Genomic DNA, 72,089 nt, shown 5'->3' with positions numbered 1-72,089 from the left:
TTAAATGATTGTCTAGATGAGGATTGTTAATGAGCTCATGGGAGCTTAGCATTAGTAACAAAAGAAGAGTAAGTACTGCTCATTGTCGAAACAGTTGTAGCTGTACTATCTAATTAATATTAAAAAAATGCTCTGGTCTTGGGTTTGCCTCATGCTGAAAAAAATGATTAGTCTGGGAAATTGCTGCTCATGTCTGATGTCAGACAGAGAAAAAGCATAAAGTCCTGACTGTTGCTGTCTGACTCTTCCAATAGTTTATATGCAGTTTAATAGCTAAAAGGCTACGTTTGTGAACAAGAATGCTAAGGTAAAATATAATAAAATGCAAATGCAATAGAAGCTAAAAATATTAGTGAAATGCATATGAAGGTGCTGTGAATATACATAATACTCTGTAGCAAAATGCACACAAGTACCAACTTTGGACAAAAGATATTCCCCATAGCTGTTTCCTTCATTCCTGCTTTGGAATTCTACCATCTTTTATCTTGGGTGTCATTTTCCATAGGAAGGTCTACTTCCATCCATGCCTGTACTGTTCCTTCTAATCATACAGGGAGTTTTGATGGATATATGCTGTAACCACGTTCTGTGAGTTTTGATATATGTACAGTTATTCTGTGGCATGTCCAGAGGGAGGACCATGGCACATGACTGGACATATGCTCAGTTATTTACTCAGTCTTCTACTGTGTGTGTGTTTTATGAACGTTGTGAACTAGAGACTTAGAGAAACTTACGCTCCCCTCAATACTGCTAGACAATAAGTAGCATTGAATTAATCAAACTTGGCTAAGACCATATCAGTTACCACTTCCTCTTCTGCAAAGGACAGCAAATATCTTCATGCTCATGTTGTAAGAATTGGACATTGTTTCAGTCTTTACAATGCTGCCATTATCTGTTGTGAGTGCTATATCAAAATACCCAAGCAGTGGGCTGCAAAGACTGGTATGGGAAGTGGTAAGTAAAGAAGTAAAGCATCCACATTCACCTTTTCTAACTTATTTTGAGAGTTGCTAATTTTCCATAAGGCATTATATTTATATGCAGCTTTGGGGTGCATGAGCTTTCACAGATCTTTTGTTGGATTTATGAGAGAAATAGTCATGTGATGAAGCACAAATGCATTATTTAAATCTTTAAACTAGAAATGATCTTTTTCACTGATAATGAAGGAATAAACTTTGTGATCATTGCCTTTGTTTATCCTCTTTCTCCAAAATAAATGACTAACACGGAATAACCTCTGAGAGAGACATAAAAAACATATTTTTTTCCATGATTTCAGTACTGTGAATGCTTCTGACCACAACTTTGAGGGACAGTTCTCAGTTTACATCTGGCCCCGCACAGCTGTATAAATGAGACTAACTTGATTTAATTGAGCTATGTATGCTAACAGGGGCTTTCCACCAGCATCATATTATACCCCCGTACAGTATGTTATTGTCACAGGTGTACTAAAGTGGCAGGAACCTGATGGAGTCACATCAATCAAATCTGACATTAATATGTTCTATTTTTAGAAGTACATATGCATGTAATTTTGCAAACTAGCATGTTCATTCCTCTGTTAACCTAAGAAGTTCAGTGTAGAATTCTGGTGTGATTTAATGCCAGTATATGTGGCCCTGTGCTAAGCCAGAGAGACATACATAGACCCAACGCCCACTGGTAGTTGCTATCCTCTGTAATTCAATACTGTAATTCAGTAACTTTTAAAAAACAACTAAATAGTTACCACATGGTGGAAAATTAGCAATAGGGGACTCAAATTTTTTGTGCAGTATTAAATCTGCACATGGAAAAAGTGAAATATCATCCTCAATGCTATCCATGTGTTTAGTCAGATTGAATGAAATGCTTATAAAGCATGAAATTATTTAATTTTTATAAGATTTGCCACATCCAGTAACATTTATTGCAGTTGCATTGAAAAACTTTGTGCAGGTGCCTTTTGAGCTGAGCTCACTCAAGTCAGGACATCACACACACTGCGCAGTTAGTTACTGGATGCATAGTATAGTATTTAAGTAATCCCACAGTAAATTGATTTTTTAGTAATCCAATAGTTTGGTGGGACTGCATGTATATAACTCACATGCAGAAATATTGAAATATCTTGGGGAAAAAAATGTACAATGAGAATTTACTGTAGTGAAGGGTATTTTGACACTGTGGGAAGGGGCCGTGTTTCTCTGTAAGGGTGGTTACACTTCATTTTATTTATTTTTCTCATCTTATAATCCAGGGAAATAGCTTCTGGTATAACAGGTTTGTGCACAGAGAGCATTAGACCCTTGCTTATTTCAGTGCTATTTTTCATTAGGAAACGCTAGTACTGTTACCTCAGAGATATTTATATTTGGAGTCAAGATAGAATCACTTTTTTCTCAGTTATTTTAGAGAGTTTAGTTGACTAGTTCTTTAATGTCAGTTAAAAATAATCGGTGAACTGAAATGGCGTAGTAATCTGCTGAATATCCAGGACTGGCATGACATATAGATCTGAACCTTAAAATCTGTTTATTGTTCCTTGCACATGATTTACATGACTTCCATGAGGTAGAATTGAAGTAAGATTCCAGATTTTCCCTGTCACTGATGTGATTAATCATCACATCAATTACAGCCTTCTAGCATTATTGGCACATAGATGATATTTGGGAACTTCTTCGTTGAGAGATTGAGAGTGTAGTCTGATTGATTTTGTTCTCAAGCAGTTTGAAACACATTCTTTTTGATTGGTGCTTGTGAAGCCTTGGGCTTAATTCTAGGAATCGTGTTTGTGATGCTCTTTGTGTCTCATGAAAGAAAAATAACTAATGGTACCTGTCAAAGGAAACTTTAAAGGTTATGGGTCCAACTACATCTGAAACCATGGCAGGACCCTGTGCAAAACCCTCTGGGAACAAGGACAGTGAGATTGTTCTTCAGCTCCTAGCTAACCATGCTTCCCTGCTTTTTGATTAAAGCTTACTGCGTATTCCAAGCCAGGTTTTTGATGAGGAAGAAGGAAGAAGAAACTTTCAGATGCCAATTAAGAGGCAAATGAGAGTCAGAACTGATCATGTAAAAAATCTTGCTCTATTCTCAATCAATGTGTTTTGCTCCTAATTGCTGAAATGGTAGTTAACCTGTCTAGCCTGTTTTCTTTCAATCATAAGTCCTGCAGCAGCTATTGACATTACGCTAGAATTTTCTGCTTTGTAGTAGTGAAATCTAACAAAATGCTGGAAAGGAAAAATATTTAAATGAATTAATATATGGTAGACCAGGTGTGAATTGGCAACATATTATTTGTTTCGTGGCAGCTCTCTGTCTTTCTTACGTACTTGTAACAAATGTGAATAAATGGCTCATCACTTAAGGACGGGCAAGCTATTTTAATTTTGCTACAGGGAGCAAGAACTTTCCATTGTAATGGTTACTGCAGAATAGCTGATAAGATCCCACTTCAAGTTTTAGCTAACATTTCAGTAATTTGTTTCTCTCTCCGCTCCCTGACCCATGGACCGGTCTCGTCTTTGTCCTTAGAACTTAAAGAGCTTCATCAGTCTTCCCATGGACAACAGTGTACCTTTGGATCAGGTTTTTACTGTGTTGAGCTCTTGCTGACTTGAAAATTAATCACTTTCTTTCAAGAGCTTCTAGTAGCTCTATGTAATCTGCTTGTGATAACAAACTTAATAGTTTCTCACATTTACTTGCAATTTTTTTTTTTTTTGTCTCTCACTGCGTATTTAATACTAGCAATGCTATTAGAAAATCTTAGTTGGTAGAGGACATTAAAAACATTCAGGAGACATTTTTATGGTTGTTACTGTGTTAAGGAAGAAAACTTGAATTCTCAGAGGTACAGATCAAGGTACTGCATTATGATCAATCCCCCTTGCTACTTACTCTTGCAGGGATATTATCTTTTTCCATGAACTGCTTTTGGCCAGGAGTATTTAACAGTATATCACCTTCAGGCAGGTGACAGATGATCAAAGAAAAAGCCTGCTATCTTAACTTAACTAAGTGTCAGTGTGGTGGTTTTTTTTCTTTCAACCACGGTGCTGCTTTAATTCCACTTCTTTAATGTAAAAATTCAGCCAGATAAGGAATTGTCAGAAGGCTGTGTAGTGTAGTGACTGTACTTTTGAAGTTGGTTCTGAGATTTTTGTAATGTTTTCTGGAAGTCAAGCAAACAGGGATGACTTCACATCTGGGTTATGACAGATATTCCTTAGAGGTAGTGTTTCTGCAGCCTACGGACCTTTTCACTCGTTGCAGGTACACATGGAAGGTTTTTTGCAAAATGGTCTGAAAAGACAAGTGGAGATTTAGGGGCAATATTATTTAGACAACAGAGCACTTTTTGTTTGTTTATTATTGCTAGAGATTTCCAAGCTTGGAATTTCCCATTTGAAACAAACAAACAAACAAAAAAAAGTGAAAGTTTGGTGTCAGAACTGTGTAAAAAATTATACAGTAGGATGTGCACATGAGTCTTCCTGCTCACAGCCATTTGCTGAATAAAAACAAACAAACAAAAAAATCCAGATCTTAAATTAAAATTTTGATTTCATTTTTTATTATTAAAGAGGTCTTTAGAGCCCTGTCAGAAAAGGAAAAGGCGAGCTTAGGAAATTCTAATATATATGGCAAAGGAAGAGATGATGTCAGTCATTACCTACCTTACTTGTTACAGCAGTAAGCTAACCTGTAACGTGCATGCTCATTACAAAGGTAAATGAATACAAATGACCCTCTCAGGGGCCAAAGCATTCAGGAAAATGAAAGAACTACAAAATGCATAGTATGTGCATAGTATTTGTTCTACACCTCTACAGAGAGGTGGTTTTGTTTCGTTTGTTCCATAAAGTAAAGACACGCAAAAATTGTAGAACTGAAAAATATTGTGAAAGAAACAAAGTTAGGGAGAATGTGGTTGCTGGATGAGTAGTCTGTTGGACTGCCTACCACCATATCCAAATTAATCTTAATAGTTTTTAAAGTTTGGACTTAAACCCTGAAGCATATGAGTTCTCTGAAGAGAGAGCCTCATCCTAATGGATTTTTTTATCAGAGTTCCATTAATGGAGCAGTTGATAAAGACAAATGAAAATGAGAAAAATTGAATTACAGACTCCGTACTTTCCTGCCTGCACTGTTCTCTGGTCTGGGAGGTTTCCTGTGAGAGCCCCAGGACCAGCATTGTTTTCTGTCAGACACTCCTTTTCTACTGCAGTACCAGCAGAGAGCAATTCTCCCATTCCTAACAAATGATGAAAGGAGTGAGGCGCGCAGTCCATGGAGAGAGCAGCAATTGTAGAGGAGGATGAAGGAATAGATCTGCTGGTGTTTTCCACACTACTGGGCTTATTAACCTCTCAGAATTACATACTTTGTGTGGAAATTCACAGAATATCTTTGCCTTTGCAATTTGTGGATGCTTGGCTGACTGATGATTATGGTCTTCGTGCAAGAATTGCTCTGAGAAGTTGCATGTCAGTTGTTATGGTGGAACATGGATGAGCTAAAGCTTTATAAATTCTGTGTTAAACTGTCATTGCTGAAATCACTGTAAAAAATGATCATATAATGGGACTGGAATTTCAGCGTCTGCTTCTGGGGCCTTTGGGTTTTAATTTTCATCTCTTATACATGGGGAAAAAATGTTCTGTGAACCACTAGAAAGATCTTCCTTTTTTTTTTTTTTTTTTTTTTTTTTTTTGTTTGAGCACACAATGAAAATTTGACACTCCCAACCCAACTGTTTTCAATTGACAAAAAAATGATATAGAGAGTATTTCAAGTTTATGACCACAAAACCTTATTTCTTTAAGCCATATCTGTTAGTTGGGTTATGTTTTGTAATTGTAGCTCTTTGCTGACAGATAGCAGACCCTGATAAATATATAGGGAAAGAATTAACCTGCAAAAATTTCCTTTTCTTTTTTTTTTTTTTTTCTTTTTTTTCCCAAGAGAGTTCCCAGTAACACTGAGTGGGGTAAAAAAATCACCACTAACTGTGGCAAAACTGTCTTATTGCCTAATACTGTTGATCTAAAACAAAATAATTGTCTTGTCTTCATTGTTTGTTTTTCCTTCAGCACAGACAGGAATATTATTTTATAATGCAACACCTGTTCTGCATAAATGAAATGTGAAATTGATAACATTGCATTGCACTCCTGCCCACTGAAATCTGTGCTGAGGTCCAAGGGGGATTCCACTCCTCTTAATGACTGCTTGGAGCTTTAAAGCCATATGCCTTTAGCACTGGATGACTAGCTTCTTTGAAGAGTCTGGCACAATAGAAAATTCAGATGATCATTTAGACAAGACATAATTAAGTGAACAGAACTAATTAACACTGCAGGAATATTATCAAATATGAAATTGTAAATGCCCCCCAACGGGCACTCTCTCAATGTGTGACTACCCAAAAGCACTGGTCCCATCTTTTGAGAGCATGCGTTCACTTATTCTTCTTTGGATAATGGGACATCCATTATACTTTTCCATATTTCATTAGCATACATTTCAAGCTCAGAGTTGTTCACTATGGAATCTAAAGTGGAGTCATTTTAGTACAGACGTGATTTGTTCAGTAACTAAAAATCTATTAACGATTATTGTAAAAGCTTTATTTCTGAGGATGTAAACATGCTCCTTTTGTTCACGTCATTTTGCAGAACAAAATTATTGTGCATTGTGAGTAGCTGACATTTTGTGGAAAAGGACCACTTGAAAGTAGGCGTCTTGCCTGTGCTTCCAACAGAAATTAGTATTTACTGGAACACTGCTTGTTTGACAAGACCTGGGGACAAGTAACTTTTAGATGATTCTGGGCTTTGTTCCACTTACATGAAATGTACTGAGTCACAGTTGAGCTTTGTTGAGCACTGGATTGAGGCTGGGGAATAAATTTTTCATCATTACGATGGTTAGGAGAATTTACTTAGTTTCTTTGCTAATTTGCACTCAAAACTAAAACATTAACTCAAAAGGGGAATAAATACAAACCCATGCAATTTAAACTTACACAAACACCCCTCATTACAATGTGATTATTGTACGCAACTGTTCATCTTTGGTAAAGCTGCTGCCATCATTGTACTTCATTCATTCTACCAGTCTCATTTCAATCAGGCAAAGATTTGTTCAAAAAATATCTTTTGGAGCCATTTAGATTTTATGGTCTGCTTGTCAATAGGAATGTCCAAAAGCATAGTAGAGAGTAGAACAGGCTGGACACATGGACTGACATTTGGTGTTTTTACTTGCACAGTGAAACGCAATGGATGCAAACATGAGGATGACCCAATTCATGTCAGTCTGCTGTATTTGTGATTTCAGCCACTCCAAGAGAGGGTGCAATGGGTGAAGCGTCTTAGGACTTCCTGTTTCTTAGTGATAGATCAGAAGAGGAAGTTAAGTTCATAACAGAATCCTACCACTGTATCTTTTAAAGTGTTCTTCTTATAGACATCATGAAGATCCATATGAGGAAACACTGTTAAACAGGACAACAGAAGAGGCGTATTTTTTTTTCCAATATGGAAATGAAGCCACAGTGCTCTATAGTAAAGTAACTTTGAAAGTGGGGAAACAATGTACGTTTTAATAGGTGAAGAACATTCTGAAGAGAAAACTGTAGTTTTCAGATGCATTTCTTGCGTGCTTTTTGATGGTGGTACTTATGCTTTCTTGATTCATTCTTGATTGGATTTTTTCTACAGTTTTTATTTCAGTGGATTATATTTTTACTGGATTTCTGGGTATAAAGCCACGTGAATAGCACTATCCACTGCAAAGGAGAGCTATCTCTGTTAATGCATCTTCATGCTAGTCACCTGTCAATAAATAGCTTCCCTTTCACTCAGAATAAAAGTAATGGAAGGGTTAGATGGTAGTATTATATTTGAAGGGTAATATAATCTCTCTAAAATCACACAGGATATTGATTTAGAAGTCAGGCAATGCAGTTAGTAGTCCAGATGCTGAATTTTACTTGTTCTAAACAAATGTGATTCTTTTCCTGCTGAACACAAACCTTTCAGTCCCTTCATAGAAATAACAGTAATGTGAAGAAAAAGCTGTTTGTTTCTTTTCTAGTTCATTATTACTGACATAGTTGGCATTCCAAAATGCCTCACAAAAATTAGAGAAGGATACCTCCTCCAAAGAATTTTAAAGGTAAAATTAGGTAAGGCATAGGGTTGACTCATATAAAGCATAGTCTATCCTTTTATTTGGGTCTAGAGATACCTGAGTACCTAAATTTAGACAACAAGACAAAGTTGGATCTCAGTGAGAACAGAAAGCATATGTGAGTAAAAACAGTGTTTCAATCATTTTATCATTTCTGTAGTTGAGGAGGAAAGAAGAAATTGTACTTATCGTGTTTTCCTCTATGCGGAAGCAAAAAGCACTTAGTGTTCTTTGGGAATAAGACAGATGGATTTCACAAGAGAGTAATCTAGAACAGTCCTTGTCAGAATTGTTAGTTGTAGCAGCAGAAGGGACCTGCAAAAGGGGATGTGAAACCAGCGAAACAACAGACATTTCTGTTTTAGGATGTTGGGAAGTAGCAGGATGTCCTGTGTGAATTCAAACCAGCAGGTTGAATAATTGTAATAGCCTTATTAATTAAAATGTTAAATAAGTTTAATCACTTCCTTCCCAATCTTTGCTCTTGGATCTGAACAGTTCCCTAGATTGTCTGTCCTGTCCTTTGCCTTATTTTAGAATATAGCTTTGTGTTTTCAAATGGCTCAAAGCATACATAAGGTAAGAAAATTAATATTACTCTATTTCTTGTCCTTCAGAGTGTCATATATACACTCATGGACCAATAGACTGTTTCCCCTATGATGACTTGAAAAACTCCAATGAAAATGGGATCTTAGAGGAAAAAGACATTATTTTTTATCTTCCCCTGATTCAAATTAAAACCGTCAAAAATAAGCATACACATTGAGAGGTGCATATCAGACTCAGTTGTCAGCTAGGAGCTTGCTAGATTTGAAGAGATTTCTGTAAGTTAAGTGAAGAAACTGGAATGCAGACCGTGAAATTTTTCAAAGAGAGCTCTGGGAGTCGCTGTGTATGTATAGAATAGTCTTGTTAGTGGAGTCAGCTGGCTAGAGTGACCAAAGAAATACAATGGCCCTGAAAAGACAGTGCTTGGGGGGGATGGTGACTGATTATTTCAAAGCACTGGACAATCAGTTGCATTTGAGCTAAGGTCTATTCTTAAAGCAATCAGAAAAGTGCGGCAAGGCATATCTAGTAGGAGTGCACATCTAGTGAGAATGCAGTAAGGCATATCCAGTAAGTACAGCAAGAGGTTCCCACTGACATTTAGTTGAGTTGGAAAAAGCAGCGGTGGAAAATGAAGAGGTGTGAGGTGTTAAAAGGGGTTTGTTCATGTGAAGTATGAAGAGTTTTGTGGGTTTTTTTTCTCCGAAAGTTGAATTGAGAAAGAGGATAGATGTGTGAAAAAGCAGGGTGATACAGGAAAGAGGCTTAGGAATGTCAGTGGATTAGAAGTGGCAGTAATGCCTCCAATGTATTTTCCCATCTTACCGATAAGTCCACAAGTATCAACCTTCACCTTTTGCACAAAACAACTGTGACTTATAAAAATGGTAAAGAATGTGATGCAATGATAATACCACTATGGTGGCTCACAATATTAAATTAGAATGTTGCAATGAAAGAGCAGATATTAGCTATATGTGTACCATAGAGACTTCTGAGGATATTCAGAAGGCAGACAAACACTGATCTCTTCTTCTTTTCAAGAGGCATGACCAATAGTGGAGTGATTGTTGTTGAAAAGCTCACAAACAATGCCATTGCTACCAGAGTGGGGGAAGTACTTTCTTCTTCACATTAAGTACGCTGTATTTTTTGCTTTGGACTGCATATTAGGTCTGAAAAGAATAAATCACATAGTTTGTAGTTGAATAATGGAAAGTTTGTTGACATGAAAGGGTAATTTATGCTCAAAAAATTTCTGTGTTTACAACATTTGCTTCTGTTGTATTTGTGATTTCAGTTGTATATATTGCTATCAGAGTAGTTTGGTGTCCCAAAAATCACAGAAATGAAAGAAAAACCAAAAAGAAAACAACTGCTTGTCCTCAAGATTTAGGATCAATCAAAGAATTTCAGCTTTAAGCTCTGTCTTGTTGAACTGGCTAATAAATGCATTTGAAGCTAGATCAGGTATCTCTACATACCACTATGTAGACATGGTCTTAGAAACAGGAAAGTCTTTAAATTTAAAACTTAGGGCTTGTGGCATGTTTATGTCTGTGTCAACAAGGAGTTATGAGCCATCATGAAAGTATGTCTGCCTGCTTCTGAAACAATTCCTCTTCTTTGTTAAATGTGCTGGTATCAGTCATTGGGTGAATCTCTGATGTCAACAACTTTTGTGGAGTTATTAAAGGCAGATTAATTTATATAGTGCTCATCAAAATAATAACTCAGTATTTTACAGAGTTTTGAACTTACATGTTGCATTTTTTCCCTTTTTTTTTTTCTTCTTTTTTTCTGTACTATCTGTCTAAAAAGCACTACACTTTTCTTTGAGAATTGCAGATTTTCCTGCTTAGGAAGTTTTCCCTTGTGTTCACTTAGTTTGTTTTATGAAGTGAGATTTCTTCTGCCTCTTTCTGCCAAATTTCCTGATTAGTGTAGCTCTAAGAGCCAGGAAGGAAGCTCCAAGACCTTCCCCCCCCCCCTTCTGGGGCCTTGTGTGGTTGGACAGGATCTCCAAAGTTGTGTGTCAGAAAGTGTGGCTCTGCAGCAGCCTTTTAATTTGGTGAGAAGGATGTTAAGGCAAGGAAGAACCTGAGTGCATTGGCTACCTCGGAGAGCCCCATGCTGGCAGCTGTCCTGCAGCCCTGAGACTTGCTGTTGTATCTTGGACTGAATGCAAATTCTGTTCTTGTGGTACTCCTGCCTTGTCATCCATCTGCTGAGCCTGAAGATTGCTGTGAGGAAAAGGATTTGTCTCTTAGTATTTGTAAACAAAATGTTGTCTTAAAAGAAGATGTATCAAAACCTGAGATTTGTTATTAAACACTTATTACTGATTCACTTATTCTTTACCAGCTCTTTCTCACCTATTCCCCTTCAATTTAGAAAGAAATTCTAAGCTCATTACAGAGTTTTGAAAATATGTTTAGCAGTGTTTTTTACTATATCACTATCTTAAGCCAAAGCCGATGACTTTGTTGACATGAAGCGGAATGAAAGTGAACGATGTCTGATCTAGTATTTAAAAACTGTACTTGATTTTTTTAGTTTTTTTTTTTTTGAACCAAGATTATATGGAAAAAGTACTAGGGATAAATTAAACTGTATTTGCTAGAAAGAGCAGACAACCTTTCAAAACTTCAGTTTTTCAAAATCTGTATTATAGAATCCTACAATCTAGCACTTGTCTACAATTGAAGTATACTAAAATGTGTGTTTTTTAGTGTATAACATGCTCACGGTATTGTTAGCATCACTGCAGGCGCAAGTACTGTGGTGATTAGTGATCTGCTACAATGCCAAAGATGATATCATATTGATCTGCATGCTTCCACTGTAGAAAATAATGTTCCTTCCTGATCGTGTAAATTCTTAGCTTTCCATTGAAGTAAGTTACAGCCAAATGCAAAATTATTCTGAGTACTAGATTAGTCAGTGGAAGTTAAAAACCAAAAAGAAAAAATATACTTGAAACACATGCTAGTTGGTGAGCCTGGAAATTGGTACACTGGGACATGATGGAAATATTGATAGGTATTGATAGAAATAAAAGAGATGGAGGTTGCTTTGACACATTTCAGGTCAAATGTTAAAAAACTTTGGAAAGAAATCAAACTTTCCATTCTAGTCTAATCAGATCAAATAAAGTCCTATTTTTATTTGCTTGTCTGGCATGTCTTGAAAACTGAATTAAAACAGCAAAAGAGAAATTCAGTGACTATGAAATATATATAAACACTTGCACATGTGGTAATATACGTAATGGATGATAATTTTTTTTTTTGTAAGGAGCCTCATAACATAACTCATGATAACAAACATAACTCGCTGCTATTTCTTCTTTTTAACAGTTTCAGCCTCATCTGCTAATTTTCTTCCTCAGTCACAGTGTTTAATGTGTCAAAGTGAAAAACAGGCCAAGTGAAAATACAAGTATCAAAAAATCTGAGTTGAGGAACCTGATTGCATGCAATTGCACTTGCTGTCTTTGCAAATATGAAAATAACTATATTTTAATCCTTTTTAGTGAATCAGAGGGTTATAGGACTTGGTTCAATTAATTAATCTTGCTTATATCCTTAAAGTTCAATACTTTACTGGTCCTGGTCTGACAAGACTAATTTATACAGAGAGAAGTGCTGGAAAACTTGAACAAAGTAATAAAGGAGCTTCTTGCTCTCTCAAACTGCTCCCTCACTATGACCTTCTAATCCTCTTGTCCTCCAAATAGTGTCAGAATTATTATTTTAATTAAGATGTGCCATAAACAAAACCCAAGCTTATGTAGCAACACAAGTCAAATCTTTGCCATACTTGTAGCCTTAATACTTATAAGCAAATGCACACTTGGTGTAAACTCTGAATTGTTGTGTAATTGTGTTTGCAGTCATCGGAAAAGCTTTTGTTCTGTGTGCTATTTCCTTGTTACAAACAATTTGATAATATGATATTTTACTTCTGCATTTCATACCTCATACTAAAAAAAAAAGAAATCAAGAGAGCATGGTTGCCTTAGAATAGGCCAAATCCTGCCCACATCACTGACTTCAGAAGCAACAGACTAGTACTGTATTTGCTGAAAATAGTCATGGGAAAAAGGACAGAATTTCTTGATGAAAATCTGGAATTTCTAAAGAAAAAGAGTATTGAAAAGGATGGACACAAGGGAAGGGGGAAAAAAAAGGAATATGGAAATGTTGTAAGAGGTTTAGATAAAATAAGATGGAAAGAAAAGGAAGTCTTAAAGAAAATTAAAGCAGTTAGCCAGAAATAGCAGGGAAAAAAAGCCAAAATAAATGTGAGTTCAATTAAGGAAAGATGAGCAGAAAAGATAGAACATTATTGCTTACAGTCATAAATCTGAACACTGTGATAACACATTTGGAGTGTTAGTGAGACCTCAGAAGGTGTGGCTGTATTCACAGAAGAAATGTAAAGGCTGGATGTTTAATCTCAGCCATGTTGAATTCAGTAGGCAAACCACTCAGGATTTCACTTTACGTGCTATGAGTAAGATAAAGACCAATGCTTTATGCACGAGATAGTTTGCTGTTACATTCTTATATGGCTGCTATTGAGATTTTATTATCAATTTCTGAAATACTCCAAGGAAGTAAAAATATAATGGTTTTCAAGAAAATTAATAAAAATAGTCATGGCATTTAAATTACTATAAATCATGAATCATCTTTTTTTTTTTTTTTTTTTTTTTTAAATAAAATTGGGTGAATGGATTGCTCAGAAATTAGTTCAAAGTAATAAGTAGTTCACCATTTGTATCCAACCTCTTTTTCAGAGTAAGCAATAATCTGAGAACTATGAGATGACTTTCATTTGAAAAAGTTATGAGTATTAATTGAGAGAACCTAAAATTAAGAAGTAGAGGGATTCGGGCAATGGAAAAAAAGTTTTATAAGGAAGTATACTTGCAACTGTGACAGCTTCATATAATAATTTTCCTAATAAAGCCATCAAAAAGGTTTTTTTGAGTTTCATACACCCATACATTCACACTTCATTATCAGCCTAAGGGAAACAACTTCTTTTATGTGAGCTGCACAGGGTGAAATATTTCAATAAGACTCTAAGGAAGTGTTGCATTGACAAATATGTTGTTTAACAAACTGAGTTAATACAGCCTGAAGAGGGCAGTAAAGATAAAGCTTTCTTTTTCCTTTTCACTGTTTTCATTGCTTTTTTACTCTGAAAATGCATTACTGGGTAGCATGTATTTGCAGACATCACACATTTCTGGAACTATACTGCATAAATTGTGAGGTCAATGAAATCCTTGGTTGGGATTTATCTGAGGATCTAACTCCTTCACACGACAGTGAGAAAGTAGAAGACATCCATCACTCACGTAAAGCAGCTTGCAGAAAATGAATTGCATGAGGCAGGCTTGCTTCAGCTGGGACATCCCCCTAGAATAAAACAACTTCTGAGTTCTGCAAGTGGGTTAAAAGAACAATTTTGCAAATTGCCAGAAAATGAAATGTTATTTTCGTATTTTGTCTCAACCATTTCAGGGAGGCCACTCTCTCTGCAGAAATGGACCTATGGAATTTAAAAATGTGTTTTTATAAAAATATATATATATATATATATATATTTTTCTATTCATCTGTCATGGGAGCTTCTTGACCACTGGGCTTAAATAGAAACTTAGGTTATTTTCCTTGTGTTAAGGGGCAGTGAATTTTGCATCTTCACAATTATGTGTGTACCGGGGGGAAATGCAATTGCAAGAGCAGATATCTGAATAGTCACTGTGTTCTTTTCTGAATATGTGTTATTTCTCAGGAGCCTGTTGTTTGCTTTAAGTTCAGCAGTAACACACCTTTTTAAAGCTGGATTAAATAAATGTTTGTACATTTTGTTCATATGGATGCGTATATATATATGGACACTATTATGAAACACATTTTTAAAGATATTTTGGATGTACAGATGTAGTGGGGTTTTGTGTATGTGTATCCACGCAGACAGAGCATACTGCTTATACCCACCAGGAAATGCCTGTTGATAAGTTTAGGCAAAGCTAGGATGATAGTTTGGTTTTTCCCTTTGAAGACAACGGTCAGATTTTATTTGATTGATAATTGCTCCTCAAGGAAATGGTGCTGAAAGGGATGGTATTCCAGTAGTAAAGCAACATAAGGCCAGCTTCCTGACACTATCCCAAACATGTCTTCCACCTCTGAAGAGAAAGTAACTCTTTTTCCTCAGATACGTTTTCAGACAGCAGCACAGGGACTAGTTGGTCACCTGGCCATCACCAAGTGGAGTTGTGTCAGTGCTGGAGAGGTTCTGTGGAATCACAGGGGGGAAGTAATAAGCGTGTAAGGACAACATGTAGTGAGGAGGCCATGCTAAGGAACAAATGAATTTCCTATTTGGCAGAGAATTCTGGTTTTCCATTCCAAAATACAAGCTTGGAATTCCACACTGAAATCCTGAAATGAATTGAAACTTTTTGTGTCAGTCTCTTAAAACTTGTAAGTAACTGAAGGTTGTTTTCTTTTTTTTAAAAATCAATTAATATTTTCTGAAATTACAACAAAGAAGAGGCAGCGTTTTCTCTAAGCAACTTTTGAGTCAACTATGGTCAACTTTTGGTCAACTATGTTGACCAAAGATCCCTATTCTGTGTGGTATTTCCCTATGAAATGTAGCTCAGTCATGTATAAAGACATCAATAGGTTTTTTTTTTCCCCTATCCTTTGCAGAGTGGAAATCTTCTTAATCAAATGTTGAGGCAGGCACTGAGCTTGTGCAAACTGTGGAGTGGCTCCATTGAAATATAAGCACCAGCTGGTGGAGGAATGAGACCAGTACAGTTAAGCACATTTAATTGTTTGGAATGGCTTTATTGTGCTTTAGATTCAGCATTGGAAAAATCATAAGGCAGGAGCTGAAAATATTCTTTTCCAGGCCACAGTTCAGCAAAGCCACATATTTCAATTCATCCTTATTCAGTAATGTTCTAAAGTAATGTATTTAACTTTAGTCAGGTGCGGAAGTCCACTGCTTTCCAGGGCTTTTAAACAGAGCTTTCACTTGTACCTGTATTAAAATGACAGTTTTCCACTTGCCAAGACCTAACTGAATGATGTTTCTGCTTTTAAAATAAAGCACAAAGACATGGGAATCTCTCACCCCCTTATGAGGAAGTGTAAAATTACACTGGTAACAACCCAGAGTTTCCATTTGGTGTATTTATTGACTGTATTTTTCAGGTGCCAACAAACAGAAACAAGTGCAGATTTGCTTATAGCATTTGTAACATACACATGCACCCTTGTAACAAGATAAACTTCTATGAAAGAATCTTATTTCTTTCCATGATAGAGTGTTAAAATGTGTTTTGGGGAAAAGTCAGAAAAGATAGCACATGTTAAGCTACTGGAAATGGACTGGCTCTTGTGAATAAGTTGACAGGCATATGTTTTTTGAGTAATTTAACCCGGATGTTACAATTGGCCTTCTCGGTGTTCTTACTTCTTTTCTGAAATCACAGGCACCACTTTGCCAAGCACCTCTTCAACGCAGCTGTAATGGTGAAAACACAGCTGACATGGAGCTGAGTGCACAAGTAGGCTCATTGCCAAATTAATCCAGATCCAATTAATCAGGATGGCAGCTGTTTGTCCTGAGTGATACAAACCTGTTGACAATTTCCATCTTTCAGTTATGCTATGCATAGCCTAGATCCTTCTGGATGATATCTGCTGTAACCTGGATTACTGCCAGACTGGAAATAAAAACAGTTGCTTTTCTTTTTCACTGAAGTAATCTGCTCTTGATTAGAGTTGACCTCATCAAACTTACATTGTAGCAATCCTCTGCTTACTGTATGCCTAGTCACAAAACACAGCCCAGTCCTGTCATTTAGACAGAAAATGCACACATTTAAAGCACAGAAAAAGGCGTATGGACCGTCAGGGGTGTAATGGATGCAATTGGAGTTAACTGTATGATGCCATGCTTTTCAGACTGTTTTCTGTTTTCACAGAAAATGATTTCGCAATGTTGTTAAATGTAGTTATGCAGTTTTAATCCAGAAGTGTCTTCTCATGTGACAGTCATCCTTTTTTACCCTCTGTGCTCTGCCTTTGGCATGCTACATTTTTGAGTGTTTCCATGTCTTTTATTATGGCCTTAATAGGGGAAGAACACCTCCCTGGTCTCTAAGTAACCTTTGCGTCTTCTCCTTTAGCACTTTTGGCCAGCATCATTACCCTGTCTAATTCCTTTCTGTACTTAAGATATTCTGGGGGGCAGGTTTTAAAGTCCTGACTTTAAAGAACTGTGTTTTTTGGATATGAGCCAAATTATTTGTCTTTTCCTAATCAGATGAAATAAAGGGAAACTGAAACAAGGCATGTGAAACAATAAAATATAGAACAAGTAAATAAAATGAAGCAAAATTCAAAGACATAAAAATAAGATACACATAAAATTAAAAATTAAATAGTATGATCTGAGCAACACTTCAAAAGCAGTCTTTCAAATGTGATGATTTTTTGAGTTTCCCTCTTTATTCCTTGATATCCCTGCTTTTTATCACTTTTAATTTGCTAGTCATCTCTAATTTTGAATCTTTTCTTGGAAAAGACTTTAACAGACATTTTGTTATATTTTTTTATATGCCGACAATAATAACAGTATTTTATGAAAATGTTTGTGCATCCAGATAAGTTTGTTTGTGGATTTTTGGCAAAAACCACTTTAAAAAATCAGAGTGAGTGTTTGTATATAGCTTCCAAGAGCTTAATCGCAGTGTTTTCTTGGTACTCTGAAGCACAGGCTGTACTGCTGTGACCAAGCTGAGCACTGCTGCAGGCTTCTGTCCCTCTGTGTTGTTTCCTAAAGGACTGGACTTGCACAGAGCTCAGGTGACAAGTGTGTACTGTGTCAGAAAGTGGACTTAGTGCCTTGCTACAGTGTTGTGAAATATGACAGTAGCCATTCCTGTGATGTGGCAAAACCCTATCAGACTTCAGAACAGCTTTGTTTAAGATTAAAAAGTTCTGAATTTTTTGTAAACTTTCCTATTAGAAATGTAGCATGTATTTATATTACCCTCAGGTTCTACACAATGAAAATGGTTAAACCCTTAGTCCTTTTAGTAGTTCACAGTTTTATTACAGAAGTTATTTTGTAGACTTTATGCTTAGAGCAAGGTCAGAGTATTGCACTGTATAAATTATTCTAAGTAATTGCTGGGTTATTTTATAGCTTAGTCACAGGATTTTTTTATTATTAAACATAGCCTTTTCTTTAAGGCTGGGAAGGGAAGGGCACCATAAATCACATGGCAGCTTGCCATTTGGGGTTTCAGCTTTACCTGTGATAAGGATTTAATAACAATCTGGCCCAGACACCAGTTCTCTCTCAATTACCTTTCCACATGGGCATTAGTTCACACTGTTTATTAAAAACTCCCCTTGTAGTTGTTTTAATGGAGTGTTTCAGATTAATGGCCCCTATGGACTTTAACTTCATTGCACTTCATTAAAGCTAGATTGTACAAAAGGTTACTTCAATTAAATCCAGAACTTGACCTTAAATCTGTATGGATTTTTTAGAAAATGTGGTAAAATTGCTATGCCAATCCTTTGAGATTAGCAGGGTGACATCTTCTTGGAGAACAAATTTCAAAATATGTTATTTCTGCTTTGAATTTGCTTGGAGATTAATATTCAAATTTCAGGATTAGAAGGTGAAAGCAACTAAATGGTATATGATCTGTAAATGAATTGGCTAGACAGTTTTGTTAGAGGTAGGGAACAACCTAGGGAAACTTAAGTGCTTTTGTTAGCTTGTAAAATATTTGCTGGGTGTTTCACAAAACCTTTGTGAGGAAACAGCCATTTATCTGTGCTGCAGGAGAAAATGCTTCTATAAACAACTCCCTCATATTTTCTGAACACAAACCACACCAATGACTGCCTAATATACTCCCTCTTTTGCATGGGTAAGCCTTGAAGCACAAAAATCTTTGGTATTCTGAATAGCCTGTTTTCCTGCCTAACATCTTTGGGGCGGTGGGTATTAGAGAGGTAGACCAGAGTGAGGTGAGAAATGTTGATGAGAACTTTGAAGTGAGATTAGGTGGGTGTCAGTGAATGGCGGAATGATGCTGAGGTTCTCCTAAAGGAATAGGTCAGATCTCCAGTCTTTCTGCAAAAGGCAGTGGAGTTGATACCTCAGCAAACAGGATTGAGAAGCTGCACTGTTGTGTGGACAAAGGGAATCATAGTAGATTAGGATATTTTAAGGAATGTTATCATAGCTTGTTTTATTGATTTTAGCTAAAGTCTAGGTTAGGTTGTAAAATAGTCTTTGTGCACAGCAGAGAGCAAAAATATATGCATTGTTCTACAGATATTTTACAGTATTTTTATTTTTAGTATTCTTGCTATGATGCATACTGAACGCTACAGTGTAGATCTGGCTCCTATTATGTTAAAAGTATGCAAAATATGTAAAATGATGTAAGATTGACTTTAAGTAGTTCACAGACTGGTTTGAGATGGTGTGCAGCATGTGCAATTGACAAAGAAGTTGTGTAATCAGTATTGCTGGTTAGTACTGTTGTAGTCAAGTCACCTAGCTCTTGTGATCAACAGCTCAAGCTGGGCAATGGGCACGGTCTCCTAGTAATCTGCGACAGCCTACATCACAAGATCTGCTGGAAGACTGACTAATGTCTAATTGACATGACAATACCTTGGTTAAAGATGCCTGATAAAAATTTCTTCTTCAAAAAATTACTTGACTTAATGAGCTAGCTAAGAATGTGAAAGAAAATTTTCTGTCCTCTAATGAGATAAAGTAGGTAATCCAGGTAACAATATTCCTATGTATACAGTGAGAGTAATTCTACATCATCTATTTTTTAAAATATAATCTTTCTGGGTTTTCTTGAGTATATGGAAGATTAGTTGTTGCTATTATTAATCTTCTGTCTGAGAAGTTTTTCTACTGTCACTAAGGTGTGTAATACGTCTCTAGTTTAGCACTGAAGGTAATTTTTCACAATAAGAATATTTTCTTAGTGCAATTTTCTTAAAGGAAATAATATAAAAAATAAGTAAAAAAAAATTAAAAAGAATAATTCAGAATTCTGTATGATCTAAATAGAAAAGTTTAGAGTGTTGATATTGGTTTCTGTGCACATGGAGAAACAGGAACCAAGGTTCCTCCGTGGGTTCATATATGCATCCTCAGGTTAACTGCAGATTTGAACTTTGCATTAGGCATTCCACGCTCTTTTTAGATCTGACTCATTACTGTAGCTATCAAGTGCTCTACTTAGATATATTTGTTGTTCTACATTTTAAAACAATGTCTTCTGTTGTGTTCTGTGAAGGCTAGAATTGTACATTCCTTGGAAAAGGGAAATGTGTAAGGAAAGAAAATTTTCCTTGATAACTGATTTTCTCTTAGTGAGTCTTTTGGATATTCAAAGACGTTTGGAATATTGTATTATATTCTGTGGAGACAGGCTCATGAGCAAAGATAAGTGCGTATGATAAAAGCAATTTACTATGCATATGAGCCATAGCTCAGTTTTGCAATGTGCTAGATTAGAACATCAGGAAGAAGAAATGTATTTAAAAGGAGATCATGCAAATTCATGAAAGAAATATATTTTAAACAAACATTGAATTGAATTCAGCTCCTATAATCTTCAAACTGTGATTGCTGGAAGGTAGAATTGCACAAAGGGAGAAGTTTGTTCTGTAGCTCCCCTTTATATGCTCTTCCCCATGGCTTTTGCTACTGGCCTCTACCCAAGACAAGTAACTGCACTGGTTAGCTCCTGGCTTGCTTAAATTCAGTTTGAAGTCAAGGCTTGGTTGTGTTGTGGAATGAAGAAGATCATTTCAAGATTGGAAGCCCAACCTTGAGAGAAAAAAACAGATTTAAAAAAAATCGTAATATTTCTGTTCTCTTGTTACCTTTGCTGTGGTATTATTTCTTTCCTGGTGCTTTGTTGTGATTACTTAAAATGCTGAGGCTAAAGCTGTCGTCACATGTAGGTGATGAAATGACTGGTGTAGCAGCTGTCTTTTCTGTGGGACTAAAGTTTTACATCTGACTTGCTTCTGCCAACTGTCTGGCTTCCTGCTGGTCTGCATATTCACATCTGCCTTCAGCTGAATGCAAGCATGTCAAATGGAGGGCTGGTAAGAATAGGACCCAGTATGTCCTCTGCAAAATAAACTGGTCTGCAAACTAGGAAATTAATATTTTAGTCTCAAACTGCTGCATGCGTAGCTCATGGCAGAAAGAGAAATACATGTATTTCACCTATAGCCAATCAGAAGTTGTTGATCAAAGAAGAAACCTGTCCTCTCTCCCTCTGCCCTCTTGAATCATCAAAAATATTGAATACTGTCCTAGTCCAGCAGCGTTTCTGGGCATATGCTTACCTTTAAGTGCAAGGCCACTGGTGATAATATGAGGGCTGCTCTGAAAGTAATGCAGTCTATTTTATTATACTGGCCCAGAACATCAGAGTGGATGTTGGTGGTATGGCAGTAGCGTTTGAAACATCCTGACAATACTCCATTGCATTTTGTTGCTGTGTGACAAATGGCAGCAAGGGGACAGTCTGACAAAATGGTATCTGACAAGTGTATACGAAGCATAAGTGTGCAATTTAATTCCTCCACACAGAAAAAATTGCATCCATTGATATTCAGTGATGCTTGCTGAATTTTTGTGGAGACCAACAAACAGAGAATGTGAGGGCAGTGAGGCAGTGCGTAGTGTTTTTCAACAGTGGTGACAGTGACAGTGTGTCACCTCCACTGGTGTAGATTGTTACAAGCATGGCATAGAGGCTCTCATTCATTGCTCACCAAAATGCAAATCCACTGGTGCTGACTGTTGAACAATAGTGTTTGGTTGCTCTATCAAACAGTGTTTCTATGCTCTTTTTATCTGTTGTGGTTTCTGTGGAAATAAGTAAGAGGCATTACTTTTGGAAAGACCTACATACTTATATTAGAATGTGAGTAAATGGTGTGCTACACTGGAACTGGAGCTCTTAGGCACAATGCAACCTCTGATCTGTGAATGCACATTTTTTATGAAGACTGAAGATTTTTTCCAGTGATTCAGAAAGCAACACTGTGCTTCTTTCCAAATGCCAGCCCATTAGGGCACATCATATTGATACTCGACTCACGATTCTGACTCCTTGCAGAATGCTATGTTAAATTCAAGGTCATGGTGTTAATCTTCAAAGTCCTTCACAGAATTGGTACATGTTACCTTGGAGAATCTCTTTTTGTGACTACAACCTCTCCTGACAGCTGTGTTCCTCAGGAATTATGAAGCTGTCAACCTCAAGGGTGAAGCCTGAGAGGGCAGAAGAGAAGGCCTCCTCAGCAACACAGCCAAAGCTTTGGAAATCATTATCAGAATAGATAAGATTGACCACAAATCTCTCTGCCCTCTAGGCAAAGTATAAAGCTCACTACAGCTTAGCTCCCATGGGAACAACTAAAGACAATAAAAAAGAGAGTGAAAAAAGTTAACAGTAAGAAATAGAATAACAAAACGGGAGGATGAGAGAAACAGCTCTCACAGCCATCTTGAAATAAAAGCCTTTGCTCTGAGTTGGGGAAAAATGACCTAAGTATTTCATATATTACAGAAAAGGCATGCACGTTTGTTAATTAAGCATCATTTTTATTTTCTTTTAAATTGTAGAGCACGGGAATCCGCTTGTGTACTCCTCAGCTTATCTCAGTTTCCTTGCAATGTAATATTACATTACAAATATTACATAGTTAATAATAGTGTTAATAATAAAGTATATCCCATAACACCTTTGTGAGGTCAATAAAATGATAGATAGTTGGTTTTATTTATTAAAGATATGGGTTTTTTGTAAATTGTATAGTAACAGATCAGATTACATTAGGAAACTGTCTTACAATGTACAAAAAACCACAAGGAGATTCATTAGGAAATATTTTATGTATTTGTAGGTAAGAAAAATATCAAAGCCACAAGCATCTTGTGATCTGTAACATTTAAGACACTTAAATAGTTCTTCTGCCTTTTCTCTACGTTTTCTTGGGATTGTCTATCTTTGCTTTATATTGATATATATATGGTTCTACTGGTACAGAGTAAAGTTGAAGGGTTCTTGTCCCTCATGTTGGAATAATTCTTATCTTAAAAAGGTGTAAAGATCATATTTTGTTTTCAGAAGTATTAATTACTTAAATTAAAAGAGTGAATTGACTGTGTCTCCTCCCTACCATACAGGCCCACAGGTTAAGTGGAGCTGATTGTTGATGAATGTGCTCTACTCCCTCTCCTGCTGACAAGGATATTTATTACCAAGAAAACTCAGGCTTGCATTTTTCCCTTCAGAATGGGTTCTCTTTGCATTAGAGTGAAAACAGAAATGCAAAATTATCTGGTTCTGGTTTTCTAATATTGATTTTAAAGACAGAATTTAAACCTTTAAAGTTGCTCCTTGAAGATTTCACACTTGAGAAAGAGGAGGGAAAGGCTCTGTCCTACACACAGTGCTTCTATGGCAGAACTTCAGTCCTAGAAGGTGGGACTTCACTGAAATGTGTTTAAATCCTTGCCATTAGTTCAGATGTGCATAGTTCATTCTGCTTTGTGTTGTAACTGTACAAACAGTGGAAGCTGATTGAATCCTTCATCTCGAGGCTTTTTTTCTTTAAGCTGAAAGGTGTCAGTTTCGTTCTCACTGCCTAGATATAAAGCTCCATGTTGTTATGGTATTTAGCAAAGAAAGCAGACGAAGTCCTAAATGGGTAGGTATTACAATATTTTAGTGTTATGACTTTTATGTAAAATAGTCAAATGTATCACTATGGTTGCCTCTACCATTAGTTAAGAAATGATATTTGTTATACACTTATTGTGAAGTGAGTCACTTCAAAACTGTTTTTTGATTAAAATGTAACACTGGTACAGTAGCTATATCCTCAGCTGAGAAATAATATTTGTGTTATTCTAGATATTTTTGCATAAACTACCTGACATTTTGCATTTGTGCTAATGCTCGTAAATCTGTAATGCAATTGTACATCACAGAAAAAGAAGCTTTGGATGTTAATGCTGTGAAAAGCAGACCTGTAGAAATGGGAAAAAGTATATGTAGATGGTATTTTAATGCAACAGAAATCCAATGGCATTTATCTGCTGTCTATGGTAAAGTCTTCTGGATGCAAGTACTTTGTATATATTTTGCAGTCAGACATCCACTGCCTAAAATCCACAACCTCTGTCCTCCCCAGAGAAAATCTGGCTCCTGAAACCAGATCTTCAGTCATCCCTATATAAGTAATTTCAAACTACGCTGATGCAAGATCCTAGCTTATATAAAACATACATTTCCAATGACTATTTCCTGTCATTAAGTGCTCTGAGATAAAGATATCCATGCACAGTGTCTCTGATTGCTCTAGCCCAGTTTTCCAGACATCACTGCTGCTTGGGAACTGCAGATCATGCTTCTATTGGCAGCAGTGCCAGAGTGCCTTGTGTGGTTTGAGACATTTACCCCTTTTTGGTATTCCCTCAGTGGCTATACTATATAGGCTATTGAGCAGAATGAGAATGCTTCCTGTGACATTATTTGGCTGTTTGTGCTGAATTTGATCCATTATTAAGCAAACAACAGATTAGCATTATAGATATAAATACCTCTTCAGGAGCACAGAATAATGCGTGTTCTCTGCGTGTTAAAGTAAAACATAACAGATTCAATAAACTTCATAATTTTTTCCTAAAATAACTTTATTGCTGGCATTACAGCTTCTGGAGAAACTGGCTGCTATCTACTTTCATCTGCAGGGAAAACACCTGCTACTTGTTTGTTAAAACACTTAAAATATAGGAATTTGTTTTAAATGACAATTAAACTATTGCATTAAGTCATATTTGTTTCTACTGTACTAAAAGTTCAGTAACCTGGTGTACCTCGATATGTACCACGTTTCAGAGTTGCAAGCTTCAGAACAAATGTAAAGACACTGTAAAAGCAGGTAATAAAATATCGAAGTGGCCCGGCCCATCAGGGTGTAGACATGCAGAACAGAGCAGGGCTGTGGGTTGGTGGCTCTCGTGTTTCTGTCAGCACATTTCTGCCTGCTGGTTGCAGGCATTGAGCTAGCTGAATAAGGAGACATGTTTGCAACTGATTTGTTTTTCATTTGGCAGAAAGAAAAAGCAGTCCGAATAGAAAGGAATGTTTTTGACTGCTTTCAGAGTTGGTTAACAGAAGAAAATGTATTTGTGTTTAAATAGCGTATTGAGACATGGGAAAATGTAGTGAAGCTGTTCACATATAACAATCAACCAGCTCAAATTCAGATTACTAGTAATAGAAGCAATGCATTTTGACTGTGAAAATGCCCTTTATTAGGAGCACAGCTCTCTATATACTCTCTCTTGTCCTATAAAAATGCGAGAGTGCAGCTTTCCTGAAATAAATTTCACATCTCCGAGCCTTGTGGTATGGATTTCTTGATGTGAGTGGTAGAGAAGGAGTTAAGCACTGAAGAGGAGAATATAGATTACCGTGCTGCAGGCATCTATCACAGCAGTGGATGAAACAAAAAAAACTTTGGGAAACAGACATATCTTCCAACAGAAAAACAATCAATTTTGGATCCATCTGTAACACAGCATATATATTATTGCACTAAAAGGCTTCAGTTTTCCAGTCAATACTTTTATGAGAAATACGCTATAAAGCAGTTTCTATAACAGGAGATTTGTTTGTGAATTGGAGTGCTGCAACTAGTCAGGAGTCTAAAGAATTTTTAAAAAGCAGTTAATTTTTAAGATGTACTTATTTTGATCAAGGATTTTGGACTGGCTCGCCATGCAGATACGCATCTGTTAAATGTCAGCCTTTAGGCTGTGGTATCTCCTAATTCCAGGAAGAATCGTTTTACGCTCCCCACAAGTCACAGCTTGCATCATATTCAATTTTCTGTTACATAAGGGTTTGTTGCTAGCAATGTGTATGTATGTGTGACAGCAGGGCAGGAAAGATTATGATGAGTGTTGCTGTCAAATCATTATTATGTTTACTACCAGAAACAGAGGTACACAGCTCTAGCACCTGCCTGTCCCTTTCCTATAAACAGCTGGAATCAATTTAAATACAATCTGACAGCAAGACCTAGACTAATAATTGCTTGTGTTATAAATGTGAAATTGTTGTTGGCTTATCTTTTACGGATGTGGTGTAATAGTAAAGAACTCTCGCAGACTTATTCTAAACACAGAAAAAAACCCAGCTTGTACATGAAAATCATTTTACTCTTTCTAGACATTGAAACAGCAGTAAATGAACATTTTAGCAGCTAAGGCTTTCAAGGATTAGCAAACACCACTGATTAACTGGCCATTATTTTTCTGTCATAATGATCAAATCAATAAAGATTAATTAAATATCTCATTACAGATTTCTGTGTGGTGATGCAATTTCTGGTGGTTTCTTGCATGTGTTTGCAGGTGAAACACTCTAATTTGTGTGTAAATGCTTGTGTTTTCAGACATTGAAGGCGATTTCCTCTGTATGTTAATGGTAAAGGTACCGGGTCTTCCAAGTAGCAATAAAACAGCGATGAAAATTCTGTATACTATTTTTAATTTTTTTTAAAGTTGCACTTCTTTACATTCAGTTATGTAGCATCAAAGCAACCACTTTTACAAAGGTAATTGCAAGAAGGAAAGAGAAAAAAGGGATTGGAGAAAAGGGGAAAACTATCAGGTTGTAACTGATGACTTTCTTTCAGGTCTCTACCTGAAATAATTTCTTCTCACAGTTCTGTTTATTAGTCTGCTTTGTCCTACATTTTTGCAAAATAATTTTGTCTTAACTCAAATACTGCAATGAAATAACAGTTCTCAAAGTCCTGTTTTTCTGTGGAATCCATGGTGACTGGAAAAACTTGCTGCTGCTGAAATGCAAAATGGTGCATGTGCACAGTAGTTGCTAGTAGAATGCAGGCACTGCCATGGCAAGCAGCACGTTCTGGATAGAGCAGCCCACATGTTCTTTGCTGAACCAAAACCTTTGATTTCTGCAAGCAACCCTTCAACATAATATTTTAAGGCTATTCTTTAACACAAATTCTGCTTGTGTTTAGGGGCGTATCATTTTAAGGCTATTCTTTAACACAAATTCTGCTTGTGTTTAGGGGCATATCATTTCGCTTTCGAGATCTACAACTGTTTAATACATGAAAGACATTTGTGGACCTCTTATATAGACTTTTTTTTTCTTTTTTCTTTTTTTTCTTTTTTTCTTTTTTTTTTTCCAGAAGAATGCAATTTGGCAATCATGTCTGCAAGGAGCAAAGATTTTCTATTATCCTTTGGGATTAAAACTTTGGATTTGTTCTTCCATTTGGTGAATGTTTTCCACACCACCTATGATGACTGATGTCAGACTCTATCAGGGTCACAGTTTTACTGTTTTCTGGGTCCAGGAAACTCACGGAGTCCATATGTTAGTCCAATCAAGAAGCAAAGAGTTTTTTATCGTCAGATAATTGCCTCCTACAGTTCTGTTTTTACTGGCAGAAAGTAGTTTTTATACAACATTACCTGACCCCCAAGTTCTGGTTGTTTGTAGATTTTCCATCAAAACCAGCCTGTTCCCAATCCCTTCTGCGTATAGTTAATTCCTGGTTCTAATGACCCACATCTGTCATGGTGAATGTGATGGTAAAGAAGTGTTATAAGAGGCAGCAGTCACATTACAATTCACTGAAGATAAAGGAACTGTTTCTAAAATTAGACCAGTTACTTTGGTATTTAACTGTGGGTAGCTGTATTTGGAAAATCATGCTTTGAAATGGAAGCTATTTTCTCTTAGTTTTGAGAGATCTCTTTGGCTACTAGAACTGTAACTAAGTTTGTAGAGTGTGCAGTGAAAATAAGATACAAAGAATTGCCACTAAATCATGAAAGTGCATAGAATGGGATATATGATTCTCCAGAGATGCAGACAGACACAGCAGTTTTGTTAACTGTTTTGTACTTATATGCTGATATATGTGTATACATGTATATATACGCATACATATACACATTTCAACATTAAAAATTGTAGCTGGGAAAATTTTCCCTAAGAATGGAAGGAATATTTCCTCTGCTAGAAACAGGAAAAGCATCAAAAAGATTCCCTTGCTCACCAACCTGTTCCGTATTAGGCTGTGTTTAGGTGGACTACTTGGTGTCACTTTATAGAACCTTTTAAATAACAGATGTTAAGAAACAATTGAATGGGAGAAACAGAGATGTGAGCAGCTTAGGAAAGACAGAATGAATATTTGCCTAAAGATATATTGAGTATTAAAGAGAGATTTTTCAGCTGTAGATCTGTATTAATTTGACTTACAAATGCCACCTTTAGCAGCCCTTAGGTTTACTGAACACTAGGTTTGACCTTTTCATGATACTGTCTATATTTACCAAATTTGCCTTTTTTGATAGATCCTGATCTGCTTCAAACTGACAATATTAATAAATTTGAGTCAACACACACATGATACAGCTTTAGTTTATTCTTTTTCTCCCAAGTACATCAGTATTTTTTTAGATATTCTACTAAATTTGTTCATACATCTGCTGAAGGCTTCCATTCTTGTCAATACTAATGCTACTTTATTCATTCTCTCAACAGATGGATGAGGCTATAGGAAACAGGGATGTGTGATTAGATATGTACTTTCATGTTGAAAAATAGCACCGCAGTCTCATACATAAAATGTATATGGAATTGGGACTATGTGTTTGTAGGAGATTTCAATTCAGGTACCTCTCCTGTCCCATAAATTGTCCTTAACATTTAAGCTGAATCTGTATTCAAATGGTGGTAACATTTCTTTCTCTTTATGATTGAACATAGCCAATGGTTGACTAACAAAAACCTAAATATTGAAAAATTGTATTTAACCTCTTCTAATTTTTTCTAGAAGAGGTCAAAAGAGGTCAATCTTTTTAGGGCTTTAAATCTCAGATCACACCTTTTCTAAACTTGTTTATATTTCTTCTCTCCTTTTAAATTGCTGTAAATCCTTGTTCAGGTCAGTTTTTTAAACAGGACATGTTCTTTCTATCAGAGGACTTGTGACAGTAAATAAAGTGGAATAATTACCCACATGTTGCATAAAAAAATCCAGTTAAAGTATTTGAAGATGAATTTCACAATTTTATCTTGTGTTTTCCATTGTTAACTCCTTAATCAGTTTATGGTTAACTTTCTTCTTTTCTACACTACCAAGTTTGGAGAGATATTTCTAAATTCATATGAGAAACTGGCACACTGGATTTCTTTATCCCAAGTACAATGTTGCCCTCTGTCTTTATAGATGTTAGCTTCTGATTTTGAATAATTTTTGCGATTGTTAAAAATTATCCTGGAAACACAGGTGAATTGAAAATGTTTGCAACACTTTTCATCTTTGTAATCTGCAAATTTTGTTTTCTGCTTTCCATCTCCTTCACATTCTATATCACTTATCAGTCAATCATCAATGAAAATATTGACTAGAAATAGGTTTTTTTCTGCTGTTCAGAATTCTCTATCAATTTGACATAGAACCACTGAAAACTTTTCTATGGGAACTTTTTCAACCAGTATTTCCCCTGTTAAGGGGAAATAATCCAGACCAGACTTCCATACAGTATTTATGAGATTGCCACAGAGAATATTCGAAAAAATAGTAACGTTAATGTATATCACATCAATTGGTTCCCTGTTATCCATTAGCTTGCAACTCTGTCAAAGAAATAAATTGTGCTGGTTTGATACAACATTTTTTCTTGACAAATCCACATCATCTGTTTTTTATCATCTTATTATACCTAAGGTGCTTATAAATTGCTCAGTAATGTGTTCCAGAATCCTTCCAGGATTCAAATTTAGGCTGTCCCTAATTCCCTAGTCTTTTCCTTCCCTCCTTCTTAAAGGTAGTATCATGATTATCCTTCTCCAGTCCCCTTGGACATTTGCTATTCCACTGTGAATTTTAGAAAAAATCATTGAAGTTTGAGACTGTTTCAGCTGCTTCTCTGTGTCCCCAAAACTGAATTTAATCAAGCTTTGCAAATTACGATGTGTATAATTTATTTAAATGTTTATTAGTCTAGCGTTTCCCTAATAAGGCTGACACTCTGGTTTACTTGGTAGGATATGGTTACAATGAACCTTATGTGTAAAGAATAAAGCTTTTTGATGTGTCAACTTCTTTATCATCAGTCACTTGCTTTGCCTGTGAAACAGTTAACCAGTAATTTCCTTTCATTTTGTGTTTTAGCATATTTACGGAATCTTTCCATACATCTAAGGTAATCAGCTGGCATCTTAGCCCCGTGCTTTATAATCATACTATTTTTTTTAATTATGTTTCACTTTACATGTTCTTCGAGGTCTTGAAGTAATCATTATTGTTTTGATACTTTTTCTTCTTATTGAATTAGTTGGAAAATACTATTTTTAGTGTAGTCTCCGACAGAGATTTTCATTAATCTGGTAGCAAAGTGGGTGAAAAGTCCTTGTAAAAGGGCAAACACAGCTTTTTAAATTTTGACACAAAAATAATTTTGTCATATTTGAAAGCTTAAAGTCATGAGGCCTGTTATGAAGTGATAGACTAAAACTGTTGTCCACTTTCTCCCATCAAAAGCTTCAAATTGATTTTTGATTAGACTTGGGCAACTTTTTTCCTTCTTTGCATTCTATATACAATTTCTATATACAAAAATGTTTGCTGAAGAAATGTTTGCATGGCTTTGCCAGCTTTCAGTAATACAAAAACATATATTTTCCTCAGTCTGTATAACAGGAGTTAAGTGACTTACTTTTTGACACCTGTATGATTTCCCTGTACCTAAGTTATTAAAGGTTCTTCATATTATGTGTTGATACAACTTTGTCACTGTGCTTGGGATGTGGCAAATAACTCATTTTGCAGCACTTTCACTTTTGCATTTTAAAACTGAAGGAAGGAACAGAGTGAAAGACACTTACTACAGAAATGGGATGAATATGTGAAAAGCATAAAAGAAAAAGGGGCAAGAGATACTGAATATTTATGAATGCTTCTTTGTACTGCTTATTTTGGATAAGTTCTTTACTCCATATGAGTAGGCTACTCAACATTGAAAAATAATTTCTCTCATATTGGTAGATTCTGATTTTCTTTTTTTTTTTTAAAGAAATGTTCAAAAACAACAGGTCTTTTTATTTTGAAAGAGACATTAGTAAAAGCAGGTACAGGTGTGAGTGATATGCAGAACATGTAAATCCTAATTAACAAAAAAGCTCTGCAAATTTACAAAACTTCAGATTTTCCTCACACTGTGCATAGCTTTCAGGCTGTTTCTCTACATTGCTTGCAAGCTGCATGAGCTAAACTTCCACCATATTCAATGAGACACGCAGAATGAACTTTCAATCTAAAATTGTCCTTTGTTTATCCCGGTAAGAACTTGAAGTCAGTTTTTCTAATGCGTAATTCTAAGAGCAGATAAATAAACAGTTGCATAGGTTTTTATCCACCACAACTTGCTGTAGGTGCAATTTAAAGTCGATATCCCACTGGGTAGAGATGTAATCAGGAGTTTATAACTAATAATAAATCTTTAATATTCCAAAGATTATTTAACAGTGTTTAGAGGAAATATTTTTAAAGTAACAGAAAGACCTATATGTCACTCACTTAGGATACCACCTAGCTTAGTTGATAACCAGCCAATCCTCCTTTTATTATTATTTTTTTTTCTTTGCTATTATATTTCAGTTCAAGCTTTTCAGATTAGATGCAGGATCATTTGAATGCCTAGCTGGGGACACTGCTTATCTTATTGCCTGGCATTTCTCTGTCATGGCTGACATTTTACATCCTTATTCACCATCATTTGAAGTTTTGCAGTATTTTAGCTACCTTCTATTTGTTCCTACCCTTTCCAATGTTTCCCTTGCTTTAGTCTCAACAACCAAACCAAACGAAAACAAAAATTAACAGTGCTATATTGCTAGGCATTGTATGTTTGGTACTGTGGTAATTAAATATTAATATGTAACTACTGTTCAGGAATATTTTGTTTTGTTTTTTAGCAGAATACCTTTGATTGCAGGCCTCAGTTGGGAGGCAGAGCCCAAGAGCAGCTGCACATTGCATTGCCTTGTTTGAGTGTTCCCACCTCAGCCAGCATAGAAGGTGGCTTGGGAAGAGCAGTAGGATTGCCCTGCAGAAGCGAGTATTCTGTGATTATGGAGTAGGAAAAAAAGCCTACATGACTCATATCAAGAAGTCTGCAGTTAACAGTTTCAGATTGTATTTTATGAGCAGCCTCCTTACTGAACTTTCAAAGCATCGTTTATAATTGTAATTCTTCTGTAATCAGGTTTAAAAACAGAGCCTATCTTCATTTGCATCTGTGGTGGTCAGTTGAGCTCACAGGTTCCCATTCAGCACACATTTGGCAACTACTGAATTGATGTTACTGTTTTTGTAGTACTGAGCTAAATTAATGGTAACTTGTTATACTGTTCCAGGCATTTGGTTGCCTTTTGTTGAGAGGAAGATGTAAAATGGCTTTACAGACATTTTGACTTCATGTTGAGTATCTCAGGGAGCTGAGAATGTAGTGCAAACTGGAATTTATTTTGAAAGTAAAAAAGAAAACGAAGGTGGAGATTATAAAATGGGAGTCTTTGGAAGAAGGAAGAGAAAATTTTGCCGATTATATAACCAAGAGCTACACAGAAGATCATAGATGAATAGATAAGTATTATTTAGGAGTATTCTAGAAAAAAATGGTGTCTATTTCCCCATCAAAACAGAAATAATTGCCTTAGAAAGAAATTAGAATATTTCTCTTTTTTCTCTACTACTTTTTGATAAAAGAAGTGAGGCCCAAATGTGAAGAAAATAAACACAAAGAAAAAGCTCATAAAATTATTAAAAATATACATAATTTTGCTTCGAAGGTAGATATGATCTCTGCTATTTGCTCTAGTTTTCTAGAGTTTGTCCACCAGTAAATCGTGTCTTCTACCTGGTAATTCATTGCAGTGAGAATTGGTGTTCAGAGCAGAATGTAATAACACATACCAGGCTTATAAGTCTGCCACTGCAGGTGCTAGAGCAACGAATAAAAAGATCAAATTAGGAGAGAATAAGTGTTATGATTTTCTGAGTTTTTAATGCATTTTGGATTGTTTTAACAGTGACAAAATTGTTCTAGCAAAGAGCAGTGAAGTGTGTGATTAAAAAAGGAAAATTTTCTGTGTGTGTCAATGCCAGGTGAAAGTGAACCATGTGCAAAAAGTCAGTGTCAGAACTTCTCAGACATCTATGTTTTTAACATAATGAGATTTCACTCTTGCATCATGTTTAAAAAAAATCGGAGTTTAGATGATTTAGATGAACTTTAGATGGTTTAGATGACCTTCAAGTATTGTCCTCCTATGCTAAAATAGGTAGAATAGGTGTTATATCCTTGGCTGGCACTGAATTACTTCAGAGTGAAAAGAGAAATAATATTTTTCTAACTAATAATATGCCTTCTCTCTTAATGATTTCCTAAACATTGTGTTTCTGCCTTTAACATCTGCTATCCTTATTCAGCTGAATTTACAGTGAAGGGAATGTGAAAGAAGACAGTGTGCCCTACTTGTATGAATGGTGAGATTAAATTCTAATTTTATGTTGTTTTCTTCTGTCCCCTTTTCAGGACCAAATCCCTTACTTTTGGATTATTGATGCGCCTGTTTCATAGCTCACTTTCTGAAGTTTGATGTCTGTATTAACTTAGAGTGAGACTGGAATGAGCATGAATGTCCTTATATTATCCTCGTTATAATTAACTTACTAATCTGGCAAATGAATATCTTTCTCATGCTGGTGGGTAGCTCTGTTTCAATACCCTTTATGGTTTAAAGCTCACTCTGTCTTCTTTGAATTGGATATACATACCAGCAACTGCAAATCAGGCTGAGATCAAGGAGATTTTAATTACCTTGAGGGATTTAAGATTGCTTTTTCAAATGTAACAGACTATCACTTAAACTAGATTATTAGCCTTTCCATTTTATTTTTCAAAAGGATCAGTTGTATTTTTTAGAAGATATTCAATTCAATATTATGCTATTATTATCTGGATTTCCATTCTGCAGCCTGCCTTCTGACTTTAAATTTTGGATACTATTTTAGATTTTTCAGAATCATTATTATATTATTATTTGATATTGCTGACGTTGATTTTTTTTTTTTTTCTAGCAGCTTTTGTCAAATACAGAAGTAATACCTTTCAGCTTTTTATTATTAACACCTTTTCTTTATTTCCCATCCATATTGTGCTTACATCAGTGAGGTCATAAATATCGATTCTCCTCTCCCTCAATTTCTTCTCTCTTCTTATTTGCCCCATTCCTTTTTTTTTTTTTTTTTTTAATGGGGAAAAGAAGAAAAGAGTGTCTTTGTTGGCTATGCTATGTATATGAGAAGCAGAAAAGCATGCAGTTTCTTTTAGCTACCAGTGAGCAATGAATTTATATGTTTTGACTACACATCTTTTTCCACTCAAATTGCTTTAACCTTTATTTGGATCAAACAGTGCTACTCTGGACAGTTACAAACATGTTTTGAATAAATTAGGTCATAAACATTCTATTCCCATCACTTAATGGGGAACATTTCACAATGCAATGCCAAATATAATGAGATTTATTTTCTGTATTACTTTGTCTACTGTATAGTGATTACACTTTCAGTGGCACACTATTTGTGTGAAGTGATGGTGATGTTCAGTACCCAGTTAAACTACAGTCTGCTTAATCCTTTTCATACTTTGCCTAAGGGTCTTATAACTTATATTCACTTGTTTTAGAATGGCAGGTATGAATTCAGCAGAGAATCTGAATATGAAATAGGTTAATCTATGTCAAATATCCTTTAACAGTGCTGAAGACTGCTTCTGAGGGTGTGTGATTTTATACTGATTTGGAAAAAAACTGGAAACAAATTGTGTTATGTGATATTCAAACTCTATAAGCTTTCATGTGTTGAAGGGTTAATTATAAAAACAACTTTATCAGAAGAGCACTTCAGAGCTATCCTATCAAGAGCTGCAAGTGTTTGTTATGAATGGATTGTATATTAAACACCATTCTGTAAGGGACAGGCAAACTAGATTTTAGCTGGAGAATCCAATTCTGTTGTGAACTAGAAAAAAGTAAGCTCCCCTTACCTTTTGAAGTAGCCTGTGTAGTTTCTTGGAGTTAGGAAGGAAAGATGCATTACCTGGGCCTTCTTTGTGGATTTTGTATGAAGTGCTGAAGTATAACTGTTCCAGATAAATCTAACATACTTTGAACTGATTGTATTGGTACAAAATATAGTTGTGGGCTGCTGACTTTCTCAAATGCAGCTATTAAATTGTATGTAATGTTTTCTTGGTTAGGATATATTCTCAGTTCATACTTCATAGTTCCAAAGATACTCAAATCCCAATCCCTTATTTGCCAAGACAGATTTTTGCCTCAGACAATGCAGTAGTTGGAGAAAGGAAAAGGATTCTAATTATGGCTGTTAGAAAGATGTCCACTGGCAGGAAAAACGTTGAAAGTCATAGCATGATTAACCAAGTTTAGAGCACTAACTTCTGCTTCAGTTTGGCTTGAAGGCAAGTAAGGACTTTGAGAATTCTTTACCAGTTTATCATCACAAAACTGGTGAGCGATTTTGATTTCTGCTTCTCTGATATCTCTCAAATGGTGCTTTTCATTCCACTTATTACCCTTCCTTCTTTAGAACACCTTTGCATCGTTCCATCTTTTCTTATTGAAGCATATTCAGGATTCCCTCAGAAGCAAGGCTAGGATATGTTACCTCATTGAGACTCTTCTTCCAGGCATCCCCCTCCCCTGACAGTGTATGGGTTGTGATGTCCTTTTATCCCCGCTCTTCTCAATTCCACAGACTGGGTTGCTTTGTTTCTGCTTTATCTGCTAACTGAGAGGCTTTGTCTTCAAGTCACGGTCTGATCTGTATACTTGAATGCAAACATCAATAGCCTATTAATCCCAGGTGTAAATCAATTGAAATCTGTAGAGGCAGACGGATTTGGGTTCAGCTACAAATCCACATTATTGGAATAAATTATTATTTCCTTTAACACTGAGAAGCCCTGCCGATTTCTGTTAGAAAACTGAAGTTAGACTTACTTCTTGAAGTCTGTTTGAAAGAGATGCAGCTGAAATGAGTGAGATACCAGCACCAAACAGCAGCAGACTCAGCTTTCTCGTGGTGTAATTGCTATAAGAAGGTGGCTCGGCTTTTGTTCTGTGGTGTGTCTTGCAGACTAGTGGGAAAAAGATCACAGGAGATCAGAAATCTGCTGACTGTCCAGGAGTCTGCAGAGCTCAGCGCTGCTATTGATGCTTCCACTAAAGTGTTGAATACAGCCCAAGGAAGAGAGGGTGCTGCTGGGCAGGCAATGAGGTTCTTCTGCATTAGACTGCACCAGCTGCCTCAGTCCTTCTCATTTCCTGAAAGTTGAAGGAACATCAGTCCTATTTGGTGTACCTGTTGCATTTATACTATGCAGTGTGTGGAACTGCAGATACAATCAGCTTGTTTTCAACCTGTTTGATTTGCTCTTGGGTCCATATGCAGTCTGCAGCATTAATTTAATGGGCTGAATATTACTCCTGCAATAGATAGATAATGAAATTAGCAGGTGCTTCTCTGGGTGGTCTTTGAACTGATCTTTTACTTTGGACATTTAATAAATACCAGATTAATTTACTTTAATGGCATGTGTTAGAATGTATAATAGCTGCTGACCTGTGACTACTATTGTATTTGCCTTACTGTTTAAAATAAGAACATTCAGTCAGAGAATGGAAACTTACTGAAGCCTGTAGGGAACTGTATACTTTGTTGTAATTCATAACCTGTCAGAAAGAGATGTTAATTCTGATGGCAATTTATTTATGGCTAACATAAACAAAAACAACTAAGAAAAACAACAGGAAAAGAATAATGTTAGAGTAGTTGAATATTAGAATTAAGTACTGTGATGCAAAGGTAGCAAAGGTAGCAATTAGTTTAACTGACAGTTAATAGAAACAAAGTGAAAACAAAAATCATTCAACACATCCAGTTTATTTAATGTAATAAAAATATACTGATTTAATTGATCCTCACCTCTTTAAGTAAAAACTAATGGCATGAAATGGAGTGTAGTTATTGGCTTCTGGGAAAGATATTTTCTCGCGTAAAATAATTACTTAAATGAATTTCACTGTGAGAAGGTAAATACCTAAAAGAAATTAACAGGGGAAGTCAACTTATTTTTTAAAGTGTAATGTCTGGCACCAAATGCAATGGGGACTTACACTGCTTAATTAAACTGTTCTGGAAAGAACTTGATAAGGGGATATTTTATAACATCTTCATTGTCTAATTAATTGCTCAGGGCATGCCTGACACTTCTCAAAATTCTATTATCTCTGTTTATTCTGGGATTTGATAATATTTTGTTGGTCATTATTGGTATCCTGACTTTTATAGTGTCTTAAATGAGGACTATTAATGTGACTGCCAATGTGACATAACTAACAGTAACAGTAACTGTATAAATCCCATTTTAAGTAACTTTTAACAAACTTTGTTATCTTTTCTGTAATTGGTTATATTTTCAACATGAGAAAAATTGATGAATCGGTAATCGTACGAGATTCAGGGAACCAAACCAACCTGGGCTATGTTTCATCACAGAGCAGGAAACTGACTACTGGAGGAGATGGAAAGTTGACATTATTTTTGTGCGCAAGTGTCATTCACATTTTCAGGAATGTAAATGAAGAAAAGCTAAAATCGTTTACTGAAAATAATATGGCTTCTAGATAACTTCTTGTACTTTATTCATCCTCACATAACTTCTTGTACTTTATTCATCCTCACAATTCAAGCGCAAGTTGCTGTCGGAAAAGAAGAAATCCTCTGTGTATTTTCTGTGGCTAGTTGCAAGCAAATTAAAATTAAAATCAAGCACACAATTAAACTAAAGTCACTTTGTTTTTCATTAAATTAACAAGAAATGTAAACATCTTAAGGATTAATCAGACTCACAATTAAAATAAAATAAGAGAACCAGCAGTGATAATAGATTGAATCTTCAGGTGGGCAATTTTATCTGCTCAGTACTGTGAATAGTCAGACTGACCATAATGACAAGAAATCCTTTCTTAAACTGAAAATTGTTTGAAAATCAGCTGGTGGAGGCTATTTTGCATGGTGTGATAAACTCAGCTTAACTGCCTCAAAGGCCTGCTTTTGCTCCATGAAGACCTTCAGGCAGTTCTTGCTTTGGTGATAATAAGAGTCCCTCCTCATCAGAACTTTATGACCTTTCTTAAAAAACTAAAAAATAATTTGTCTTTGCACTGAGTGGGTATGGTGCATATTGCTCTCAGCATGCCTAGCTTCTCAGAGCTGCGGTATAAACCATGCACACACACCAGAGCATGACATGTTCGGTGCCACTGCACTAGCATTTAGTGGGAATTTCCGTGGTTATCCGCAAAGTTGCAGAAATGGGCATGAGGCAACTCAGTCTGAGTGTGAAAAGTGAAGCATGATTCAAATTACTAGGCAGTTATGTTAATTTTATCATATATGAATTGTCTGAATTGGAGGTTATCCCCTCATTGCCACTTCTCTCATTGTAATTTCATTACTGACACTTAGAAGATTTTTCTTCTGTGAATGTATTTAGTTGTTTTTCAAATACTTTTCTATTTAATTTTCTTCATGTGCCCTGGTACAATTAGTTTAATAGTTTAGTTATGCATTTTGTGATTTTAAAATTAATTTTAAAATTAGTAATTTATATTAATTATATAATTTATATTAATTAATAAATTATTTTTTTCATTTTTTAATTTCAAAACCAAGTGAGTATTTAATTGGTGCATGGAATATTTTATTGAGTAGGTTCTTCCAAACTGGGTAGAGCTGCTCAACTCTCTATAAAATACATGTCTGTTGAATTCACTAGTCATTTCTCATGTCTGTGTAGTCAGTCTTCTTCATCCTGGCCTAAGGAGGATTAAATTAAATTGTACAAAGTGAAAGAGCTCCAGCAGGAGTTGTGGAGAGTGACTGTAAAGACTGATGGTAAAGCATTCACATGGATGTAGAAAAATACAGACATTGGTCCAGTTTTCTCACTTGTTTGTGCAGTACTACAGGAACAGACCAAATGTCATCACCTAAGCTTGATTTAAACAATTTGTATATAACCTGGGTTCCTGCAGTGGCTTAAATAAATATTCGGTGTGTCTCAATTCTTTGAATATTTCAGAGAGTGTCCTTTGGTCATTATTACTGCAACATTGGCTCCAACATACCCTGAGGCCAGTGCTACTTAAGATGGGAATTGCAGAAACATGGTTCTATGTAGCAATTTGCTCTGCAAGCAGTGCTAAGCTCTGCCCTTGGGAAAGCATTTGTTTGGACCCTTGATAGTGTGTGCAGGTCATTTCTGCTAAATTAGAAGTAGTGCATTTATTTTCCACATTTTCCAGTGTGATTTCTCTAGCAACACCTTTGCTCAAAGTTTCACTGGCTTGTCTCTTATGTAGTGATTGCATGAAATTGCATATCACTTGCTGTAATATTTATTTCTTTCTCCAGCTGAGGTTCTTTCTTTACCTTTTCACTCACAGCAGTGTGTAACTGCTCAAACAAGATCCCATTTGAAGCCTGAGCTCCTTTTGAGCAAGTCTTTATTACTGTACACTGTCATTCTGTAATCGTGTTAAGAATCAATGGAAGTATACTTTATTTTAACAAGAAAGGTGCTATCTCAAGTCAGAATCAATTTATTGAAAATCTCCTTTGTATTTCAGATCAAACCTTGGTTGTTGTATCTCTTGTGCTGCTATTAATAGCTAAAAATAAAATTTGATTTTGTCGCTTGTGTTAAGGCCTTAAATACTTTCTAGTTTTGTGAAGCTTTGATCAGTGTTTACCCTACAAATAAGCCAGAGGCTCGCTCCTGGGAAAACTTCCCTGTTTTTATTATTATTTCTGTTTCAGTGTACCCCTTTTGAAACCAAATTTCCATTTGATAAGCCAAGCTTCTTATAGCTTATCTGCTTCTTTCTTAGGAAGTTGCCAATTTGCCTCTTATTTGAAAGTCCTTCTTTAAAATTGGTTCTGCTTTTCTGGAATAAGATAGCAGATTTTTCACAGGAGTTCGTTTTTTAATCCCTTCCCTGTTTTCCTGCAAGCATATTTCAGCAGCTTTAATTTGTCAGTAACCCACTTCTGAGTTGCCTCTTTATTTGCTTAACTTTCCTTTTGTTCTAGCGTGAAGATGCAGAATCTCTGCCTTTAATTATAATAGTATAGATAATTCCCAATCTGCCAACTCTTTTTGCTTTTCATTTTTAAAACAAATTGCTGAAAGGAGGTTGAATAAATACATCTTTTTGTTACAGTTTGTGACTTTTCTTATATTTATTATCATAAAATTTCATCTTATGCTATACTTGTAAGGGGCCTAATCATTTTATCTCTGCATCTCCATGGAGACAGCAAGTGGGAATGAGTTTATTCCACTCATTTGAGTCAGCTCAATCTGAGAACCAAAAATTTATTTTCAAGTGGCTGTAAGACTGAGATAGTAAGTGTTGCTGGGTGCAGGATATATTAGTTCAGGCCCAAAGTCTTGCCAGCATCACTAAATAACTTCCAGTCTGTATCATCTCAGAGTCCAGATGAAGTTAACCACCATCCGAGTGAAGTGAGTGCAACTGCTTGTATGTGTCTTTGAAGTGCATACTAATTCTTTCAGCATTAGCTACAAAACCTCCTTTCCACCTTTTCCCAGAATAATCTCATGCAATTTCTAGGTTATTCTATTTTAAGACATTCCAAATATTTGAAATGTAGCAAGCCCTGGCTGGCTCAACAGACAAAATTTTCTCAAATATAATTTTAAAATAGGAATTTCATCAGAAGTTTTTAAAGTGCAAACACAAAGCTTATTGCTTCAGCATCCTCTTTGGGATATGTGAAATACTGTGAATGTAACATATCTTTCTCTCACAAGAGCAAGACTCAGTTGAATGTGAGCTCAAGAATGTTCTGATTTTTAAATTCTAGAAGCGTATCTAGCTATTCTGTAAGAATCTCAGGTGAGTAGAGTTCTGGAGAAGTTGCAAGTTTTGAATTAAAAACTGTGGTTTGTGGTCACTTTTCACCAAGAATCAATAATATTTTACTTTTAGTGGTATAGCCACTAGTTTATAAATCATTCAACATTTAAACTATAGTTATTATTTGGAGCGTTTTTTTCAGACTTTGGGAATCTTGCCATTACTGGTTTAGCAGTACTCCTGCTGAATTAGTGGAAATTATTATTAATGGAAACACTCCCATTAATGGCATCAGAATCAGTCTTAAAAACCATGAAAACTATGACACAATCCCAGAGGATTACTGAATTAACAGGAAATACATTGGGAAATTTTTAATAAAAAGGTCTTGAGGTGCACAACTTCTTACCACCTTCTTACAAGTAAGAACATGTTATGTTTAACACTTGATAATGTAAGCTCAAATTTTTCTGTCATTCGTAGAGTTATCCAGATTGAGAGAACTCTTCCAGGATCTGAGTAGAATATTAGAATGCCACAGAATAGTGCTGTTGGGTTCAGACATAAGATTTGCACTTTTTTAATGCCACTGGGGCAAACGTTTTGAGCCTGCCAACTAGACTGTCAGAGCATTACTCTTCTCTATTTTTAGTAAGACTTGAATGCAGAGACAACAAAAATATTATTTCTATATAGCAGGAACTTAGATTAGTTCAAGACAATCCTGCCCAGTAAGAATGACTGCAGGTTCATGGTGCCACGCTGGAAGAAACCCACTGGGTAATCTTTATCTGGTAAAGATGTCTCCTTACCATTTTGTTCATTGAGTATGATAGTTGTAGTTGTCAATAAACATGGGATAAAACTATAGCAAAACTGCAGTATGGGTTGCTAGGCTCCTTGATAGGGGGTAGACCTTGTCTTGCAGTGAAGGAGAGCATTTCAGCAGGTTCTAGAAATGTCATATACTATGTTTTCTGCCTAGCAGATCAGTTTTAATTTTCTCGCACATCCATGAATTGGCACAGTTAACTACCTGATAGAAGAAGGAGTGGTTTTGTAACTGTGGTTGTGATACGAGGTTTGAAGATTTGGGTATTCCATTGAGGTATTTCAATTCCAAGGTAAGTTAATCATTGTCTGCAAATTGTTTTAGACCTTTGGGTAGGAAACATCCTTGAACATCCTTGAGATACAATTTTTTTTTTTTAATTATTTAATTTTTAAGGCTAATTAAAAAACAGCCCCTCTTCCCCCCCCACCCCCCCAACAAAAAACAAACACAAACAAACAAAAAACAAAACAAAACAAACAACAACAACAAAAAAAACGAGATAAAACATCGCTTTACAAGACATTTTTCTACACTGCTAGCAAGAGTAGCTAAGGAGAGACCTCCATATTTAATCACTGATGGCTCTATTTCTAGAAGGAGCTTAACAGATGAAATTAATCAATCTTTACAAGAATCTTAGAGCATGGAGTCCTGTGTGATATTTCTTGAAGGCAGGCTGTTCAGTGCCACTCCACAGGTTTCACTCTTTTGTTGTTCTAGTTTCAAGGTCATGCAGCCTTTCTAAATGACACGTAAAGAAATTTTGGCACATACAAATCAATGTAATGGTTGTTTTTGATGTTTTGAAGCAGTTAGTAGTTGGGAATAATTTTACAGAGCTGACAATTATTCCATTGTGAAGTTTGGGAAGAATGCCTTTTCCTCAGCGCTTCTTCCTTCTAGCCATTATTGTTTTAATCTTGTATTATTGTAAATCAAATTTGTTTTTCCTTCATATAATTATGTTGTCACCCTTGATATTGAAAAGCTATCTATATATGTACAGAATGGTTTGGTAGCTTCTACTTTGTCTTGTATGTTCAGAGAGAGCAAATGGTTTTAGACTGTCACTGTATATTCATTATTGGATCTTTTCATCTCAACAACAATCTATCAAAAATATGCATTTTTAGTTAAATTGCTCATTTGCTGGCAAAATTTATGAATGAGTGTTCTCCCTAGAAGAGGAGCACTCTACCTCTTCAGTATAGGCAAGATAACCTTGTTATAGAACCTGTGTGGTTTGACTGATGGTTCTGCTTGCTGCTACAGTTCCAGAGTTGAATCAGTGTTAATAAAGAGTGGAATAAAGAAGGGTTATAGATGTGCTAATGATCTGACTGTGGTTTTTGGGGCTGAAGTGCAGAAAAACAAAATTTCATTTTCATTAGTTCTCACATATTGAACTGGTATTTGAATCTCTGAGAATAAATAGTGGAAGTGTAACTATCTTGTCAGATTTACAGTCTTAGTCTTAGTTGCTTAAAGACCAACTCAAAAAAAAAGACTAATCCAGCAGTAATCCTCCAATGCATGGGCTTCATAGTGTCTCAGTAGTACATATTTTATTACAATTAATACCCTAAAGTCACAGCTATGTTTTACAAGATAAGAACACTTGTGACAAGTACATGTGTGACTTGCTATCTAGAATACTCAGAAGTGAATATATTTGTCCCTTTAAGTGTAGAAGGGTTTATAAAAAATTGTTGTGGCCATATTCAGAATCTGCGTGGATTCAAATGCAATTTTTTATGCAACGTATTCAGCACAGAAAAATAAAGGTTGCTGTTGCAGACCTACTGCATGATAAACTGTCTAGATCTTGTTAGGCAATGTTTTAGAAGTTTCCTGTACTATTCAAATTTGATAACAGCTATTTCAAGCTTTTATTTCTCCTTGTTGTCAAAATATTTCTATTAATGTGGTTAGAGTGAACTGCAGGGATAAGACTTTTAGAGGAAAGATTGTGGTGGAACTATACTTGGTCTTAATTGTCTGTATTAGGTAATTTGCAGTGTGAAACAAGAAAAATGTCAACTGGCACAGACTCAAGTAAAAACAGGTACGTGCCATTTCAATAATTGTTCCAATTTGAAGCAGCTTATAAGGATATTGTGTGACATTCACATTCATTTCACGTTTGCAATTTGAAAATAAATAGAATCCAATATCCTTTTATAAGGATAACCACTGTAGTGGTTTTGAATAAAAGGCAAAAATAGTTTCCAGCGTGATTACATTGATTGTGATACTGGAAATGCTCTGTAGAATTTGAAACACACAGGAGGAAATGCGCCAAAGGTGCAGTAATTTGATAATAAATATCTTAAAATCATCGACACGCTGATGAGAATTTAAAATACTGTTAGCCCCTCTAGCACTGTAAGGCCTAGAAACAATGGCTAGTTAGTTTTTTAAAAACCACTTGTACAAGAAATGGAGATTAAGACACTGAGTTATTGTATTATCAGGATCACCAATGCTTTCTTCCATTTTATTTTCATTGAGGCATCAACTTCTGTATAAAAACTACACCACAGAACACTGTCTGCGCCATGTATTTCAGAGGAATGTAAAACTCCTGAGATTGTATTTTTAAAGGCAGCAGGACATGGCATTTCATGTTTGAATGATTATATTGAAGAAATCCATAATTTAGAGAGGTATACAACAAAAGGTGTTTGCTTTCCTGTAATTAAGGATCATTTGTAACAAACACTGGCATGAGACTGAATTTAGATTTTCTTGACAAGCTTTATCATTGCATCCCTTAACTTTCAATGACTGTATTTTGTACTTTCTGATGAATACTCAGATAGTGGGAATCCATTGAAATTCAAGAGAGTGGAACCAAATGGGACATCAGCAGTGAGAGAGCAGCTTCAGGCGGAAGTGGTACAACTGATTTTTTTTTTTCTTTTTTTTTTTTTTTTTTTTCTTTCTGCTCCTCTCAAGTAAGAATAATATGGCATGCACTTTTCCTGGACCCTCACAATCATGTGTTGGGAACAAATGGTGAGATGAAGGAAATTCCCAGGTCTCAGGAAAAATGTGTTGACTCAGCTATATAACCTTTGTCAGTTTTTAAAATCTCATCCTCTCTGCTTTTGTCCTCTCCATGCCTCACTCAGATTCCCCTTCTGCATTTCCTCCTGTTTCTCCCTCTCTCCTCTCTGTAGGCACAGCCAGTGGGAACACTGACAGCTGTATCTCAGGCCTAACAACCTGGTATCAATGAATGACTGAGTCAGTCTTTGTAGTTCTGGCATGTGCATGTCTGATATTGTGGGAAGTCTCAAAAAAGAAGAGGATATAGGTTCATTGAAATAATAATTTGAGAGGCATCCAGTTACCAGCAAATGATTTTCTTTCTAAAATCTAGCCCTGAGATAACAAAGATTATCTGTAGTGTACCTTTGCTTTCTCTATCAAGCAATTCATTATAGGTTTAAAAGGAATGAAAATAGCATGAATTAATTACCATACCAATGAAACTAAATTTCTTCAGTTGTTAAGATTATCACTGTTTTATAGCTCAACAGAGTATGGAGGCATTGGTTAAAACACTACAAAACACATAAAAGTTAATTATAAAAAAAGAATAGAGTGTAAGTATCATCTACAATTACTGGAATCTAATTTTGTTTACTACTTGGATAATTTTCAACTTATACTACCTGTCAGAAAGGAGAAAAATGGAAGAAGGTGAGAAGCTTTTTAAAAATAAAATATTTTGAATATGGCTACAGAGGAGAGTAATTCTTGTTAAGAATAAAAAATACTGTTTTGTCACATTTCCAATATATTTTGTGAAGCCTTCTACATCTACTACCTTCTGCCATTTAAAAAAAATATACCAGAGGACAACGGGTGTAATGGCTTTATGATTTATGGCCTGTAGCAAAAAACTGCGATAAATTCTTTCCTGTATTTTAAATATCATCTAACCTTGAATTCTTGAATTTCCAGACTTTCTAATGCAGTACAACTTGGTCACTATCCCTATTGAGCTTTCCATGTGTACAACTGTATGACTTGAAAAGCTTAAATTAGAATATCTTATACCAGGGAAAAGAAAAAAAAAAAAAAAAAAAAAAACATCTTTTGGAGCCTGAGCTTTCCTAGCTACCCATCTCCTGCTGGAAGGTGGATTTATTTGCAATTTAAAGAAGTTTTGATGGTAAATACTAACAGGTGTTTATTGCTAAACAACAGGCAATTAAGTATTGGACAGCATCACTTTTTGGTCTCAAAGAAATAGATGCCAAAAATGAATTAGTGAAGTTACCATGCTTCAGCAGAGCAAGGGAAGGTTCTTTTGAATTTCCTGTCTACAACTATTTACTCTCATACAAATAGAGTTCTGGGTACACTTTATCCTTTACATGTAACATAATCATTCATTAGCCATAATGGAGTCAGTCATCAAACAATATAACCTAAATGTACTTTCATGAGGTTGTAAACTTCTGGAAGAGAAACTATATTGCTCTATTTGAAACATTCTGCTTTTCTGAAACTTCAGAATATTCATTTTAGAAACAATGAAAATGATATCTTTTTTTTTTCTCCCATCTGTCCCACGCAATTGGTTTTTGAGTGCTGAATGCTATGAAGCCTAGGTAATTATCTGGAAGTCCTCAGCAAGCAGTTCTTTGTTACTATGGTGTTTTCTGTGATGTTATTAAAGATGGGTATGGTAGCATGCTCACCAAGATATTTTGGGATATACTAGTATGTGCCAGATACTATTTAATAGTACAGAAGACACATAAGTCTTGCATACGTTACAAGTGAAAACACAATGTGGTTTGAAGACTTCAGATCTTCAGTGTAATGCAGATTTTCTATTCTCATGATTGGTCTTTCACTTACCAGTGAATGGGATAGCAAGGAAGAAAGGAATTTGAATTTGTTTTGATTCCAGTTGAGAACTTAAATTTTACAGAGTCAAGAGACTGAATATCAACCTGTGTCAGAAGTCCTGGGGACTTCCAGATACCCCAGAAGTACAAATTGATTATGTCCCTCTGTTACTTGAGGGCATTAGAGTGCACTGTGTGCTTGTGTCCACTGCTGCCTTGTATTTCTGTAGTTCTGATGTACCAGGTCATCAGATCCACACTGTCCAATACACTCTGTTGTCCCTTTCTCCCCACTGGCTGGGGCAGGGCTCCTCTAAATGTTATCTCTATTGTTCTCCTCCAGTGAGTCACAGCAAAATTACTAACCAGTGTTGAATGTGCTATGCTTTTGTGGCAAACTTTTGGAAAGTACCTGAGGTACAGACCCTTCTAAACTAGAATGTGTTATACTAGTAGCCATCTGATGGCATTAAGCAGGGACAGGATTTGCTTATGAGCCCATTCTGTTCCCATTCTGTGCCAGATATGGTTTACAGTCAGTATGTAGTCCAAATGTAACCTAATCCTAGAGATTCACTGTAATGACAGTTTAAATAGCAGAAAATTAAAACTCATAGTGAGCTCTTCATTATTACCAGGCCTAGCATTCAACCAACAGGTTTTCTCTACTACACCTATTTCGTTTGAACTGCCTCTTTAAATTAAAGCAAGTGTTAATAAGCTATAATGTTAATACAAGGAAAGAATAGCTTGTGGAAATGACTGGCTTGCCAAAGAAGCTGTGCTGTTCTTTGTGAAGCCTTTAAATTCAGTGTCTCCTCATTTCCTGATCTAGGTTTTGAAATGTGTATGCATGAAGAAATTTAAAGTTACACTAGAGTTTCTTTCTAGTTTGATTCACAAGGTTTCTCCTTACTGCACTTAAACCTGTATTCTATGCAAATAAGTCTCTGGTGTTTGTATCTTGTATTACTGCCAAGATTTATTGGGATATCACAAAGAAGCAACCATTTTTAAAGGGTGCACAATTAAAGAGTGCTTTGTCTTGTACGTGCTCTAATTAAATATTTTAGTCAAAGCTTTTGCTGTTCTTTGTTAGTATTCAAAACAATAGAAAATCTGTTTCTTTCATGGAAATGAAAATTTCAGTACTCAAACTTCTGTCTTGTCAGCTCTTTATCCTTCATTTCTTGCTTTTGGTATATTTTCCATCTTTTTCCCTCCCCAAATAAATCACAATGACTAGGGTGTTGTTTGTTAATCAATTTCATATTGCATGAGCATTGTGTCCTGTAAAACCCTGTCTCCAGAAACTTAAACTTATACACTAGCAATAAGAAAGCAATAAGAAAAATAGCATCTAACCTTTTTCTAGGCAAATATAGCTTGCTCCTGTGACTCTTTGTTGTGGAAATGCTAAGTCATGGCTTGAAGCAGTAGTCGAGCACCTGATAGGAATGCAGGGCCAATGCAGGGGAGCTCAGGTGCATTACATGTACCTGAGCAACCAGAAGGGTTGAAAACAGAATCCACCCCTTCCCAGACTTCATTTAAGGGTTGGCATTGGGGGCAAGGATATCTTAGTGGAGATCCTTGCATGCCTGAGGCTTTCTGAAGGTAAGCAGCGTTTGTTAGTGCTTTTGGCTATTTATTTGAGCAAACCTCCTGTTCTGCTATCATTGGTGTACTTTCCAATGTGTTATGCTCTTTCTATGTGTAGACAAGTGGATGGATTTGGGTTTCAGCTGCATCGTTATAATTAATAGGTGTCAAATGAAAATGTTTAATCTCAGAAATGTGAATCAGTGCATGAACTGGCCATGCCATTATTTTTAATATAAAGTGAACTGCTAGAGAAATACTTCTCATGGAATAATCCCACAGTGGTTTTATTCTGTGTCAAACATAAATTAATGCTTTATTGGTTGCTTAGTTGGGATTGGGATTGAGTATCTGCTGCAGACTGTAAAGGTTATTGACAATTCCAACATAAATTTAGGGGGAAAAGGGCTTATCAGAAAGCTATGAATACATTTGTACGTTCATTCATACTTTAATCTTTGGATTAAAACATACCAATCATTTGGCTGATGCATGATTATGTGACACAAAATAATTTTTGAGAACTGGTTTTCTAGACTTTGCTTTGTTTTCAGTAGAAGTCAGAAACGCAGCTCTTACAAGAAGCTCAAAATAGGCTCAATTCATTAAATGAAGCACCAACAGTGAAATGAGCTGCTCTTGACTTCATATGGATTTAATCCATATCTACAGGAAAACTCTTATTATTGATTTACATTCAAGAATCCCACAACACGGATGTATGTCTGTTGCATGTTCTTTTTTCATTCTGCATGCAGAATTTACATATGGTCTCAAAGTCTAGCTCATGTACTACAGGTAATACTTTGCAGTGCTAAAGAGTTGTGATGATGCAACCTTAGAGCAGCTTTTGAGGCACGTCACTTGTTTTAAAGCTGTACCTGAGGGCCTAAATAAATGCTTGAATTTTCAGTGCTCCTGAGCAGACCTGATTTACTTTGGCATTATGGGAGACTGCAGAATGCTCTTGGCACATACAAATTGACAAAACTAAGGACAAAACTAACTTCATTTCCTGAGTTAATTAAATTTTTTGGCCAGAGGACTATCTTTTTTGTCAGAACCAAACATTTTAGGTGGAAGTACTGTACCTGAATAAAATAAAAATGAAAGGTATTGCACAACTCTGTATTGCTGACTGCTGTATGCTTTTGTACTTTGCTGTAATTTGCTTGTTTGCACACCTGGTCTATGACAGCCTTCTTCATATAATATTGATTTTATTTTATTTTCTTTCTGCAAGAAGTCCCACTGATATTTTTTTGAAGAAAGGGTGCACAGCGTGGGTTTTGCCAGTTTAAATTAAGTAGTGCCATAGAATGCAAATATTAGGAAGATACCGATAAGAGATTTACGGGTAATCGTCAGTCTACTAAATGTATTGTGGTTCCCATTGAATGACTTCACTACTTGTTTGAGAGTGGCTGTATGGGGCCTTTTTTATGGAGAAAATTCTATCATCTTCTGTCTAAGATAACTCACTCACTGGTAATACTGTAGGCATAAAAAACGAAATGAGAAGAGATATCAAAGTAATTTTTGGAAATAGAGATTTGCAGAAAAGAAAGAGGGGCAAACAAATGCTGTTGTGAAATCTGTCTTAATTGAATGGGATAGTGACATATAAGTGGTAATTCCAAATGTTACTTTTTAAGAATGTCTTCATGAATTGGAAGAAAAAAAGCAGCAGCATTGTTTGTTCTTGTCTGTGGCACTTGGTAATCTAAGGTTAGCTGAGTTTTTCACTTTCGGTCTGAGATTCAGCCTCCTGCCTACTGTAGAGCAGAACTTTGTGGAAATAGAGAAAAAAACTTATTATTTTTCTTAGGTGGGTTACAAAATGTTGCATTAAAGGGCTTGTATTTGTTCCACATTTTAGAAGTAAGAAAATGTCAAAGTAAAGACTGCAGGTGAATCTATATGCATACTCTTAGATTCTGCTGCCTGCTTGCACAGTATGCGTTCTGGTGAGCATTAACATTAAGAGCTAGATTAAGCTCTGCTAAATTGTCAGAGTACACTGAGGTTTAGACTCTTCAATAGTACTAGATGTTACAGAGCAATCGAGCTGTTCTAGCACTGCATAATGCAAAGCGTATCAGGCTTGGCCTATGTGTTCTCCTATGTTTAAGCAACAAAAGTGTGCAGAAGCACCTTGTTTGGGAATAAATATGACAATGGAAGTTTTAATACAGAATAGGCACTTAGTTTTAAGGGGACAGTTACCTAAATTCAGATAATGAAGTGGCTTTTGAAGATGGAAGCAAAGCCTAGAAAATGACTTCTGGATATTTGCAATTTGAGGAAGTCCAGGCCTACATATTTCACTAGAGTGTAATTCTGGAATGTAATTCTAGAAGGTAACTTTACGATGAAAGAAACAGAAGAAATATGGTGATAGGATATGACATAAAAATGCTGTGAAACTAGCATTTGCTTTGGATAATCAGCTGAGTGATTTACAGCTTGGACTACAACTTCAGCAGTTCCCAAAAGACTATCTATCGTGCATATCTGTTACGCAATTGGAATTTAAAATCTCTGCTTATTTCATAGCTGTCAAACAACTTAGATAAAGTAATTTTTCTGAATGTAAAACGTAAGTAAGCCAATGTGAAGTTGTGTGATTGATTGGAACTAATAGGATCTCTGCTTATTACATGATTTCTTTAACAGTCAAGAATGTCAACCAGATATACATTAGGAAAGTCAGTTTTGTGCATTGAGTGAAACTTCAATTTCTTAACTGGAAATTTGAATTCTTCTTAATGGAATCTTAATTTTTTTTTTTTTTTTTTTTTTTTTAATTTTCCTTCCCTTTCATTGAATGTCAATAATAATGCTAAAATAAGCGTTAACTAAAACAGGGATGGAGTTTTTCCTCTTGTTCCTTCATATGCATTTGTTCTTGCCTGAAAACGATAGGGTAATAAAAATCATTCACATGCTTTTCCAAGTTTCCTGTCTTGCTGATAGGATTTTCAGTTAATTTTCTGCCCTGCTTCTCATATCCTAGAAAAATATGTTCCACGACTTCTCCCCTTAGCTAACTTAAGCTTCCATTTCATATCTCTGATAGATTTTAATTGCTTCTGGTGATATTTGAGTTCATTCTACAAAGCTCCTTACAAGGGATATTTATTGCAATAAAAAATCCCGGTGTACCAGTTTGACATAGTAATCTATAATGCTTAAATGGCTTTATAATGAATAGAGAAAATATGAATGCTAGCATGACCTACATCTGAGACAAAAGTTATTCCCTTAGGGAATGGAGATAATTTATTTTTATCTCATACATTATGCATCTTTTCTTTATACTCTCTTTCCACAAAATATATTTTTTGTTTTCTATCAGAATTGTTTAAGTTGGAGCATTAGGTTCTGTTTGTTGATGTATTAACATCCTGTTAGGATTTCTGCAGACTTTCTTCTTTTTTTTTTTTTTCCTTTTACCTATTCGTAATTTCCTTTTTGTCCCTTGATACTTGACTTTGAGTAAATTTTTCAGTTTCCTCCTTTATTCTTTGAAGAATGATGGCTACTGATTTTTGTTGGGAAAGTTTATAAACAAAAAAAATATGCTGTAAATGTTTCATTGATGCCATCATGTTGATGGTTAATAATTGCTTTTTTTTCATGTTAAGATGGAAACAAAATTTAGGTCTCACGTACATCTATAACCTGATGGATTCTTTGACAAGCAGAGAACAGGATGGAGCTCCTCCTGTAGAAGCACTGTGCCATTTCCTTCAGACATTGCAGGATTTATGGGCAGGGCTTGTAGTTAAGGAAACAGTTTGACATGCAATGGGTGTTCGGCCCTACTAAGCAAGAAGTCATGTCTGCCAGAGCATTTAAGAAATTATCACCTAAAAGCAACTGAGTTGATAGAGATGAATTTTTCAACTACTTATACTAAAGACAAAATGGTGTGGATTAGCATTTGTTAGTGTTGCTTTCTAACTTGTTTCATATCGCTTTCCTTTAGTAATTTGTAAGGCAAAAATAATAGTAATGGTACAGGGTCTTTGAAAATTACAAGACCTTCAATTCTGTATCCACCGATGTTCTTAGTAAAAGTATATGTTACATAGGAGAGAATTGCACTGTTTTCTAGGTGGGGACATGCTACTGACCTCTGTAACAGAGACATGAGATAGTATGTTACTTGTTCGTCTTTAGAAAGATACCTATTTGTTTAATGGACGCTTTCTTATCTGCCTCTGAATACAGCTCATTTATAATTTTAATTCTCACCTGTATTTTATCATCTAGGATAATGGTTTAAAAAACAATTAGGTAATTTTATAAATTCTGCCTACAAATGATGGTCAGGTAACTAAGATCTTTCTGAACATCTACACAATTTACTAATTGCTGTGTTTTATCTGTTGTGGGCGTTAATGCTTTTTTAGACAAGCACAGCTGTGATCTGCATAACTATGAACAAATATACCACAATACCACTATATGTGGTGTATGTGGCTTTGGACTGCAAGACATTGGGGACTTTGTTGTTGTAGTGCTCTGTGATAATATTAACCTGGATCTCTCATTTGCATATTTAATTTTTAAAAATAATATCAAGGTTGTTTTTTTTTTTTTCTTCAACTGCCAATGGAAAGAAGAGTTCTTGTCACTTTACCTTGCAGAACAATATTTATAGCATCTAACTTTCCACTTTCCACACACAACAACTTTTGGTTGTTATTCGTATCACAGTGTGACATGTTTTACGGTGAAAGACCCAGGGGGGTTATTTGTTGTTGCAGTGCCATTGGCTAATGTGAATGCTTTAGAATACATCAAACTTATATATCTAGTAGAACATGAGAGAAAACACTGGATCATCAACTTGCTGTGTGAGAATAGAGAAGCACCAACCTGACAATGTGAGGAAAAAGCAAAATCAGCAGAGAGAGTGGCCTGTAAGGTTGTTGGGCTCTGAGTAATACTGGAACAAACATGAAGCAGAAATTAGTAGATGCTGCATGTGATGTTTGTAAGCCTTAGCCACTTAAGGCATGAAAATACTGTTTTTCTATCACACGAGTTGCTGTGTGTGTGTCTTAACACTGTATGTCATTCATCTGCACCACACTGAGTTATTGTGGGCTTTGTGACAGGCTGTATTATCTGCCTCAGAATTTCTGATATATATTTTTATAGTTTTTTCCCAAAGCTGTTGTTTACTTTTTACATTTTATTTTTTTTTTTCATCATTCCCTGTTCTGCTTAACTTTTTCTTAGGATTTATGTAAGGAAAGCTAATGGGGAGAACAGCAGCCACTTTTCCTCTTGTGAGAATACTTGCAGTACTTACAGTGGCTAAACACATACTAAGAAATTCTTTTCTTTAAGGGCTAGTCCTGACTGGCAGTAGTGGTCTCTAATAGGGTGTTAAATGCTACAGATTCCTGTTAACTTCCTTGGGAATTGTATTTAAGCTTTTAAATTGGGCTGGATGCAGAAAATCTGTGGTGTTCCTGATCAGGAAGGCATATTGCTGCTTTGTCCTTTTTACTGCGGAAGATGTGAAATTCTTATTGATGGATGTATTTTGTTCCCAAGGGTATAGTTCCAGTGCTGTGGTGTTTTGTTTTGTTTTTTGTGTTTTTTTTTTTTTAACTTGTTCAAGATTCCTGTTACTGTAAGACCAGTCATTTTTACTGTGTGTTGCTGATGTATGTGTCTCTTTAGCTGCTGTATATACCCGATCCCTTGTGCTTTTATACACTTCTCCGTTTTCTAGAACATTCTCTTCTTTTTTATGCCTAGCTAGCTCTGATTCGTATTAAAACTTGTCTTTGTCAACACTATTACAATTAATCTATAATCCAGGCATCTCTTCTTGCTCTTGGCAATTAAAACATGAAGGAAAAGCAGAGCCCATTTAAAAAAAAATAGAAGACATGAAACAAATGATATGATATACCCTCTTGACAAGCAATGACCTCTAAAGAAAAATATTCCCTCTATTGATATCTCATGTCTTTTCTCATTCCCTGCTGTGACTGTTGTGATTATTCATGGTTATTATGACTTTCAAATCCTTCAGCTCCTGTCTAAATGAAAATAGGAGAGATTTTCAAAGGCACAAATGGAGGATACGCACTCAGTGCTTCTGAAAGAGATGGATTTCTGCTCCCTATAGGTAGTAGTAGTGTAAGTAGTGTAAGCATGTGCAAATCTTTCTCCCTGTCAGAGGGGATTTTGCTGTTTTCATACACTAAACCTCAAGAAGATCTCAATAGGAGAGTATGGTTTCCAACCATCCGTACCTTTCCTAAAATTTGTGCTATTTCTTTTATGTAGACCAAGTATGACAGTATTGTGAGGGCAGGAACACATCCACCACTTTACCTCTCCTTTGATTACAACTTTCTCTATTTTTATTTTTAATTAATTTGAATGACTGTTCCTATTATGTCTGTCCTGTCTTCCTGTCTTCCTTTTTTTGGTGCTGTGCAGCTGTCTTTTTTTTTTTTTTTTTTTTTTTTTTTTTAGTAAAGTGTCTCATTCCAGTAGATCTATATGTAGATGCATAAACTGACTTCTTTTTGATGATAGTTTACAAGTTGCTTTCTATGTTATAAATCATGCAATGGCTTGGATTGGAAGGGACCTCAAGGATCATCAAGTTCCAACCCCCCTGCCACAGACAGGGCCACCAACCTCCGGCTCTGGTACTAACCAGGTTGCCTAGGACCCCATCCAACCTGGTCTTGAACACCTTTGAGGATGGTGCATCGACATCCTCTCTGGGCAGCCTGTTTGTTTCCCCTTTTAAATACTGGAAGGCTGCAGTGAGGTTGCCTTGCAGCTTTCTCTTCTCCAGACTGAACAAGCTCAGCTCCCTCAGCCTGTCTTTGTAGGGAAGGTGCTCCAGCCCTGTGATCGTCTTTGTGTCCCTTCTCTGGACCCTCTGCAACAGCTCCATATCTTTCCTGTATTGGAGGTGCCAGATCTGGACACAGTACTTCCAGAAAGGGCCTCGTGAAGGCAGGGCAGAGAGGGACAATCACCTCACTCTCCATGCTGACCACCCGTCTTCTGATGGAGTCCTAATGAAGCACTGCCGTATATGGAAGTTTCAATACTGGGGTTTATTTTGTTCAGCTCAGCTTGATCAGCCAAATAGCACTCTGCTAGAGACACACATGAGGGTTGGGGAGCTGACTTTCATGCCACAATTATGTTGTCCTGATCTTGGATCAGTGAAGGCTGGTTTGCTCCCCAGAATTTGCTAAAACAGTTCCATTCTATTTCTATTCTATTCTATTCTATTTCTATTTCTATTCTATTTCTGTTCATCCTGTAGTCCAAAGATACACTATTGGAAAGCCGCATCAACAGAAGTGAAAACTTACCTCACTGTTACCTTCTTTTCTCCAGTCCATATTCAGCACTCGTCAGGCCGCACCTCGAGTACTGTGTCCAGTTTTGGGCCCCTCACTGCAAGAAAAATATTGAGGCCCTGGAACGTGTTCAAAGAAGGGCAACGAAGCTGGTGAGGGGTCTGGAACACAGGCCATATGAGGAGAGGCTGAAGGAGCTGGGAATGTTCAGCCTGGAGAAGAGGAGGCTCAGGGGAGACCTTATTGCTCTCTATAACTTCCTGAAGGGAGGTTGTAGTGAGCTGGGGGTCGGCCTCTTCTCTCGTGTCATTAGTGATAGGACCAGGGGGAATGGTTTCAAGCTACGCCAGGGGAAATTCAGGCTGGACATGAGGAAGTATTACTTTTCAGAAAGGGTGGTCAGGCACTGGAATGGACTGCCCAGGGAGGTGGTGGAATCACCGACCCTGGGGGTGTTCAAGGAAAGACTGGATGTTGCGTTGAGGGACATGGTTTAGTAGGAGCTATTGGGAATAGGTGAACGGTTGGACTGGGTGATCTTTTAGGTCTTTTCCAACCTTAGTGATTCTATGATTCTATGATTCTATGATTCCTATTAAATACAACTCAAAAATGTGAGTTTTAACTATAAGAAACTGGACAAATGAGAAGGAATGCATTGGGTGGCTGCAGAACTGAATAACAGCCAGAACCTTATCTTGAAATGGTATTCCCACGTAGAGATGCTTTTTCAGAATGACAGTAGCCATAGAAGTCATAGAGCAGGAGGCAGGATTAATGAGTAGGAGAGTTAAGCTGTTTTCAAAGAATGTTATACTAAGGACTAGCGTTACAGCTCTCTGAAGAGGTGTGCTTGAAGTTGGCTGCTATGTATATTTGTAATGAAGCCTCAGAGAGGAATAAACTGTGGTATCTATTGGGAAAGGCTAAGAAGGACTGGAAATGGCGTGGAGTGTTTAAAATAGCTCAGGCTGTAGACTCTAATCAGAAAAGCATTTTACAAATCAGGAAGCATTTTACTAATACTTTCTGCTGATTTTTTTGTTTTCCTTAAATCTTATAGTGCTAACATCACAGCTTAAAAAAAAAAAAAAAAAAAAAAAAAAAGAATGTTGTTAGGTATTACCATATTAATAACAGCTTGGTCATTGGCAGCACTTATCAACTGATTGCAACTGATTGGATTGTTGGTGTCCAGAGGCAAAATTATGAGTCGTTCAACTTTTGCTGAAAGTCATGAACTATGTTAGTGATCATTGGTTTGGAACTTTTACTGTTTGTGTTGCAGTTGCAGCTAGTTGTGGTCAGCTATAATTTGTGTTAATATAAATTCAGCAATGCAGAGCTATATGTCATTTTTGTATTTGTTCACAGATGATTTATTACCCAAAAAGGGAATCATTGGATTTTTCTCTGACTAATACTGTATATAAAGCAGTTATAGATTATTGTGAACTTCTATCCAATTCTGAGTGAACGAAGGATGGATGAAACCACTCCTGTGTAAAATACCTTGTAATGCCCAAACGTGAGTTGCAAGATAGTAGCAAAACAACTGTTCTGTAAGAGTCAAAAATGGTTCCTTGGCTAAACAGTGATTGTTATAGTTGTATGTGGAAAGAACCTAAGGATGTTGGAACAAACCATCCATCTAATGTCTGTTTCTGCCTTATTTGGACTGTATTCAACAGTAAGAAGTCATTCCTACTTGCTGTGTGTGGTGTGCCATGAGTTGATGATAAGTGCCTTTCAGTCAACTTCAGAGATGCTTCTTCCTGTTCCTCAGGCAGTTGCAGAGCAGCTCTCAGTAGTTGGAGAAACTGCTGCTGAGCACACAGGCTGGTAGGGAGAGACTGGTGTTCACACAAGTGGTGAAGTTAAATAATTGAGATCTTCAATTCAGAGTTGTTACATCAGTTGAATTTAGACAGAGTTCCATGTCTGTTCCAAGTACTTTTTCACACTAATGGTGCACTCTTCAAAGACTTAATTACCATTTTGAAATTACTTCTGCATCCTGGATAGCTACTAAAATATTAATATCTTCACAATCTTCTGTCTTTTAAGTGAGTTTCTTAATATTACTAGTATAAAATACAGGCAAGTAGTTCTTTCAGAAGTTAAAAAAAAAAATACTCAGAAGAAAAACTGACAAAGTTTGGAATGATATTATTATTGTTATTTCTGATTGCCTCCAGTGTGGTAGGATCTTGCTGTACTTTGACAGCACTATTTGCACACACCGCTGTGTGTTCAGAGAGGTTGTGAGAGGGAGGCAAGGACGTTGTTCAGGGAATGTCTGTTCTGTTACAGTCACTGAAGAATGAAGTCAGCGATAACTGTAATAAACCCACGTGTGAGTTTTGGTGAGAGGAGTAGTGCTGTGGACTGTTGATTGTGAATCTAAAATACTTGGAGATCTTTGTGGCTATGTGTTAGGCCTCTGATGCAGAGCTCAACATCACTGCTGTGTGGAAGCACTGTTTTAACTGAAGGATGCAGCTCTGCTTGTTGTGACTACAGCAGCACGGGGCTGGGTAGAGCTGAGTGACGAGACAAGAGCACTGTGTATCAGCTTGAGAGAGGAAAACTGAGGAATTTTAACTATTTTAGCTGCCTTGTTTGATAAATCTGACCACAGACTCCTTCACATCTGGTGTGTGTCCTAGCAGAAGTGGAGAGGGCGCATTAGTAAGTAATTATGGTTGGTGTTAATAAAATATTCTTGCCTGATTTTATGTGCTTTTCTCTTTTTTCTGATCTTAGCACACAAGTGGGGAACTTTTAATGGGTGCTGCATTCATCTGAGATGGCCAGCAAATGCTGAAGGCCTGGAACCAGCCAGGGAAGTGAATTTGCAGAGTATCTGATGACCATTTTCACAGAAAAAAAAGATTGCTTTCTTTTAAGAGGAACAGAATGCTTTTTGCACACAAATTTTGAAATATTCCTTTCTTTGGATTTTGGAAATGGGCTGGTTTTTCTGCTTAAATGTGTTGATTAAGTTTAAAACTTTTTAACCAGTTGCACTTCATGGAACAATTAATAGATTGCACAGTAGTTGTGCTGCAGCCATGGTGAGATTTAACCATGACTGTTGAATCTTCATCTGTTCTATTGACAAGTTTACCATGTGGCTGAATAAAGACTGCATTATGTGTGGTTTTTAGGAGTCTATCTAGTTCCCATAGCAAAATGAGTTTTCAATTAAAAAATGTTAACAGCATCCTCAAAGTTCATGGTTACCGTAACTGCTGCCTGATTAATGCACAGATATAAGGAGTTTGGATGAGATGTGCTTGTTAGTAGCATTTCATCTTTAAGAAAGGTTTCTCCTTCCTTTTTTTTTTTCCAAATGGAAGCAACAGTAGGCTTTCTGAAGGAGAACAGGTAATCTAGCAGATCCAGGCTGTTACTTTAAGGGCTTTCTCAGAACAAGCTAGATGTTGATTGCTTTATTCACACTGCTGAGCAACTTACTGATTGGATAGGTAATTGTAATGTTAAATAAAATTTCTTAGAAAATCCAGCTCACTTATAGTAATAAACACGAAATAAACACAAGATAAGGAATTTGTACAGAACTCCTACAATAAAAAGGGGGAAACTTGGTGCCCTAACCTTGCCCTAGCCACAAGTAACCATAATCCTATACTTTTGGGTTGCCTCATTCAGAATTAGTTCAATAGGTGGAATAGGCATACTCTTCAAGTCAGTGCAGGTGACTCTGGCATAAAATGTATTCAAGTTCTTGGAAAAATTCAGGATCTTGGGGTGTTTTGTTAACTATTTTTAGCTGTGTCGTGACCTGTCTTAATGAAGAAACACCTATTTATTAATCTTACTTTCTGGACTGTGAAATGGTTGTCTTAAGTGTAAATATATCTATCTGGTTACACTCTGTGTTAAATGAAAGATATAAAGCAGGAAGACCTGCTGAAATTGATGTTACCACAGTCTGCTCACCTGGAACACATTTTGCTGAACAAAGACTTTTTAATGAAGTTTCTATTGCTTTAGCATCATCTGTAATACTGCATCGTCATCCTTGCTGTTCCTGTGTGCAAGTGCTACAACTAGATGGCTTGCAGAGGGGCAGTTCTGTTCAGAGCTGTCATGTAAGCAGAAGGCTGTGGATGGAACAGGGAGTATCAGCTCATGGATTTTGAGTAGGCTGGGGAAGGAGGGAGACAGCATGACGCATAATGCAGCAGATGTAGCCCATCACAGGATATTTTGTTGCAAGATAGCAGAAGCTTATGCAAATAATGGAAATGCCAAGTGGGGGTGAGGGAGGGGAAACAACCAAAACCAGGACACTTGCATTGAAGCTTTCTTAACAGACTCTGCAATACATGCAGACTTGCTATAAATTATTGCACATTTTCTGAGTCTTCCTAAGTACATGTAATTACAGGATTTTTGGCTTTTTTTCCTCATCTTTTCTAACTCTTCCTTAGAGAGTCAGTGTAGACTTTGTGCAGAGTTCACATCGGCGTTTTTGCTAATTGTTCCTGATGCTTCTCCATATTGTGGACTCTTTAACAGAAAAGTAATGGCAGATTGCCTTCTCTAGAGAGAAACAAAAGAAATCTGTTGAAGTGAACTAAAAAGAGAAAGGGGAGAAAATGCCACTTAAAGTAAATGTTTCCATTACAGTGCATGCAGAATGACTGGTTAAAAGAAATCAGAGAACTTTCTCAAAAAACAAAACAAAACAAAAAAACAACCCAGCAACTTATGCTTCTTTCCCACATTCTCCTCCCAACTTATCTAGATTCTTGTTAAAACTTGATTGTTACTATGAAATTACTTCCTGGAGAATTTGCTTTTGCAGTAATGCTGATGTATGAACTATGCTTTACATTGCTTACAGCATTGATGTATGATTTTTGTTAAACTGAGGTTAGTACCTTCTCACCTTGATGTATGCTCGCTCATCTGTCATGAGAGTTGAGATTTTTCATCTCTTAGTGTTTTGAGCTGTGGTGAGGTCTGACAGCATGAGAAGGAGTTTTTGGATCGTATTCCACGGTGCTTGTTTACCAAAACTGCGGATCAGGAAGTTCTCGATACCATTCCTGCAGGCAGCCAATTTCTGATTGAATCTTATCCTCCAGTACTACTCCAGTGGTGCATGTGCCTCAGCTTCAGGGAAGAGAATCTGTGGGATGTGTGTAAATGGACTGCCACTAGCTGAATACAGATCAAATTACCTCAACCTGAATGTGGAGCATTATCATGCTGTCACTTGACATTCACTCTACAGTTAATTTGAAATGCTTTTTTTTTTTTTTTTTTCCTACAGAAACGATCTTCCTTTTCAGCCTGCTCAGCAGGACTGCTTGTGCGGGTCTCCTCTGAACTTATTTTGTGGGGAATTCAGAGCTTTCCTTGATAGTTTGAGTCCGTAAGATTTGACAAAACAATATATTAAGTTGAAGCTCACACAGGGCTCAGCCCAAACAGGGTTTGGAGTCTCTTGTGGAGAGTAATGCTTGCATATATTTTCCATTTCTGTTTGAATCATTAGAGATGTGTGTCTTTGTGATGGGCGAGTTGTGCTATTTTCCTCTGATGTGCCCGTTATTATGCCTCAAGAACTATTTTTCATCATCATGATGTCAACTTTCATTTTTATGATAATACAGTTATGATTGTCTTTGAGATGTGATATCTCTAGGTCCTTTCTTGTCTGGCAGGCATTAAATCATTAATATTTCAAAATCAAATGCCTCTAAACACTGGCAAAATGGGGCTCCTAGTTGTCTTGGTTCTTAAATTTGCGGAGAAACATCTGTCCTGTTTTTCTAACCTCTGATGATCTCCAGTTCTATTTCAGGTATTGAACAGTTATCTTTGAGAATTGTTTCTGGTTTTGCATGTATAAGAAACTACCTTTCATTGTGGAAAGCTAACTAGGTTGTAGGTATTTCTTTCTATTATTAAGACAGAGGCACTTTTCACTCCCGATTTTTATATTTCAGATTGGATTATTGGAATTCTTTATTTGTTTCCTTTCCAGAATGTTGAATATTCTGGCTGCAAAACTTTCTCTAACCTTCTTGCTTTTTGACTCACCCAATACATCAGTGCATTGGCTCTTCTTAATTAGCAATAATTGTTTTTTTTTCTTTTTTTTTTTTTTTTTTTTTTTTTGGGTGGAGGGGGCTGGGGGGGGAAGGCTATTTTTTCATTTCATGATCCTTTAAAAGCTCTTTCAGATTGTATTTACAGTGTTACTTGCTGATGTTATGCACAGTTTTTTTTTTTCTGGGTGCTTTTAAATATAAAAGTGGCAGCCTCATTTCATTGTGATTCTTACAAACTTTATTAGAAATTTCATTTCTTCATTTACAGGAATAGTTTAGACAGGCTGGTTATCTGCAGAGGAAGAGCAGAAATGGAAGGACTCTTTCTACCTTTGCATCATCAGGAGCACCTGCTAAAAATATATCAGTAGGAATGTTACAGCAATCAGCCATTCTTGACCTATGAGTCACTGAGAAGCTTTCAGCTCTTTCTGATTAAAATGAAACACACGATTTCTGCCTTTTCATACTAATTCTCTGCCATTTTTTCTCTCCCTTCCCCCTTCCTCCCCCCCCCCCCCCCCCCAAAAGCACATTTTCCAAGTACCCTTGTAACTACTTTCTGTCTTCATTCCTACTGTAATTTCCTTTCTTCATTTGATTCCTAGTGTTTGTTGAGTTATTGTTCTGATTAGACCTTATCAGTTTCTTTTCAGTCTGTGTGACTTTTTTGCTGGCTAGTTCACTTACTCTTTGCATTTGCTTGCTAGAGCATAGGTGTTGTCCATGGGCAGGCATACACAGAACCTTTTCAGTAAAGCTTACTTAGAGACAACTTTGCATCAACAGAGAACAACATGGAAGTAAACTGAAAGCAGCAATGTGGACAGTCAAAGATTGGTTTCAGCCTATGATGGAAAATGTGAGCTCATGCCTTCAGTTTGCAAGAAGACCCTGGCTCTTTCTGGCCTTCTGCTATCAGAAACTTCCCTTGTCCTCCTGTGTCACATGTTGGAATTCTGTCAGAACAGTTGTTAAGAGAGTCCTGACTGCCTCTCCTTCCTGCCCAGCAAAAGGCAGCAGTCTTTCAATTCTGAACATAAAACAGGAAATCCCATTTGTGTTGAAGTGAACAGCAGGATCTTGTGCTGACTTTGTCTCAGCACTGTTTGGGTCTTATTGTTCCTCCTGACTTTAGGGAATGCAGAGCTAGATACTAGAATAAAGAGAAAGCATTTATATACATTGTATGCCTTTCACAGCTGTGAAAAGCCGGAGCTTACTGATGTTCTTTTAATTACTGGATGATGTTGTACAGGAGTGTGAATCTGATGTTGTTGTAGGCCTGGTGGGAGAGATGCTTAGCCAGCTGAAACTGATTTGTGTTGCAGTTTGAAAAGGCAGCATCAGGACTAGCCTGGCTGTGTTCAATCACCTTCTAAAGCTACTATTGTAAATAGCTGGCTGTTCAGCTACTGAAGAAATCAGCCTGTAACTAGGGATTCACTTTTGTTTTCTTCAAACTAGCTCAGACAAACCTCTGTGATTTCCCTAGAGAAATCCTTTATGTTCATAATGTTTATAGTGTTCACTCCAGGTGCCTAGCTGTGGCAGCACACCTTACTACTCCACAACAATTTACTGCACACATCAGCAATGGCTTCACAACTGTGGCTCAGATAATTTGTTCTTGCTCATGAAAGGAAAGCTGAGAATCAAGGATGGTGGAGCAAAACTCATATTATGCTGCAACTAAACCCCATAGGGAGCAGTTAATAGTATACAAGAATGCCTAATTCTCATGAAAGAAAAGCAATCCATATCAATCCCTTTTTTTTCTATGCAACACCATCTACAAGCTATTTCAGAGAAATGGTATGATTCTCATAGTGAACAAGAGGAAAAGACAGATTATTTCTTTTTGTTACAAGCTTTTGTGAATCTTGCCGTCTCCTGCAATAATAGTGATGGTAATGATGGTGACAAATCCTAAGCTTTGAAAAGAGGTGGCTATGCTTCTGTGTACAGCATGGTGACAGCTTTGAAGTAAAACATTTTCCTCATGTTCAGATGTTAAATTATGGAAAATCTCTTTCTTGCCACTTTTTCCATCTGGTCACTAATAGGTTTTTGATGCTCATTTTTTTCATGAGTGAGGGAATATCTAAACATATCTAAGAATATCTGCTTGAGTGCAGAAAATTACACAGGTAGAAGGGGCTTATGTCTCTACGAAAGTGTTTTTTGACTGGTTCTAACTTCTTGTTCAAATTTATTTTAGCATAACTAACTGCTAAAGTAGAGCTAGCTTAAAGTCGGACTTTCTGGCTTCCAAATAGTTCCTTATTTTTTGAAGTATTTTTGTTATCACAGATTTGAGTGGGGGATGTGCATATATTTGACTTTATGCATAAATCAAAATTTTCTCCAAACAAGAAGGACAAAACTTATGTTACACTCTGCAGCTCCCAAGGGTATCCAGAAAAAAAACCCAAACCTTTACTTCTTCACTCTAGATTTTGTGGCAAAGAGCCTGAAAGCTCACTCAGGGCATGGATAACTGTGGACTCCAGGATTCCACATTCCTTGGCTGTGGCAATCCAGCTGGGTTATTGGCTGTGGCTTTTGATGTCCCAAAGAATGAGACTGTAGTTTATCTTGTCATCCATGATGGTCTATCTGTAGTGACTTAATCATGAGTCCCATGGGAAAGGACATAGAAGAACGCTGAATCTGAATAATTTCAGCTGAATAGTTTGGGCTAAGCAAAATAACATTTTCTGATCAGGTTTTATGTTATTCTTTGGACTACGTTTCTTAAAGTTTGACTTTCATGCACATGATTTAATGACATCTTCAGGAAACCTCCCTCACATTCTTTGTGTTCAGTGTTATGTGCAGCGTAAAACTGAGAATAAAGCTCTACACAGATGCAGGCCCTCTAGTGGTGTTCAGGAAGTTAGTGATTTAGAAATCTGCAAGACTGAAATGTAACACTGGGTCAGTTATCATGAAAGTTGCCAGTCATACCCAGAAGCACAAAGTTGCTTAGATTCCTCTTTGTCCTCTGCTTACTTATATTATGCAGAAAGAATGCTGTTGGCATTATCTATGAACTGTGCCCATGCATTCCTCTACAAATTTTAGTTTAGTTTTCTCTATTATTTTTATTAGCAACACTATTAGATCAGTAGTTTGTGAATCTGAAACTGGCTGTGCTGATGTTCTCTAAATACAAAACCAGCAGAGCCTCTTTATTGCAAAGATCTTGTATTCTAGATGTAAGGTAAATATTGGTCAGTTTTCTTAGTCCACTGACAGTCAACAACCTTTGTTTAATGTCTTTAATGTCTTTCACAGCTAGCAATAAACTGGCATTGTTGCTGAAAGAAAAAGTCATACCTCCTTATTGTCCCTATTGCTAAGCCCTCATCTCTTTTCTGTAGGCACAGTGGACTTGATAAGGAGTGCATGCTGTTTTAGACTCAGTGACAAAAAAGGGACAAAAATGTCTCCTTATAATCTTCAATAACATACACACCTTCATAAATAAAGTACAGCAACTGATTAACAGATTACTAAGTTTAAAAATTACTCAAAAAAATTAAGAGTGCTAATTGGAACCCGAGTCACAATTAGCTTCCATTCACAATTAGTACTCCCTAATGAGATGCATGCTTGAAGCTGTCTTTTTTTGTATGTAGAGATAACACTGTTTTGTTTTTTTTTTTTCTGGCAAAGAATGGTGATGTGATTAACCCTGCTGCAGGGCTTTTCCATTTGATCATTTACATGAAGAATAGTTTCTTTGTATAATTTCTTTTTTTTTTTTTTTCTGATTTTATTTCCTTTCTCTCCTGCAAAAGAGCTGCTGCCAGAGAGAAGTGCAAGATGCCAGCTGTAGTAGAAAACTTGATTATACAAATGTAGTTTAAAGTTTGTACATAGTTATGGAAGATTAGCAGTGCGTGGCACGAGGAACGAGTGCAGCTTCTCTTTCAGAATGATGAACTGCAAGCTTATGGAGGCTCTGTGGATGAAATTCAGATACAGTCATAAGCTGTCCTGTTCTGCCTTTCTCTCACCCCTCCTTGTTTGCTTGTCTATTTTTAACTGAGTATCCTACAAAACTCATGCTGTCTCAGCTTCTGGAGAAGAGGATGGAAGCCTATAACGTCACAAGTGGCATAGACATTTGAACAAGGATCATGGTTCATTTGCTTTTATATACAGGAGCTGGAAAGGATGAAATTGTGACTGCAAGTATCGGATTCAAAGCATATAGAAAAATGATATTTCACACAGTACATTACAGAGCTGTAAAAGGTTATTGTCTCGGGATTTTAGGAATACTGAGGAGTTCAAAAATTGATTAGATATGTTAATGGAAAGAAAATCTAGGAGGGTTACTGTTTGTGACTCAGAAAATCTGTAAGCCACAAATCATATGAATGAGGTAAAGGTATTTCAAAGAGCTATATTTCTATGCTTGCTCTTTTCTTACACTACTGATCTGCTACTGGACTCTGTCACAGGCAGAGTGCTGTGTTACGTGGACATGCCATTGTGTTCTTGCATCCTCGGAGAGAATAAGATTCTGTTTTATTTCAATTTTACTTATCCTTGAGATCCCTACTTTCAGTGGAGACTCAAGCCACAAGCACTAGGATTTCTTAATATCTTTTCTACCATAGCTGAAACTAGAAGCATAAATTTCAAGGAAAAGTCTTGCTGAATTCTTTCAAGACTGAATTAAAACAACAAGCTTCCTGCCTAGTTCTCTGGCCTTCTGGAAATAACAAAACCACTGAGCAAAGCACCTTCTCTTTGGTGCTTGAACATATACTCTTTTCCTTGAGTGAAGATATTGGATCCTCCTTAGGCAGGGTATTTTTAGCTTGGATATTTTGGCAGCCTTGAGGCTTTACTGGGGTACGTGTAGATTCATCTATCTGTGTCCTTCCTCGATTTCATTAAAAAAGTTTTGTGCTTAGCACAGTTTTCCACTTCAGCGTCCTCGTGATGTATTATGTTTATACTTTTGTAAAGAATCAGTATTGTTTTATTTACCATAGTCCTGTTATATTGTGTCTTTCTGTTTTCTGCAGATCTTACAGGCTTTACTTCCTCCCTCTCTTTAAAATGTCAGGCCTTGTTTTTGTTATCTCATATGAGAGTCAGAAGTATTAGGTCTTGTTATGGTAGAAATTTTATTCAAGTGAAAACTTCTGAATCTTCATAAAACACTGCTATGATCCTTAATGACAGCATTTTTTCTGAGAAATTGTCAAACTGTTGAGTAATATGAGTTGCAATAAAAGCAAGTGCATGATTTTTAGGCAGCTTAACTAAATGCCCTTCCTTTGGTAGCTGCTGAGGTTTTTTTTTTTTCTTTTTTTTCTTTTTTTTTTTGAGCTGGAGATGCACAGACTTTCTCTGTGTTTGTATGACAAAGAGATCATTCAAAACTATAATTCTTTTTTAGAGGCTAAAGCATATTTGTGGTTGGCTTAAATTCCTACATCAAGGAACTACATGATTCAGGGAGGAATGTCCATGTAGCATGCTGACCATGGAATTGCTGAAAGGAACCTATTTAACTCTGGTTCTTCACAGCTTTATAGTGTAGTCTAAGGTAATGCTTTCATTTCTCTGTGCCTCAGTGCCCATCAGAATAATGAATGGTTTTGAAGATGAACTCAATGCAGCTTTTGATTTCACCTCTTGTTGCAGGTTGCAATTTTAGTATCTGAGTTCTTTTCCCCATAAATTGTATAAACACACTTTTCTGCAGTCAGGAAGTGTGTCTGACACAGAAACAAATGCCTGATTAGAAGTGGATCATTTCGTAGAGATTCATACATTCTTGAATGTACTTGTGTTCATTTAGGGAAAAAAAAAATTGTAGACTAAGCTTTTTTTTTTTTTCTTTTTAAGATTTTCTCAAATGCCTTTAATTATACTAGGTTTTCTGTGTGTTTTTCCTTCCTGGTAACAAAAATTGCTAGTCCTGATATGGATCAGGGCTACTATCTCCTGGATTTTCATCCTTATCTAGTTTGAGAGATAAGCATGATTGTACCCTGCATCTGCCATACCCCAAGAAAAAAGCGTTACTTTAACTTGAAATCCATACTGTCATTTACACTTACTGAGAGCATATGTAATGCTTCAAATGCACAAATTTTCAAACAGGTGTATATAAAGCTGTGTCTATTTATATGTCACATTAATGTAGATGTGGAGACTAGTACATCCATTGTATACAGCATCGTATACAGTCTTCTGGCTTTCCTGGGCCACACTGAATGAAGAGGAATTGTCTTGGGTGTCACAGAATTTGTTTTCTTTTTTTTTTTTTTAACATTAAAAAAGAGAGCATTGAAAACAAAAAATGAGTAGGATATTTGAATTTTTTTTGGTGAAATTAATGCATGAGTCTGTTTTGGTGGAAGTGGTTGCAATTCTTAGTGAGTTCTCAAGTTGTTCATCAGATTTTTGACGAAATTTATCTGGTTGCAACTCTATGCATTCTATTTGAAAATTTACAGGTAATGTATTTATGTCAGCTGAATATTGAGTTGCAAATATACAATTTTTTTTTTTTTTTCCCTAGCATTCTTGGAACCTGTTTTCAAATTCCTTTATCAACATGGAAAACATGACTGCGTATTTTTCACTGTTTACAGGGTTCTGTTTAACTAATGTATCAGAATGCATAAAAATATTTACTATAATTCAATTTAGCACTTCAGTGTGTCTGTCCTGTGCCCTGTTTTCAGCCCTGACAATGCTGACTGTGTGCTAATGTTTGGCTATCGCTGAGTGATGTGTGCACATCCAGGGCCAGGCTGAGCTGCTCAGTGGGAAGAGCCACCACTGTGGCAGTATTGGGCAGGGGGTGGCCACAGGATGGGCTGTGGGTTGGATATGCATGTATACAGTGTGCTTCTGCACATTCCTGCCAAACTACTTTGTGGAAGTTGCCACTTAAAATAATTTTCATATGTAAATTTAGATTACCATTTTCCCTCCAAAACAGTACTCTGTGTCTGAATCTCACTTTCATCCCATCTTCCTGGATCAAATTTATCTAGAGATTTCTAGATAATGGATAGTTGTGTTGTATATAGCATTGGACTGCAGTGTGTATGAAAAACTAGGAGTTGTTTAATTACTTGGAATTTTCTCTTTAGTCTTATAGATTCATTCTGGAAGTAGTGAAACAGTGGCTTCATTAATCACTGAGTTTGATACATGGAGTTTCATTATCAGCCAGGTTCTGGTCTTAGTTTTCTCATACACAGTTGTAGATTGTTTGATACGCAGATTAGCTGAGATTGGGTTGGCTCTTGTGTCTGAAGGGATGTTGCAATTTTTTTCCTCTCTCCTCTCTGTCATTGCTGTTTTGTGGTGTTTTTGTTTGTTTGTTTCCTTCTCCTTACCCTTTCTTAAATCTGATCTCCCAGAGGCATAACCAGTGTTGTTCATGACTCAGCTCTGGCCAACTCTGAGTTCCTTTTGGGAGCCAGCTCTGATCTGACATGAGCAGAGCCCAGCTGCTGCCTCACAGAGGCACCCCAGTTACCAGAATGTTGCTATGTCAGACCAGTACACTGGAAGAAGATAAAGAAATACTGAACAAAATTAATTTTGATTTCTGGTAAAGGTCATGCTAAGAAATAGGTCTGAAAAGCTGTTTTATCTGATTTGATGGAGGTGGAATGTGGTGTAAAGCAAGGGTGACAGGATTCAAACAAGTAAAAGGGAAGTAGTAGCCACAGCAGAAGCAACAACAGGAGGATTTTGAAAATAGGAGGCGATCAGAGCTAGCTGTAGTTGAAATAAGCTTACTGGAAGAGTAGAGGCCTCATGTTTCAGTGCAGAGGTCTATGGCTGGCAAATGTGTTAGAGGGGATGCAGTGCTGTGGAGGAAGAGCGCCTTAAACAGGAAAAAGCAGTCAACTTTGAAAATAGTGTAGAACTGTGTTATTGTTTTTTGCATATGTGATGTTACTTGTGGTATCTAAAGAATGATAAACCTGAGACTCTTGCAGAGTAGGTGTGCTTCGGGGTTGGTTCCCTGAAAAAGTAAAAAGTTTTTGCCTGAAACTCTGGCAAAAGCTTTAGTAAAAATACAGTGTCAATTTTTATGATTTTCCAAATATGAACTTGGAGGAACCTACTGATATTCTTAGAAAGAGTCATTGATTTTTGTTGTTGTTAGTTAGTGACCTAATTAAATTTCTGAAATAAACTTTTCTCTTTGTTTCTCTGTCTCACTGGGAAGATGAGAAAAAAAAAAATACCAAATAATCCTTTGGCATATGGGATGTGGGCTGAGCTGTACTTGTACTTGGTCTCACTCAGATTTTTGCTCTATAGTCACTCAAATATAACATCTGCCATTTTTGTGGATCAAAAGCTTTCTGTACACTGAACTTTGTCTCTGTTGATTTTAATTGTTTTATGCTGCATTTTATAGTTCGTGCCTAGAACACAGATGGTAGATATTTACCACATATAAAAAAATTACTATGCTGCTCACATCATATGCCAGGCACCACTGATGTAGTAAAGAAGGAATGCCTTGATGTGCATAAATTTGTTGTGTACGTTTTTGGTATTTTTTTTTCTCTTTCTTATCCATTAGCTTGTGTCATTTTTTTACAATAACCCACTCTAGATACTCCCATTTTAGCTGTTTATTAGCTCTTGATAAAATATGTTTTGCTTTGGCTAGATGCTCCCATTGCCTAAGCTACCCCATTTCAGGCAGAATGTGGAAAATAGATTGTGTGTTTCAGTATATTTGGAGCAGACATGTTCTGATAGATATTACCTTGCAAGCAATTTGAATAGTAATGAGTAATTTAAATAGTAAGAATGGAGGCCTTATATATTTTCAGAAAAAGCTTTGTAGTCTATGTGCTAGCCTGTTGGCTTATGGGCCCTATATATGCATTCAGAAATGCTGGTAAGCAGTTGTTTGTATTGTAGCCTGTATGTCTGTCTAATGTTTTGATGTACGTTGTATGACATTCTACTGTGTACAAGCCTGTTGCTACTTTTCTCTAGCAGTCTGCATTGCGTTGCTTTAATACTGTTCAGCTACTGGCCACAATATGTAATACATCTTGAGCCTGATCTTCTTGACCTCTGATAGGTGCTTTTGTGTTCCTTCCTTTTCCCTGTCCAATCTCCTACCAAAATAACTTGTCCCTATTTGTGTTTTTTCCACATCCATCCCAACTTGGCTACAGAAGTTCCCTGATTTGATTTTTCAGACGTTCTTCTGATACCATGCTTACAGGTTCCTTACAGAGTGGAGGGGCAGATCATAAAATTGTGGAATCATAGAATAGCCTGAAAAGGACCACAGTGAAAAGAACCATCTAGTTTCAGCCCCCCTGCTATGTGCAGGGTCGCCAACCACCAGACCAGGCTGTCCAGAGCCACATCCAGCCCGGCCTTGAATGCCTCCAGGGATGGGGCATCCACAGCCTCCTTGGACAACCTGTTCCAGTGCATCACCATCCTCTGCGTCAAAAACTTTCTCCTAATATCCAACCTAGACCTCCCCTGTCTCAGTTTAAGACCATTCCCCCTTGTCCTATCATCATCCACCCTCATAAACAACCGTTCCCCCTTCTGTTTCTATGCTTCCTTCAAATACTGGAAGGCCACAATGAAGTCTCCCCAGAACCTTCTCTTCTCCAAGCTAAACAAGCATAGTTCCCTCAAGCTTTCTTCATAGGAGAGGTGCTCCAGCCCTCTGATCATCTTAGTGGCCCTTCTCTGGACCTGTTCCAAGAACTCCATGTCTTTCTTGCACTAGGGGCCCCAGGCCTGGATGCAGTACTCTAGATGGGGCAAATAATGCTGAGCTCTACTCTCTAATGGTGGTGGCAGGGCTTAAGGGAACCGTCTTGGAGAATGCTGAACCCCAACCCTTGTGACCTGTATCCAGGAACACCACACCCTACTGCTAACATCACCCACAGGCTCTGCCCATGATCTCTGAGAAAGTCTGAGACATTGACAGTACAATTGTTGTGGTTTTTTAATATATATCTATTATTAAACATCTGTGTAAGTCTTTCTAGTGTCACTGCCTTTTACAGGGTGGTAAAGTATCCTGGGCAGTGCTGACACTCCTCTTCTTGAAGCAGTTGGGCCCTCTGAATGAATGGTCTCTGCCCTGGTCAGTAGTGGTGGGGTTGCAACTGCAGCCATGGCTAGAAGGTCGTATTTCTGCCCCCTGTGGGGCTTCTCTGATTCTGTGGAAGAGAGTGTGATGGAATGGGCATTAAGATCCCCAGATAATTTCTCTGACTTTTGTAGACAGATATAAAGAAGCCATTGAGAACCCAGCCTTTTCTTATCCTCCGTAGTCTTGTTCCCCACTGC

This window comes from Tetrao urogallus (genome assembly GCF_951394365.1).
Source record: "Tetrao urogallus genome assembly, chromosome: 4".
Classification (NCBI taxonomy): domain Eukaryota; kingdom Metazoa; phylum Chordata; class Aves; order Galliformes; family Phasianidae; genus Tetrao; species Tetrao urogallus.
The sequence above is the reverse complement of the archived record's forward strand: the minus strand, read 5'-3'. Positions refer to the sequence as shown.